Consider the following 72,089-nt stretch of genomic DNA (forward strand, 5'->3'; position numbering starts at 1 on the left):
GAACCACAGTGTTGTATACATGAAACAAATATAATATTGTATATCAACTGTATTTTAATTAAAAAACAAAAACAAAACCAAGAACAAAAGGGCAAAAAATTCTATTTCCTGGTCTTGATAGGTTTAACCCCTTTTTCCACTAAGAGATGGCTTATGATAGTCTATTACCTTTTTTGTGATTTCACTTATATTATCTAATTTTAATAAAGCTAAAATCTAATAATTATTTACAACTATAGTTAGTTTGAATGTTACCATTCTATAAGCAATTTAAAAATTTTAGTTTTATTAAAAGTAAGAACTTCTCTTAATGTGAACTAATGTGAATGGCGAATGTCCCACATTATTATAGATAGTGACTGAAAGAAAGGTCACAATATATCAGGAACAGGTACACTGAAAATGTGAGCCACTTGCTCATGAAATTACTTCTGACCTTAGGATAGGCATCACACATTCAACTTTTATTTAATGACAGATATTTCTCTGTAATGCAATGGATTAGATATCACTCTTCAGGATATTACAGTCACTTGATTTCCATAATACAGAATATTGTTTTTATAGCAGCTATTTCTCAAAAGTTCTCAGAAGAACTTGCCTAAAACTTGCTGCTCTCCAAATCTTTAAAAGCTAGCACTGTAATTTTTCCAATAAGGGTTTGCCAGAGTTTCCACAGAATATCTGATGTTCCACAACGTCATTGGATATTTTTGTTCTAAGTTCCAAGTAACAATGCTGTTTTTTCTGAAGACTAAACCAACTGAAGAACAGTGGCATGTTATGGACCTAGACAAAGCTGGGGGTGTCTTGTTTTCATGAACACTGAGAATCACTGTATGGTGCCTCCCAAATTCAAAATAGTGTTTAACAGTTCATAGTAAGGTTATAAATAGCACAGCAATGATTTTTTCACTTTGAAAGGAATAAATCAACATGCCTAGGTCAGTGGATCGAGCAAACTTCCCAGAGCTGGCATGTTCCTGAATTTTCATGTATTTCCCATCCTCTGTCACTTGACAGAGTTCCCAAGGAATATACAGCACTAACTATAGTATAACGAAGAAAAATTATAGCCAATATGAGTCATTAATATAGATATATAAATTCTAACAAAATATTAGCAAAAAACAGTAATGTATAAAAAATACTAAATTGCAGTTATCACAGGTATGCAAAAAATATTCTAGTAGTAGAATATTAGTAAATGTCATCATTACATTAAGAGATTAAAGAAGAAAAACATAATGTTCTCAATAAGCAAGGAAAAGCATTTGATAAAATTCAACATTCATTTATGATAATTAAAAAGCCTTAATAAAAGAAAAAGGAACCATTGAAAGCCTTTTATTTAAAACTAGGAATACAAGTATATCCACTACCAATTACACATCTTCATTTTGCCAAAGGATTATAGCTAATGAAATAAAAAATAAATAAAAAAGTAAAGAGATAAAAATGTAAGGGAAGAAATAACACTCATTATTTTAAGATATAACTCTTTTCTCTATAGTAAATCTACATACAAATTATCAGGTTAGAATCTTCTTAAATTTACTATTAGTATTTGAAATAGATATTGAACCTGGGCTTAGAGCTTTTAGTTTTCATGTGGTGAGTATTATCACTGTGAGTTAACACCTCCAACATCAAAGAATGTTATTGTGCTATGCATTCATGATTTGTATACCTTTATATAGGTAACAATTTGATAAAAATTAAAAAAAACTGTGCCAAATTTTCATGATCAAGAGTATTATATATACAATGAAAAGTATTACTAACATTTTACCTCAATATAATTGTTCTAGGAAGATTGAGCTTTTCTTTTTGATATGATAATTAACCATATTGTGTACTTGCAAAACAGGGCTCCTCAAACTACTGTGTTAAGCTAATTAAACAGAGGGAGCACAGCAATTATAACCAGTTATTTACATCACACTTCTCACTCATTACTGCCATGTCATGTGGATTAGGATGGGAAGGCAAGGAAACAACCATCTTAAAAACTCAATAAATATTTGGAGTATATAACACCACTTTAAAGTTTATTTTTCTTCTGAATTTGGGATCTTAATTTGGGGAAAGCAATATCAAAAATATTATCAAAGGTGCTTAATCATTACATGAACATTTAAGCACAGGTCATACATGTTTTGAAACAAGATTGCCTTGTTAGCATCTATAGCTCCTGTAAAGAAAACTGAGACAGGTTTATAGATGGTGTTGCATGGACTACGAGCACCAGTTAGAAATGAACTATTGTAGCATTTTAGTCCAGCTCAAGGTTATTAAAGGAAACAGTTAAGGAAAATATTCTTAATGGATGTAATTTCAAGTTGTATACCTTGTTGTTCTGTTGCCTGAAATATGGGCCAAAATGCCAATCTACACTGGTTTAGGGGCAGTAGGCTAATGGTTTAGCTGGATAACAAAGAACCTGGAAGCAAAAACAATGAAAGATTATTGACAAGGTGGTCTCTTGATAGATGGACCCCCCTGAATGGGAAAATCAGTCAAAATATTAATTCACCACATTATTTACCTTGAGGGTAAAATAAGTCAAACTGTTAATTCCTCATGGCAATTTACATCAGATGTGGTAGGTTCTCAGTTATCCAGTGAAGACAATGATCGATGATCTTCCAGAATTTTTTCCATCCACTCACTACTCACTCAATGGGTCCTCATCAATAATATAGCTATGCTGGAGGAGAGAGAACTCAAAAACATGGATGGCTCAACATAGGCTGACCTGGAAACTTCCAATACTAAGTGCCCAATTTTCTGATGATAGTCATCAAAAGATGTGGAAGTAGTCTGAATGTCCATTTACTGATAAATGGATAAAGAAAATGTGTGTGTGTATATTTATGTCTATATTATATATAATGGAATATTGTTTAGCCTTAAAAATTAAATCTTGCAATAAACGTGATAACATGGATGAACCTGGAGAATATTATGCTAAGTGAAAAATGCCAATCGCAGAAGGACATATACTGTGTGATTCCACTTACATAACATATCTAAAATAGACAAGGTTATAAAAGCAGAAAGTAAAATGGTGGTTTCCAGGTGATAGGGGAAGAAGGAAATGGGGAGTTGCTATTCAGTGTTTTCAACTTACTTAAGTTATGCAAGATGAATAAGTTCTAGAGTTGTGTTGCATAAAATTGTGCCTAAAGCAAACAATACTGTATTGCATGTTAAACATTTTGTTGAAAGTGTAGATTTCATTCTAAATGTCTTTACTACAATTAAAAAAATGTTCCTTATAAGTGTTATAACCTGGGTCTACCAGCCAGTCATCATGTTTCAGGCTGACTGGATTGGTTTTTCCATTATGGAGAAGTAGCTAGCCATTTGCCCAGGCATTGCTCTTGGTATCATTTTGCTCTTCCTGCTCAAACTGCTTCTGTTAATACCACCCTATGAGGACTCAACAGTGCCTTATTCACAATTAAGCCATATTGCACAGTGTTTTGGTGCAAGGCAGTCACTTTACAAGAACTGAAGGAAGTCAGTACACTCATACCCATCAGAGTCAACAGAATTATCTATCATGTGCCTCATCAAACAGGATCAGATGAATTTATGGACTGGTGAGACCACTTATTGAAGACTCAGTTGTTGGACCAACTGGCTGTCAGCAGTTATACAACTGGGTTATTGTCATCCATGATATGGTCTAGGCGATGCATGAGCAATGAATACATGAGGTTGTTTCTTTCATAATCAGACTATTTATCCAAGTACAATAGGTCAAAGTGGGAATGTCTACCACCACTGTAAAATCTACTAACCTATTCTCAACTATTTTTTCCTTGCTGTCCCTATGACATTGGATTTTGCTGAATTAGGATACTTACCACCTAACAGAGGAATAATTTTACCAGGGACATGATTGTTCCTGTCCCCTGGGCATTCATTTCATTGAACCAAAAGGTAAACAAAATGTTTTGTATTCTTGTGGGTAATAAGACTGATCAGGAAAAGATGTTAATAGAAAGGAGACAAGGAGGAGTATAGGAGAAACTCATGGAATTTTCCATGATGCCTCCTAATACCGCATGTCAGATGGTAAATATTAATGAACAACCATAGCAATTCAACACAGAAAGATCACAGTGGCTCAGATCCTTCTTCATCAATGAAGGTTTGCATCACCTACCAGGTAAACAATTTCTAGATACTGAGGTTATTGTTGAGACTAAGGGGAATTCGGAAAGAAAAATATCAACTATTGCCTTTGACCAGTTGCGTTTGTGATGCCTTTATGAGCCATCATTATTTTCTTCCTTTTTACCCATTCTCCTTCCCTTATTATATTACATAAGGTGTATTTATGGCAGTTAGCTTAGTGATTTAATTTTTATTATATACGAATTGTGATATTTTTGACTGATACAGAACAGTTCTAAAAATCATTTTGAAGTGCAGGTAGCAGAGTGGTGTAGCAGAAGCATGCTGGGCCCATAAAAATATTTTGAAATGTATACAAGAGACTGTTGAAAAATCATGAACTCAATACATGACACCTGAATAAACAACTTTCAAGCAATTTGAATTACAGAGAACCTAACTTCAGATCCAGTCAATCATTATTTGTTACTTGAAGCACCATTTATCAATTGAGGGCCTTTATAGGGCTTTGCTTCACATGATTGTAATGCCATTATGCTTCTTAGTATCAATTATTCTTGATAAAATATAGCTAGAGAACAAATATGGGTTGTTTTGGTGGAAATTAAATGAACTTTATGACTAGGGGCAAAAATTTCCCTATAAAATATATTTCATAATACATTTCTCCTTCATATCTATTGCTTTTTGCCCACCAAAAACTTAGCTGTAATGATAAATTGAAATGCTTCTTTTTCAGTGAAGAAATGGATTGCAAGGTCCTTTTGATCACTACCAGAGATTCACACAACAAGAAAGGATAGAAAAACTCCTGTAGGTATTTTGACTCTTACTAGGCTTAGGCTCTGCTTTTTCCTTTCCGTTTCTTTCTTCCTTTCTTTTCTTCTTCTTTTTTAAAATCTAGGGCCTCTGTGATCCTCATGAATCTTGGCTCTGGAACCGAGACATCTTAGTAGCTCTGCTCCCCTCTCTCCCATGAGGATTATTTCCCAGAAGGTGAGGGAAACCTCAATGCTGCAATTTGAAAAAATTAAATTGTTTTGCCCAAACCAGAGCCATTATGAATAACTACTGCTATTTTGGCAGACTATCAGGGATTCCAGATGGCTCAGGGCCTCTACTTAAATATCCAAGACAATCTACTTTCCTTTTTTAAAAGTATTCAAGCACGCAGAGATGCAGGAGAGAGAATATCTTGCAGATTGATTCCTCAGGTTTACACCGTGTAATTATAGAACATAATTCCTGGAATTATTTCACCATTGGCAAGCATCACTTGGGAAATTCACTTCGACTCTCTTCTACAAAAGCCTGTGGCATTTTCCAAGAAATGAACTATAAAGCTATAAAGGAAAGGGAAGTTGTTTAAATAGAGCATTAAAGAAAATAAGTTAAATTTCTCTATGGGAAAAATCTCTGGGATAATAAATGTGCATTTGGAAATGTTTTGGGGGGTTCATTTTATCTTGACATAATGATTTTTCAGTACTTGTAGCATGGTTATTAATAAACATTATGCTTACCCTTTCCAGAATTAAATAACAAGAGGAACACATTAGAATTCTGTTGTTTCATCTTCCAGAATTTGACAAAATTACAAAATAGAAGGTACGAATAATTTTAAAATGTGAGTTTTTGGCAATAAATCACAATGATGACTTGTTTATTGGCTTCTTTGAGTAAAACTCTCCCTTTTCCAGGTATAGATGTCTTCAGTTGTAGACTTATTAACATTAGAATGAGATTGATAAGAATACATCTTAAAGATTAAAATGATCTGCATCTTTGCCCTTAGGCAGCAGTAAAGAAATAGAAATAAATTTTGTTTTGACAAAATATTCCATGACTACTTCAGTCTCTTTTTTTCATGCTGAAATGTATTATACCTCCTCAAACCCAAAATATGATCTATTTAAAATCTGATCCTTTATAATTGTTTATATATTTAATTTTTGATGGAGCTGGTGAATACAAAAATATAACAATAAGATACCATGCCATTTTCCTGTTAGTCATCTTTTTCTCAGGCAAAATATTATATTTTTCTCCATACAAAATATTATACTGTTTAATTTTTTCCAGGCCTTAACAGTTTCTCTTATTCCTTCCTCCAACTTAGGATGGTTTATCCAAAAAGTCCATATATACATTATTCTTTTTCAACCAAATTATTACTGATAATTTTGGTGTGCATAGTGGACTTAAGCACAGAGAGATATAATAAAGGCTATTATTTATCAATTACTTATTCTAACATAAATGATGCTAAGTGGTTTATGTGCATTATCTCATTACACACTCCCAAGGAAACTTGGGAGTTACATTATTTTTGTCTCTCCTTATATATGAGGGTAGAGTGATATAGAAATGATGAAAGCTACATCAGTAAGTTATATGAATGACATAAACAAATTACATAAGTAATTGTCCAAGGTCCCAGTCAGAAAATGTGAGAAACAGCACTGGAGCTTACTTCTGTTTAAATCTAAACCCATATGAACCACTGCAGTATTAAAGAGTCTTCCAGTTGTTCTGATTGTGCATGCTCAATTGTCATTCAACTTGTATCTATATAATAAATATGTATTGGTTAATTGCCATTCGCCAGGCTCTGAATGTTATGCTGTCAGTATTTTTATGCTGACAGTGTATGAAGAACAAGTTGAAATTTTGATCTTAAGGAAATTATTGTCAAGTGAGGAGTTATTAATATTATGTGAATATTAAAATGTGATAATAGCTACTATCCTTGGGAACATGAAGTATGTAGTAATGTTTTAACACAGGTTGAAGAATTGGGGAATTTATTTTGATGATAAGAGATGTTAACTGAACTCTGAAGAACAAATAGAAGTAAATCAGATAAAGGAACAGGAAAGCTTGTTATCAACAGAGACATATGGCAGTGATAAAGAGCATAGATGTTTGGAGCCAGGTTTCTTGGCTTTACATTCTGATTCTGCACCTAATAGATGGCTTTCAACAGACTTCATTTCTCTATGCTTCAGTTTCCTCATCTGTGATGTGGGAAATGTGATAGTACCTCATATTATTGTATCGATTAAATGAGCTACTATGAAAACTTTTAGAAAAGTATCTGTCATATAAAAAGAGTCTCATAAATGTTTGCTATTATTACTGTCTAGACAGAATTGTGATTACAAGCCATGAGGAGAAAGAGTAGAATACACCATTATTACAACTAATTCAAAAATCTTAGTTGGGCTGTCTTGTAAATGAATTGATGATGGCTATGAAAATTATATCCAGGGTAAATAAGAATGCAATCAGTAATTCCTTCATATGTATCTTTTGTTCAGTATCCATTTTTAAAGTAACTCCTCTATCTAGACTACCTGTAAGCTTCTTGTTAAATAACTATGTGCTGTAGGCTGAGGAAATGCAGAGGAATTGTCTTTATGAAAGGGCTTTGGAAGCCCATTGGGTGAGAAATCCTAGCATATGAAGGCTGATAATTTTTGTGTTTGGTTGTATACTTTAATCTTAATGAGTATATAACTTACAACATAATCCAAATTTTCCATTACTCACAAAAAGAGATTGCACCTCTTAAGTAGTTTTAAAATTCAGTCACTATATCTACTAATAATCTAAATTAAGCTCTCAAAGATAAGTTTACCTTAAGTAGGCTGCTGAATCTTCTAGCATCATCAAACTCCAAAATTGCTTCCCACATGTCATATATTAAATTATTTGTGCTCCTACCCAATCATTGCTTCATGACATTGAATATATTGCATAAATCATGAGTGGGAAATGTATATACAGAAGTAGTACCTTGCGAATGTGAAAACTTTTGATTCATCATTAGTTGGGATTGGCTTAAATTTAAGCCAGTCATTTCACAAGGTTAAAATGAATAATGACTATAGAATAGTTTTGTATATCCTAATACTTAAGAGATTATTTGTAGCTCGGTTCAAAGCCAGAAGTTCATTAGTTCTGCCTTGTGTCTCTCAGCAGGTTTCTGCCATGGGAGACAGGGGAACGAGCAATCACTCAGAAGTGACTGACTTCATTCTTGTAGGCTTCAGGGTCTGCCCAGAGCTCCGCATTCTCCTCTTCCTGTTATTTCTGCTTGTGTATGCCATGGTCCTTCTAGGGAATGTTGGGATGATGGCCATTATTTTGATTGATCCCCGGCTGAACACACCAATGTATTTCTTCCTAGGCAACCTCTCCTTTATTGATCTCTTCTATTCATCTGTTATTGCACCCAAAGCTATGACCAACTTCTGGTCTGAGAGCAAGTCCATCTCCTTTGGAGGCTGTGTCACCCAGCTCTTTCTCTTTGCTCTCTTCATTGTGACTGAGGGATTTCTCCTGGCCGTCATGGCTTATGACCGCTTCATTGCCATCTGCAACCCACTCCTCTACTCTGTCCAGATGTCAGCACGTCTCTGCACCCAGTTGGTGGCTGGTTCCTATTTCTGTGGCTGCATCAGCTCAGTTCTTCAGACCAGCATTACTTTTACTTTATCCTTCTGTGCTTCTCAGACCATTGACCACTTCTACTGTGATACTCGCCCACTTCAGAGGATATCTTGTTCTGATCTCTTCATCAATAGAATTATTTCTTTTTCCTTATCCTGCATCATTATCCTGCCAACCATCGTAGTTATTATTGTTTCTTATGTATATATTGTGTCCACAGTTCTGAAGATACGCTCCATTGAGGGGCGGAAGAAAGCTTTCTCCACGTGCAGCTCTCACCTAGGAGTCGTGAGTGTGCTGTACGGTGCCGTCTTCTTCATGTATCTCACTCCTGACAGATTTCCTGAGCTGAGTAAAGTGGCCTCCCTATGTTACACCCTAGTCACTCCCATGTTGAATCCTTTGATTTACTCTCTCAGAAACAGAGATGTCAAAGAGGCTCTAAAAAAACTTCAAGAAAAAAAAAATACTATTTTTTGATTATTGTTTTTCTTCTACCAAGGGTGGTGTGGCTATTTATTTCACACCTCTTGTGTCCTTAATGAAAGTTATTCTACTGAACATCATAAATATATTATCAGAAGCTTTTCAAGGTGACAGACTCTTCCCGTATATTACTCTCTTTCCTCTGAGACATTGCTAATCCTGAACATCCTGGATATTTGAGATATCCTGGACATTAGAGAAATGTTTTTCAAGATGAACCATGCTCCTGATTTCAAGCAGCATTTTATTTCACAGAATTGATTTTTATTTATTTTATAACATGCTACTGGATACTTTTTATATTTTATTATAGTTTTTAAACTGTATTTTGTCTGGTATTTGTCTTTGGAGTTCCTCCTTCCCTTACACAGACTCACTGACAATTGAGAATAATTCTGATCTTACTTTTTAAAATAAAATATTTCCTAATTTTATGGTTAGTTACTTTAGTGTGTTAACTGGTAATTGAATTTCCACTTTGAGTCCAGGATTTTATATGTGTTATATTCAAAGGAAGTCGTAACTAGAAACAAGCAAAAGGTAATCTTCACTGTATACATTGACTTGGGAAATTGTAGATTCAGTGTGTCAGGTGTTGTGGAGTACTCTGAGGCACTGGGTAGTTGCTGGATTCTCACATAAAGATGCACTGGGGGGTAGTGACAGGCAAACAGTTTGGAGCAATTATTCCTTAATTTGGATCTCCATAATTGTTTTCTTGTGTTAATTAATGTCAGGGACATTTAATAAAGGTATAGAAGCAAGGTTGTTGTCAAAATAAGAGTGTGGTCCAAAATTTACTCATTTATGCCTCTGTATGTTTATGTATTTGCTTAATTACCTGTGTAATTAATTGCCTGTGTAATGTGTTCTGGTCTTGTGGTAGGCTAAGGTTAAATAACCTCATTATTAAGTGGGCTTACAATTTAGTGTGAGAATCACATCCTCAGAAATACAATTAAAGTTCAGAGACGTGTATGCCAAAGATAAACATAGGGATTGAAAAGTGGGTTCTTAAAGGTAGTTGGTCATCCAGGCAAGTCTTCAGGGCTACATGGAAGATATATTTAAGGAGATAAGATTGGAATCAGGTAAACTGCTGTATCAGTTCATGTTATTGATGTGGTGTTGAAATTCTCTAATGTAAATGAAAACGGCTAATTTGAGAAAATCCAGGTAAAATATACAGAATATATTAATTGATTAGTATGAGGAGGAATGTCTCACTATTTTTAAACTTGAATAATGTATGTGTTGATTATCCAGATTAAAAGTAAAGGAGCTTTCAGCAAAGTAACAGTAGAGGGAAGTTCCTTGTGTGAAGAGGACAGCTACAAAAACCTACAGATAACATCACATTTAATGGTGAGAAACTAACTTTCCCCCAAGATCACAAACAAGGTAAGGATGTCTTCCTTGACCATACCTTGGCAACGTTCCATTGAAGTCAGCTGTTGCAGTAGACAAAAAAGGAAATAAAAGTGTATGGGCTGAATTATGTCTTCCAAAACTTGTATGTAGAAGCCCTAACCTCCATTACCATAATATGTGATTATATTTGGAGATAGGGCATTTAAAGATGTAATTAAAATAAGGCTGTTACAGTGTGTTTTAGTACAATCTGACTGATGTTTTATAAGAAGAGTGGGACACACAGAGGGGCACTGAAGGGTGCATGTACACTGTGGGGTGACGTTGTGTAAAGGGAGGATTAACATTTACAAGCCAGGCAGAGAGGCTTCAGAGGAAATAAATCTGCTGGCACTTTGGTCTTGGACTTCCAGGCTCCCTAACTGTGAGAAAATAAATTTGTTACTTAAGTCACCGAGTTTGTGGTATTTTATTATGGAAGCCCTAGCACAGCAATACAAAAAGGTATACAGAATGGAAAGGAAGAAATAAATCTCCCTTTATTCACAGATGATGTGATTCTGTAGAATATCTGAAAGAATTGACATATAAATAAAATAAACTAATAGGAAGGTTGTAGGATACATAGTTAATGTTACAAAAGTTAATTGCATTTCATACACATTCAATGAGCAACTGGAATTTAAAATGAAAAAGAATGCCATTTACACTGGCACTTTCTCCGAAATGAAATATTTGGTTATAAATCTCACAAAATTTATATCAGATCTATTGGAGGATAACTATAAAACTCTGACTGAAGAAGTCAGAGGAGACTTAAATAATTGGAGAAAGTGTAAATGCATGTTACGAGGTGAAGGAAGCCGATCTGCAAAGGCTACCTACTGTCTGATCCCAACTATGTAACGTCCTTTCAGTTATTGCACTTCTAAAATCCAGAATAACTTTTGAATATAATTTCTGTGTTTTTGTTGTTGCCTGCTCATTTGTTTTGAGTGACTTTGCTGTGCTGTTTTACTGAAATTGGTTTGCTCTGAAAGCCTCTGGTGTCCCTTCTCAGAGGCACAACCTTAGGTTCGTGCGGTTCCTCCTGGCTACAGGTTTCCCCAGGGCTGCCTTTGGCTTTTGTTCCCCTGGTCATTGTGTTGAATGTTGTGCCTCTGTAGGTTTCCTACCTGGCTGATGGCCTCCACTAATTCTTCTTCTTCTATTGTTTTAAAAAACCATGTTGGGACATAGATGCTCCATAGTCTGATCCAGTTAAATCTGGTCCCTTTGGCAAGGAGAGTCCTTGCGGCCAGTCTTTGAGGTTTGTTCCAACCCCAGGGGAGCCCTTCTTAGCCGTCTCCTTCCCTGGATCTCTCTGGCAAACTCTAGTCTGTCTGTAGTGAGAGTTTTGCTTTCCTGGAGCTACCAGCCTCCTTTTAATTGCTTATCAGCAAATATAATGTTTGAGAGTTCACTTATGCTTGAGCATTCCTACACTTTGTTCCAAATGAAGTCAGTTCACTTGAGGAGAGCTTTGGAGCCTGCTGTTATTAAGGCCTGCCTTTTGCGCTAGCTCAGACCTGCGTTCAGCCATTCTGGAACTGGAGCAGGATAGTGGCCTAATTCTTTCGAGGGACACCGCTGCTTTATGAACAGGTTTCTGGGTGAGGTAGGTAACCTAAGGATAATCAAAGCTTGTCTCTTTTGGCATAGAACTTCTGTCATTTGAGAGAATGGGGCAACTGAAATTGGCACATGATTATTCCTGCCTGGGTCAGAGCTTACCCTTTGAGTGGGGCCTGGGTAAACAACTAGATTTCCAGACTTTGTAGCCACTATTACCTTGAATACTTTCTGCAGCACGGAGCTACAGAATAAATGTTTGCAGCCTGCTACTCTCCAAGTTATATGGTAGCCTTTGCCTGGGTTCTAGGTAAAGGAGAATCCCTATGTTCTTGTCTTCACTTGCCTGAGTGGACTTTCTATCATGCAGGGTTGAGGGAAGAGAGGCTGTGGACTCCTGCTCAAACCTATATGTTTGAATGTTTATGTTGGCTTTTTCACAATATGTAAAAACTGAAAAAACTCAATTGCCCATCATTGTAAGAGGGCATAAACAAACTTTGGTACTGTGTACATTGGAAAAAGGAATACTACTCAGCAATAAAGGGAATGAATTATTTATATGAATGACAAAATGAGTTTCTCAGAATTATTTTACTCAGTAAAATAAGCCTGAGCAAAAAGCACACATACTGTGTGTATATATATATATATACACACATATATATAAAGTTACATATATAATTATATATTATTGCACAAGTATATATGTATTTGCAGAAAAATGAGATCACTGGTTACCTGGGAATGTACTTGATAGGAGGCATGGTCTCAAAAGGACATGATAAATACAGACATGATAAAATGTTCTATATCTTGATGTGGTGATGGTTTCATTAATGTGTAAAATTGTCAAAAGTCACAGAATTGTGCATTCTGAATGAATACAGTTTATTTCACAGTAATTGTTCCTCAGTAAAGTGCTTGAGAAGAAATAATGAGCACAGCTGCTTTTATAGATCCACAGACTTGTATTTCTGAGCAACAACTCAAATATCTTTTTTGGATTAAGGATTTAATGTTGGCCTAAAAAATTAGGAAACTACTGCAGGCAATAAGAGATATTTATTATTTAAAAATCTCAATGTTAAAAGTATGCTAAAACCTTTATTATTATTAATGTAAATGTAGCAGCAGTTGAGTGAGGATTCACTGCCACACACTATCATTTAAATTAAGAAAATCTTTATTAGGCATGGACACTACAGTTAGTTAAAAATTTAAATTTAGTGGAAATTCACTAGATGAGCTGAAGAAGTTTTTTATGTGTATAGTGTTTTTCATAAGGGTGTTTTTACTTGCTAACAATGATGTATAAAACAATTCCCAAATAAAATAATTAGCTAGATATTATTAAAATGATTTTGCATATAACTTGTACTACGATTTGATTATTTTATTAGTTTTACAGTGCATATACCATATTTAGAAAAAATATATGAATATGTATATATGCATTTATGTAAATATTTTTTTTAAAATTAAAATTAAATTAATGCTAGTTATTATTCTTTTAAATCTCATCCCCACATTCAGAGTTCACCCTGTAGAGTTCATCTATCCTCCCCTGAATGAAAAGTAAAATGAGAACACTAAGTTCCAAACACGAGTGAGAACAGGATATACTTGGATGTAATTCCTGTTGCAATGACAGCAATTAATTGACATCAGGAAAGGAAGGGAAAATGTCAGCACTGAAAAATTGAAAAATGTCCTCTTATGATGAGGTCCATTAGCCTCTACTGTAGCTTGAAGATTCTTTGCTAAGTCAGCTGGATGACATTAAACATTGCTCTAGGAGGTGATACAATCAGTGACCAACCTTGGTGTGTGTGTGTGTGTGTGTGTGTGTGTGTGTGTGTGTGTGTGTGTGTGTGTGATAGAGAGAGAGACAGAGTGCATGAGGGAGAGAGAAAGAGACCATTCTTATGTTTGTACTTATGTGTGTGTGTATGTGGTCTGATGTTGGTTGAGGGGTTGGGGTGCAGTACATAGTTATTTTGTAAGCAGACTTACAATGCATGTATTGTATTTACTTTTATTTCATAGATATACAATCTTATGATGGTTTTAATGATGCAACATAGTGGTTCAACATTCACCCATATTATCAAGCCTTCACCCCCTCTGTGAGGTCACTGTCCATCAATGTAGTAAGATGTTACAGAATCATTAATTGTATTTTACATGCTGTACTACCATCCCCATGACCAACCTATATCATGATTGTGAATTATGGCGCCCCTTAATTCTCTTCTCCCTCCTCCCAACAATCCTCCCCTTTGGTAGCCACTAGTCCCTTCTCAGTGTCTGTGAGTCAACTGCTTTTTTGTTCCTTCTGTTTTGCTTTGTTTTTATACTCCACAAATAAGTGAAATTCTGTATTTATCTTTCTCTGCCTGGCTTATTTCACTGAGCAAAATACCCTCTAGGTCCATCCATTTTGTTGCAAATGGCAGGACTTCTTTTCTTTTTATGGCTGAATAATATTCCATTGTGTATATGTACCACATCTTCTTTATCCATTCATCTACTGGTGGACACTTAGGTTGCTTCCAAAGCTTGGCTACTGTAAATAGTGCTGCAGTAAACATAGGTGTGCATATGTCTTTTTGAATCAGGGATCTTGTTTTCGTTGGCTAGACTCTTAGGAGTGGAATTACTGGGTCAAATGGTATTTCTACTTTTTAGTTTTTTGAGGAACCTCCATTGCGAATATTGTATTTAGATAATTATACTACGTATATCTCTATGGAGCTGTAGCTCATAGATGTTCTTCTCCCTTAACTGTCAATTCTGTTTTATGGTTTTTTTTTCTCAGTTTAATATAAGGCTACTTATATGCAGCGGACAAAGACTCTGTGCCTGTGACATAGGTGATCTGAAATTACAAAGAATTAGGAGCCTCTTCCATTGAACGTTTGTTCCATTATAGAACTGCCTGAAGGCATTGCCTGAAGGATTCTGCATTTTACTCCCAGAGGAGGGTTAATAAAATATGCTTCATACTGCCTAAACTTCTGTTTCAAATCAGGAGAGAAACAAGATACTACCTTAGCACAGTGACCATTTACCTGAAAATCGTCACAAAGATTTTCTGTTTAGTGAGTCTCCTATTTCCTCAGTTATTTGGATTTAAGAAATTTTGGCAAAAGAGAGGACATTTGTTAAGTGTAAGTGAGAACAAAGAAAGACAGGGGTGCAGAGATAGTAGGTATAGTATTTGATGAAAACATTATTTTGCATGTAACTGGGGGCTCTGTTCCTTTTTTAGTTATTGTTCAATCTTTATTCTTAGTTCTCAGTAGAAAGAGAGGTAAGGACTGAAATAACAAAATAAAGAGTGTCTCAATATCTGTGTATGGAAATGAAAACAGGTAAACTGGGATAGTTGAGGATATTCCATGGTAGACAGTCAAGGGAAAGGGGCAGAGAAAATGACTGTCTCACACTCTCAGACGTAACATGATGTAATGTCGAGGGTATGAGAAAAGCAAACCTGACAGCTGATTAATCTATAGCTTTAACAAATTTATGTAACTTAATCCTTATATTAACTGAGATGTATATACTATTATGCACCCAACTTCAGGTGAGGAAATTAAAATGCAGAGATAGTATGTAACCTGTCCAAGGCTACATAGGCAAAAACAGAATTTGAAAGTTCAGTCTGACTCCTGAACTTATTTTCTTAATTTTAATAATGAACTATTATTATTAATATATTCTTCCTTGTTTACATGAGGTATTATAATGAGGTATCATTTCCCCAGTCAGAGATGTTTAAACATTGGAAGTCATTATTTGCTTCTACCTCATTCTCATTTATCAATTATCAGTCAAAATTCACCTTACTTTATCTGCCTTTAAAAAAATAATTCCTGTCTTCTTCACTATCTCTACTCATATTGTCTTCATTAAAGCCACCTTAACCTCTTTCTCGGATGAACACATACTTTCTGTGACTACCATCTTCTTCCTATAGGTATTTTCCCACAAAGTAACCAATGTAATTTTTGTAAAATGCTAAGTTGCACACAATACTATCTTTCTTAAAAATCCCCAATGCTTATCCCCTTTCTACAGAATAAAGGTCATCTTCTTTGGCTAGTCATTAGATCTTAATGATTTCCATGAATTTCCTTCTGAGTCTTATCTCTCACTTCCTGTCTTGTTCATTAAAATTCTGTTATTAAATTTCATGCAGTTCATTTTAGTTATTTATTTCCCATTGCACAGAAACCTGTCATTTTCATCCTGCACTTCTATCTGTTTTTAAAGGTGTGCTTAGGGAAGTGTTACCTGTTGGGACCACTCATCTTTAGAGGCTTCACTGCCTTTGTGTTTTCTGTATGTGTCTTTTTCACTGTGGCATTTTAGTTCTGTTCAGCTATTTCCCCACCATTTGCTTGTGAGCTCAAGTAGAGAAATTATTCATACGTAGGGATTTCCATAGGGCAAAGAGTTCATCAAAATTCAGTAAGTATGAATTTGATGAATGAGTTCTCACAGACACTATATAACAAAACATGAATAATCTTAACTTTTGGCTCATTTAAACTAGTTTTCTTGTGAAATAGGAGAATTTCCAAGAAGAGTTTATCAGTTTAGTAGATATATAGATGGGGGGCAGTTCAAACTTGAGAAACCTAATAAGTGCATCACTCATTCAGCATCTGGACAATTAAGAGTAACTTACATGCCACCCTTAGGACACTGTGTACTTCAGAGTATCAGGTTCTCTCATTAAGCATTCAAAAAGATTTCATAAGTAAATCTGATGTTTTGTTCTGCTCAGTTGTTACATCAGATTTTGTTACCTCTGTCAATTACATATATATTGCATTACATATGTTATTGACTCACAGTAAACAATCCATACCAAACAATATCCTCAAAGAGAAGGCAACAAACTTGGAATACATTTTCCCTAAAAACAAATTGCACAACAATCATCTTTACCCAAAATGAAGATGAAGTACTGAGAAAGCCCTTCTACTCCATAATCAAGCCAGGAAAAATACAGTCCAACAGTATTCTTCAGCTGAAAATACATGCAATTCAATAAACAAACTCTCTAAAATGAAATATTTCCAAGACCAGTGGGTACATTCTTTGAGTAAATGCTTCCCTAAATTGTCATAATGTCCAGGCCTTTTAGTTATATCCCTGTTAAAATAGAATTCAATAAAAATATTTTTTCCCCTAGGTTCTTTTTCACAGCCTCTTTGACATCTTTGTTTCTTAGAGAGTAAATCAAAGGATTCAACATGGGAGTGACTAGGGTGTAACATAGGGAGGCCACTTTACTCAGCTCAGGAAATCTGTCAGGAATGAAGTACATAAAAATGACAGCACCATACAGCACACTCACGACTCCTAGGTGAGAGCTGCAAGTAGAAAAAGCTTTTTTACGTCCCTCAGTTGAGTGTATCTTAAGAACTGTGGACACAATATACATGTAGGAAACAATAATAACAATTACAGTAGGTAAAATAGTAATGGTACATAAGAAAAAAGAAACCATCTTATGAATGTAAAGATCAGAACAAGAAATCCTCTGAAGTGGACGGTCATCACAGTAAAAGTGGTCAATGGCCCGAGAAGCACAGAAGGATAAAGTAAAAGTCATGCTGGTCTGAAGAACTGAGCTGATGCAGCCACAGAAATAGGAACCAGCCACCAACTGGGTGCAGAGACGTGCTGACATCTGGACAGAGTAGAGGAGTGGGTTGCAGATGGCAATGAAGCGGTCATAAGCCATGACGGCCAGGAGAAATCCCTCAGTCACAATGAAGAGAGCAAAGAGAAAGAGCTGGGTGACACAGCCTCCAAAGGAGATGGACTTGCTCTCAGACCAGAAGTTGGTCATAGCTTTGGGTGCAATAACAGATGAATAGAAGAGATCAATAAAGGAGAGGTTGCCTAGGAAGAAATACATTGGTGTGTTCAGCCGGGGATCAATCAAAATAATGGCTATCATCCCAACATTCCCTAGAAGGACCATGGCATACACAAGCAGAAATAACAGGAAGAGGAGAATGCGGAGCTCTGGGCAGACCCTGAAGCCTACAAGAATGAAGTCAGTCACTTCTGAGTGATTGCTCGTTCCCCTGTCTCCCATGGCAGAAACCTGCTGAGAGGCACAAGACAGAACTAGTGAACTCTTGGCTTTGACAGTTGCATAAATGTTGTCTTAAAGGTAGAAATACATGATTTACAGCTGAATTACAGGTCGTAAATAAAAGTTCTAATGTCATGAAGAAGCAAGAATTTGGATTAGGTAACACTAGTTCTGAAACTCTTATCCTATTAGGATAGAGAAAGAAGTTATTTTGTTAATGTATTAAAATCCTACTTTTGCAGTGAGTTTAAAAAATAGCAAGTTTAATGTCATATTTTACTCACACTTTGCATTTCTATTATTATTATTCTAATATAGTTACAGAATTGTCTTTGTCTAAAATAGTATTACATAAAACCTAAACTAGGAGTATTATATACAGTCTCTATGGTAGTGTTTATAGCTATTGTGATAGAGTCAAGTCAGTGTTTGAATCATTAAATTGCAGTAATCACTATATTTCAAAATATTTTTACCTTATTTTAATGCAGTATATTTAGTTTCCACTATTATTGTATTATATTTGAAAATATAATAAAAATAGATAAGTATTGGCATGTTAAAATTAATCACATCAACAAATCACTGAGCCCAGATAGAATAAAATCTCTAGTCTTTTCCAAAAATACGTTCAATTTCTCATATCAAGGACATTCTTCATATAAATGCATTGTTTTACCTCATTATAAATACTTCTTTTCCCTCAGTAGTTGTTTAATTTAAAAATGTCATAGTCAGCCCTTTTTTGGAGGCAGAGAGAGAAGCCAGTAAACATTCTCCTCCTCACACAATGAATGACTTTGTACCAAAGCTGTATTAGTTCAAGTGATCTAACTTCTTAAGGCAAGTAAACTCAAGGACTATACATAAAGGAAAGTTCATTTCTGAATTCTGGTATGCTTCACATGTCTTAAAATAAGGATAATTGGATAGCCATGGCTATTCAAGGACATTAACAACCTTGTGCCTTCCAGAGTCCATGACCATCTGCTACAGTCTCAAGAGTGGTGATTTATGATGGTCTTATTATTTTTACTGCTGTGAAACCTTTTTCAGGATACTTAAGCACTGAGGTTTTGTTCATTGTCTGTGATGGACTCCACTGGGAGGTGGATAATTATCAAGTCGATTATGAAGACCTAAGTGCAGGCTCTGGAGCTGTTGTCCATGAAGACTGCAGTAACCCGACTTACAAACTAATAGGCTATTAAAGTCCATATACAGTGAACTTTTCTTTCTCTGGTTTGTATCCTTTGGGAAGCTCTCTGGACTTTATTTTCCCCACTGACAAGAAAAAAATTTCTGATAATAATCAGAGACATCTTGATAGTCATAGTGAAATAGATTTAAAACTTTATATTAGCTGAGAAAAGTTTTAGGTAAATGAATATTTTAAATTATGGAATTTGCATTTGCTAGTGTTTATTGCTTATTGAAATTAAAATTGCATTTACTATGGTTTTAAAAAGATAAAAATTCACTACAAATTGTGATTTACCTGTATTTTTGAGGTGGACATGTTTTATGATATGACAAATGCCTTCTAAGTCACAAAAATTCAGATAACATTTTGCAATTCTATGTTTCCCTATATTTATGTACTAAAATATAATGAAAATATTTATTAGGAAATACAATGTAGCATTATTGAGTTAGAAAACATAATGAAAGAAATGATAGCATTCAATAAAATTATTTAAAAAATCCCTAGTAAAAATAAGTTATAAGGACCTATATTCAAAAATTATTTAATAATCATCTGACAAAAAGACTATGTTAAAACTGGAGACATAATACTACATATTAAATAAACTTGATATTACAAGGATGCCATTTTAGAAAAATCCCTTTTTTATTTGAAATAAATATTTGGAATTTATCAGTAATTTATCAGTGTATACACAGCAAAATGATATGGGGCCAGAGTGTCTTCTTAATATAATACAGTATTAGTAAAGTTTAGTCAATTTAGTGTAGAAGGATAGTGCAGTTTATTTTAAACAGGATCATATTAATCAAAGTGAATTGAGGTCTATCAAATTTGGAAAGGCTGGAAGAACTTTTGGCTCACCCTCTTCTATTAATCCTTAAAGTAATATAGGATTGATTCATAAAGAGAGACTACTATTGGGGGTACAGTTTAGAAACATAGCACCTTAACTCTGATCCAAGGATCAGATACATAGAAGCTGAATCATTTTACTACTTCCTCATCCATCAAAATGAACTTCTATAGGAAGCTGGGAACTCAATAATGCTGAAGAAAATAGTTCATGTATTTCCACAACCTTCATAACGTGTAGAAAAAGTCAAAATGGAATGCAAAGTTTATCCCCTAACTGACTGTGCCCTTCCAAATTCTGAGTTTGTATGGATCTAATTGATAGAACAAAATCTGTGTCAAGAACCTTGTAGGAGGAGACATTGTAATATTCCAACCATTTCCAACTACAAAACACATGGGGTATAGCTTGAATATTTGATCTACAAAATGTACCAGAATCCAATACACTTTTTTTTCAATCCCTAACTTTTCAAAATAGCATTAATAATAATAAGCTACTACTTATAATTACATAAGAAATACTGCATTCCCAATAGATGAAACTTAAAGAAACTCAACAAATTCAGTGACTCAAGTAATTCAGTGTGTGTACTTTGATCATGATCAACTTAATATAGGGATCAAAAACAATTACATAAGTAGAAAAGTCTATGGGTGTGGACACACACTATGGATGAAAAATTTTGATTTAGTTTGAACTAAATTGTAATAAATCATAACATAGCTCACCTTCTGGGATGCAGAAAAAGAAGTACTTAGAAGAATATACAAAGCCTTATGCATAAATTTTATAAAGCAGAAAGGGAGGAAAATCTAGATTAATCTCCTATTTCAACAATATGAAATAGAAAATAGCAATTCAAAACAAAAAATAAAATAAAGTAAATAACATAGATAAAATCAGTTAATTAGAGAAATGTGGATAATATAGGGCATTCTTTTGGCTTAATATTGATTCTTTGAAAGATTAGCAACATGTATAGAACCCTAGTTAATTAAACAAAGGAAAAAACAGTAACAGTAAATCATAAGTATCAGGAATGGAAAAGGCATATCACTATAGCTATTTCTGATTTAAAAAAGAATAGTAAACAGACATGGGGTGGCATAATGGATAAAGAAACAAGACCCACCTATATGCTGCCTACAAGAGACTCCTTTCAGACCTAAAGACATGCACAGACTGAAAGTGAAGGGATGGAAAAGAATACAAGCAGGAGTAGCAGTACTTATATTGGACAAAATAGACTTCAAAACAAAGAAAGTAACAAGAGGCAAAGAAGGACATTACATATTGATTAAGGGATCTGTCCAATAAGAGGATATAAGAATTATAAATATCTAAGCACCAAATAGGAACACCTAAATTTATAAAATAAATAAATACTAACAGACCTAAAGGTAGAAACAGATTGCAACTTAATTATACTAGGAGAGTTTCACCCCCCACTTACATCAATGGACAGATCAATGAGAGACAGCAAACAAGGAAAAAGAGGCATTGAATGGATTAGATCAGATGGACTTAATAGATACAGACAGAGTGTTTCACCCAAAAGCACCAAGATAACACATTTTTCTCATGTGCATGTGGAATATTTTCCAAAATAGATCACATATTAGGACACAAAAAGAGCCTCAGTAATTTCAAAAAGATTGAAATTGTATCTAACATTATTTCAGATCACAATGGTATGTAATTACAAATCAATTACATGAAGAAAAAAAAACAACCACTCCCCACCCCAAACACATGAAGGCTTAGCAACTTGTTTTAAACAATGAATGGATCAATGAACAAATCCAAGGAAAAAGTGATAAATGGAAAAAAATGAAAACAAAAATACATTTCAAAATATGTGGGATGCCACAAAAGCAGTTCTAAGTAAGAAAGTACAGAACAATACAGGCCTACTTCAAGAAACAAGAATCCCAAATAAACAGTCTAAACTCACAACGAAAGAAACTAGATATAGAAGAACAAATTAAACCCAAAGTTAGTAGAAGGAGGGACATAATACTTCAGAGCAGAAATAGATAAAATAGAGAATAAAAAAATAATAGAAAAAAATCAGTGAAACCAAGAGCTGGTTCTTTGAGAAGATAAACAAAAGAAATAAAACCTTAACCAGATTTATCAATAAAAATAGGGAAGGACACAAATAAACAAAATTAGAAACAAGAAAGGAGAAGTTAAAACTGACACCACAGATATACAAAGAGTTGTTAGAGAATTTTGTGATAAATTATATGCCATTAAGTTGAACAAGCTAGAAGAAATGGATAAATTCCTAGAACAGTACACCCTTCCAAGACTGACCCTGGAAGAAACAAAATCTGAACAGATCAGTCACCAGTAATGAAACTGAATTTATGATTGAAAAACTCCCAATAAACCAAATCTAAGAACCAGAGGGCTTCACAGATGAATTCTACCAAACATTCAAAGAAGAACTAGTACCTGTCCTTCTTAAAGTATTCCAAACTGTAGAAAAGGAGGGAACACTTCCAAACTCATTCTATGAAGCCAGCATCAATCTAACACCAAAATCAGACTAAAACAATACAAAAAAAGAAAATTCTAGACCAATATCCCTGATGACCATAGATGCAGAAATCCTCAACAAAATATTAGCAAACTGAATTAAAGGATCACCTATTATGATCAAGTAGAATTTATTCCAGGGATATTCATAAATAATTAATGTAATGCACCACATCAACAAAAGGAAGGATAAAAATAATATGATCATCTCAATAGATGCTGAGAAAGCATGTGACAAAATTTAACATCCATTCATGATAAAAGCTCTCAACAAATGGGTATAGAGGGAACTTATCTCAACATAATAAAGGCCATATATGACAAACCCACAGCTAACATCATATACAATGGCAAAAAGCTGATAGTTTTTCTTCTAAGATCAGGAAGAAGACAAGGATGTCCACTCTCATCATTATTATTCAACATAGTTTTAGAAGTCCTAGTCATGACAATCAGACATAACAAAGAGGTAAAAGGCATCCACATTGGAAAGGAAGAAGTAAAACTGTCACTGTTTGCGGATGACATGATGCTATATATAGAAAACCCTAAAGACTCCACCAAAAGCTATTAGAACTAATAATTGTATTCAGCAAAGTTGCAGGATACAAAATCTATACACAGAAATCTGTTGCATTCCTATATGCTAAGATAAACTAGCACAAAGAGAAATCAGAAAACAATTTCATTTATAATTGTATCAAAGAATAAAATAGCTAGGAATAAACCTAACCAAGGAGGTGAAAACATGTACTTTGAAAACTATGAGACACTGGATGAGAGAAGTTAAAGAAGACAAAAATAAATTGAAATCTATCCTATGGTCATGGATAGGAAGAATTAATATTGTCAAAATGGCCATCCTGCCCAAAATAGTTTACAGATTCAGTGCAATCCCTATCAAAACACCAATGGCATTTTTCAATGAACTAGAGCAAATAATCCCATAATTCATATGGAGCCACAAAAAACCCTGCATAGTCAAAGCAATCTTGAGAGAGAATAAAGCTTGGGTTACTACATGCCCTGACTTCACACTATACTACAAAGCTTCAGCATGATCCTGGCACAAGAACAGACCCATAGATCAATGGAACAGAATAGAGATTTCAGGATTAAACCCACACATGTATGGTCAATTAATATGATAAAGGAGCCATGAATATAAAATGGGGAAAAGAGAATATTCAATAACTGGTGTTGGGAAAACTGGACAGCTACAAGCAAGAGAATGAAACTAGATTATGGCTTAACTCCATGCAGAAAAGTAAATTTGACATGGATTAAAGACCTAAAAAGAAGACATGAAATCCTAAACTCTTAGAAAAAAACATAGGCAAAAATCTTCTGAGCATAAGTGTGAGGGAGTTTTTTCTGGACACATCTTCCCAGGCAAGGGAAGGAAAAGCAAAAATGAACAGAAAAAGCTTTTGTACAGCAAAGGGAACCATCAACAAAACAAGAAGGCAACCCACCATATGGGAGAATATATTTGTAAATGATTTATCTGATAAGTGGTTAACATCCAAAATATATAAAGAACTCATACATTGCAATACCAACAAACCAAATAACCCAACTGAAAAATGGTCAGAGGACTGGAATACATATTTTTCCAGAGAAGAAATACAGATTGTCAACAAGGACATGAAAAGATGCTCCGCATTGCTAATTACCAGGGAAATGCAAATCAAAACTACGATGAGCTACCACCTCATACCAGTCAGAATGGCCACTATCCAAAAGATAAGAAATATTAAGTGTTGGTGAGGATGTGGAGAATAGGGATTCCCCTCCTACACTCTTGGTGGGAATGTAAATTGGTGCAGCCACTGTGGAAAGCAGTATGGAGGTTCCTCAAAAACTAAAAATAGAATACCATGTGACCAAATAACCTTACTTGTAGGAATTTACCTGAAGAAAGTAAAATCTCTGAATCTAAAAGATATATGCACCCCTAGGTTTATCACTGCATTATTTACAATAGTCAAGATATGGAAGCAACCTAAGTGTTTATCAATAGATGATTGGATAAAGAAGAGGTGGTACATATACACAATAGAATTATTATTCAGCTGTAGAAAAGAAGGAAATTCTGCCATTTGCTACAACATGAATAGACCTAGAGGTTAAGCTATGTGAAATAAACCAGGGAGAGAAAGATAAACAGCGTATGATTTCGCTTGCATGTGGAATCTAAAAAACAAAACAAAATGAACAAAATAGCAGTAGACTCATGGATGCTGAGAAGTGACTGAGGTTACTATTGGGGAGGGTCTGGGGTTGATAGGTGGTGTGGGTGAGGGAGATAAAGGGGTACAAAAATTTCAATCATAATATTAGTTGGTCACGGGGATGGTAGTACAATATTGAAAATATAGTCAATGGCTGTGCAACATCTTTCTATGCTGACAGTAACTGCTCTAGTTGGGATGAGGACTTATAATGTATGTAACTGTTCACTCACTGTGTTGTGTACTTGAAACCAATAAATATTGTATATCAATTATACATCAATAAAAAAATAGAATAAAATCAGCCAGTCAACATTTCTGTTAAACTTTATTTTTTCAAGAAATTAAATATTATAACTAGACCAAATTGATTCTAATATATATCCATACTCCCAACCTGTCCTTAAAGAATGTCAAATTAGTGAAACTATGCCAATAACAGAAACAAAAATATGGGAGATATTATGAGGTATTTTATAGTTTATGCCATATGTATTTTAATTATTTATAACTATAAAATTTGCAAATGTATTTGTATATATACATAATTAAAAATTTTATAACTATAACATTATAAGATATTTCCATAGTATGTGAATTTTTAAATTTCTCATTTGTCAGTTTTACATTTATGATAGACTATTGAATAGGAAACCACTATGATACTCAATCTCTTGACTCCAAATAACCCTCTAAAATCTGTTTTGTTTCAATTTCCCATAATAAAATTTGAATAAGAATAACTTTTTTCTCTACCTTTCTAATGTATTTTACTTAAGGATATTTTAGTTATAACAGCATAAGCTTAAGTAAATGCAAAGCAAACTTGTTTAAATACATATTTGTTTCTTTTCAAAATTAATATATGTTTAAGTTGTGTGACTCTTATTTTTCATATGCAGAGATCTTTGTATTCCTAATTAGATTTGCCTGTTTCTGAAAAGAGAGGAAGATTTCTGCCAAAGATCTTAGAATTCTCCATTTGCTTTCTGATTTGCAAAATCCAAAAGGGACCAAAGAGGGAAAGAAGAAAGGACGGAAAGTCAAATTTCACTGTGTTTAGGAAATAAAAGCAAGAATCACTTCTATTTTTAGCAGATGAACTGTGCCACTAAGCATATACGTCACCATATGGGCAAAAAACAACAGAAGAAATAAGAATATGATGTTAATGTGTAAAAGGATGATATTTTTGTCAGAATCTGAAATCTTTCTATTAATATAAGGAAGACAGATACAATGTTTGCATATTATTTCTCTGTGGTAGATAAACTAAAATATCATTGAAAATATAAAATGAGAACATCAATGGAAAGACTTTTACTCCAAAAAAAATGAAGTCTGTGATTATAATATTTGTGAGAAAGATCTTACACTAAAGGGGACAACTTTCAATGGTGGTAAATGATAATAAATCAAGTAAAAAAATCCAACCCCACCTCTTCTTTACAGACATTATCTTAGAATCTCCATTTCCTCAAAGCTCACTTAGAGGGGAAAACTGCACTGTTTACAAACAAGCATTTCTAAAAAGGCTAACAGATCAGCTTGAACTCTTCACTAGGAAGACATTTTAAAATAGTAATCTGTTTTTCTGTTCAGTGGTGTTTTGTAAAATACTGGGAACAATATGATGAAATGAAAATTGTATCCATGCTGGTTCCTAGTTATTTTTCATTAAAACAAGTATTGTGATCACCCGTTTCTTTCATTTTATCATTTCTCCAGTCCCGCCTATATGTCAGCTGTGAAGAGTGAACTTAATAGAAATTACTCAGAGGTGACTGAGTTTATGCTGTTGGGGCTCAGAACCCCTCCAAAGCTGCAGATCCTCAGTCCCAATGTCCTTGCTGATCTACACTGTCACTGTGGGGGGACATAGCAGCATAACTGTCATGAAGATGGTCTCCAGACTTCATATGCTGGTCAGGAAAACTTGACATGACTGGAATATTTTAAAATAGAGCTGGAGCGGCCACTGCAGAGAAACTGCCTCACCATCTTTGTTTGAAATGGGCAAAATGTCAAATGTTTAAAGCCACTGCTGAGAAGTCAGCAGAGAACCAACATCCTGATCACAAGGCTGATGGCTATGGCATTTAAGCAGGTAGAATCAATTGGCAATTAATGTATAACCCAGAGTAGCTTAACTTGTTAACATCCATAGAAAGCTTTCCCCCCGTTTCTCTTCACTCATAATTGCCCCCCTTCCTCATAAAACCCCTTAGTTCCACCCTATAACAGGACACTTTGGGTTTCTACCTTAATCTGTGCTTCCCACATTGCAGTTCTTTGATGCCAAATAAACATTTCATGGTTTCTGGCAGTGGCTTTAACACTATGTACTTTTTCCTTTACAACTTGTCCTGTTAAGATTTCTCAGGCTACACCACAGTCAATGCTCCTAAAACTTTATCCTGTCTAATGAAAAGAAAATTTCTTACAATGGCTATGCAGCTCAGTTTTTCTTCTTTGTGCTGTTTTTCACAGCTGAAGGCTTTCTTCTGGCTGTCATGGCATTCAATCAATTTTCAGCCATTTGCTCCCCTCTCCTTTACCCTGTGCACATGTCCCAGACAGTCTGTGTTTGATTGGTAACTGGATCCTAAATCTGTGGATGTAGCGACTCCATAGTCCAATCAGGTTTCAACTCCAGTTTGTATTTCTGTGGAGAAAACAGAATGGACTTCTTTTTCTGTGGTGTCCCAGCCTTTATCCAGATCTCAGGTGTTGACACCTTTGTGAATGAGATTGTATGATTTACCCTCTCTGCTCTCATGATCATCACCACCACAACTGTTATTCTGGTTTCCTGTGCTTCCACTGTCCTGAAGATCCCCTTGACCCATAGCAGCAGTGAGACCTTCTCCACCTGTGGGTCCCCCATAGTGATGGTGAGTTATTCTACGGGACTGTGGCCTTCATGTGTGCCCAACCTGGGGCCATCTTCTCACCAGAGCCAAACAAGACCGTGGCTGTGCTCCACACACTTATAACACCAATGCTGAACCTTGTAATATATAGAGATGTGAAAGATGCTGTGAAAAGAATATTACATAGGAAACAGTTCTCTCACCGACATTTGTAAAACCATGATAGTGGACAATTTTGTTTTCTAAGGGCCCTAGTTATCCTTGTTCTTTGAATATTATTATGTCAAAGATATTTGCATATATATGGCAGCATACATTTTTCTAAGTTTTACAAAGTGATTTTTCTAATAATATACATCATTTTATATTTGTTTAGAATACATGAAAGCATATATGGCTTATGTAATAATATTTCAATTTTAATTTTATTTTGAGAAGTGAATACATGATTAAGAAGTAAATAATATTAATCTGTGTGAACTTTTCTTTGAATTTTTTATTTTGCAAAGTAAGTAAAATGATATTATCTTGGAAAACATAACACAGTGTGTACTTGGCAAACAGAATAGAAGTGGTGACATAGATCACTTTTGAGTAAAGGCCCTATTCTTTCCCAAAGATCCAGGCATGTATTCTGAGGAGTATCATCCTTAGAGTTATTAGTCATATAAAAGGGAAGTCCACACAATATCCACCATATGATAGAAAAGTTTTCACAAATGCCTAAGGTGCCTAACTGGTTTTCTTGGTTTCACTGGAGATGGCTGGTAATTACAGGTATGCTTTGGTTATGTAACTATACTCCTATTATGTTAATGTGTGTGCGCAATTTAAGTAGTAGTTTAAAACCTATACATGCTGAAGTTACTCTACAAGAAGATATGCCAAAGAAATAATCAATCTTCCCATGTTTTCTTCCGCCTGCTACTTCTATAGCTTTTCTTCTTCCTTCCTAATTACAACCCCTAAATAGAATTCGTGCCTCATATCGAATTTACCGAGTATCATAATTCTTCCAAGTGGTAAAGATACCTCAAGACAAATGCTGGGCATAGATGCCACAGGGCATAAATATGCAAAGAAGTAAAAAGCTAACCTTTTCAAACAATAAGGCTTCTCTCTCACTTACCAACTTTACATTTCCCTGTATGGCCCCGGAAGACGACTGGTTAGCCAGAGACGGGTAAGATTCGTCAAGGGAGGAACAACCTAAGACAGGCACAATCGCAGGGGAGCCATCAGGTGAGAAAATGGGGATCAGCAGAGGTGAGGCTTAGAACCTCACCCCCCCTGTTCTGAGAGAAATCTTCTGCATACGTGGATGTTTTATTGCCCTTGTCTAGCTTTGATTAACACATAGTCTACAGGCACACACCTGATCATCTACATTTGCTCTCTTACAACACTAAACTATGTTTTCTACCTTTATCTTGTATCTACCTACCACTTCAGCATTTTATTAAAAATAATAATAATAAAGAGAGAAATGTGGCATCCCCATATAAACCAAGTATAAAAATCAAATGAGTATTCATATTTGAACTGAGTGTTTATAGTTCATAATGCATGAGCAAAACCGAAAGTTTCTGTGATGACTGCCCTTGTACTGTTCACCATGTAACTTATTCACTATGTAAGAACTTGTTCATTATGCTTCAGAAGATTGGAGACTGACGAAAATTAGGCTTGGGGTGGATTAATGATTGTGCATTGAACATTGAATCCCCTATACAGAATTTTAGTGTTGTTAACAATCATTTGATCAATAAATATGAGAGATGCCCTCACAAAAAAAAAAAAAAAAAAGTACACGCTTCCAATTGTAAAATAAATAAGTAACCGGGATGTAATGTATAGCATAAGGAATATAGTCAAAATATTGTAACAACTTGGTATGGTGATAGCTGGTACCTAGAATTATCATGTATATAAATGTTGAATCACTGTGTTGTACACCTGAAACTAATGTAATACTGTGTGTCAACTACCCTTCAATAAAAAATAATTATCTAAAAAAAAAAAAAAAAGGGAAGTCCACAAAATTTTAACTGAGAAGTGAGCATTTATTCACATGGAACATAAAGGGCAATAACATTCTCCTAACTTTTGTTTCCCCATTTTCTTCTTAAATGAGATGATACATTTCATAGTAATAAAAATTGATCCATAAAGAACATTTTTATCACCCTTTTCAAATGATGAAATTGAAGTATAAGACTAAGTAACTTGGTATAGATGAAAGTCAACACCAGTATGGCTCCAGCAGTTTTATTATTTAAATATGTATTCCAAAGCATGTGAAATATTTTAAAAATGTAATCTCACAATCTAGAAACAACCATTTCTGAAGGGAGGTCTAGGTATGGAGCTAGTGCTGGAACTACAGCAAATTTGACCATTTTCCTATCATTTGTGCCAATGTTATTCTGTGTTTCTATTTTCTTTTAACATTTTAATCAATATTTGATGCAGAGCAGAGTAACATTTGTATGTAAGTTTATATATTTGTGTTTGTTCTTTTAATTTATTACATATACTTACCAACCAAAAAATCAGTTAAATATTTTTAAATATTAATGTTTTTAAAACTCCATATGGTGTGGTCTCAAGTTTTCTCTCTCAATCAGGAATTTTCCTAACATTAAAAAAAAATAAAAGAATGAGTTTGCTATACTTTGTCTGCTTTTCTTTTGTGTCTTTAAAGACATGTAAGCATTGAATAAGAATCAAGGAGCCAATTGAGAAAAAAGTTAGTGGGAGTGAATAACTTGTTTTGGGAAAGTATACATTCAGTTTGTCACTGATCTGACACTTACCTACATTGGGTTAGATGGGAAAGTTCTTTCATTTCTCTTCCTCTAACATGTGGGTTGTATATAACCTCATTCTGTCATAATTGAATTTAGGCAGAAGGGGATGTACTTTTAAGACTTCATTGCTTCCCCAAATGCTCTAGTTCAAATTGACACCTGGCTGATTCCAGCTACTTAAAATAAAGCAATACCATACCTTGTTTTCATTCACTACTGTTGCTTCAGGCAAGTAGTCCTACAGATAATTCATGATAGTATGCACAGCTGGCTATTTCAGAGTCAAGAAATTAGTGGTCTTCTGTTAAAATATTACTTAAAAGGATCCAAATTTATCCACATTTCTAAGAAATAATAATTTCTTTTGGTTTATGAAGTTTTGGTTAATGTATTTTACAGGTATAGTAATTGTATCTTAGAATAATTATTTTACCATTAAAAATATAATTATACTGCTGCTTTCATCTTTGAGAAATTGAAGCCTAAATTACATTTATCACTTGTGTTTAAACATACCCTCTCTTCAAGACTGTTTACCCCCCCCATTTATAATATAATTTTCTTAAATATTTAATCTACAGATTAAAAATTTTTCCCCTGAAAAATGGTTTTAATTCATGGAAGAAAAACTTAAAAAAAAATCTAGTTACATTTTATTTTTATTTATTTATTTAATATAGAAGTACATAAAATATACAAGTCTTAGGGGAGAGATTCAAGATGACGGCATGAGAGGTGAGACAGAGAACTCCTCTCAAAACCACATATAACATGAAAATATAGTTTATACAACTAATCTTAAAAGAGCAACAGGAAAGAAGGCTGCGCCAGACTGCATATACTTGGAGAACAGAGCAGACCTCATGAGACAGGAGTGTATATCAATGATACCTTAAGACAAAAAAAAAAATACAAGTCTTAGTGTACAGCTTGATGAATTTTGACATGTGTACCACTCATGTAACCATCATCCAGATAAAGATGCCAAATATAATCACTATTTACCCCTTCCCCCACATATTTTACTCATTTCCCTACTCTTTCTTGCCCATGGCAACTACTGATCTGTTCTCTTTGTTTATGAATCTATTTTAGTTTTATTTTTCCACTCATTTGTATTGTTTTTTAGAATCCACATATAAGTGAAATCATATGGTATTTGTCTTTCTCTGACTTATTTCACTAGCATAATATCCTCTAGGTTCATCTATGCTGTCACAAATAGCCAGGTCTTTTTCTTTTATATGGCTGAGTAATATTCTATTGTACAAGTGTACCACATCTTCTTTATCCATTCATCTATCAATGGACATTTGGGTTGTTTCCATATTTCAGCTATCGTAAATAATGGTATAATAAACATAGGAATGCATATATCTTTTTGGATTAGTGATTTTGTTTTCTTTGGGTAAATTCCCAGAAGTTGATTTGCTGGGTTATATGGTATTTCCATTTTTAGGTCTATGTTCTAGCTCAATGCTTTTCATAATAGCTGCACCAATTTGTAATCCTACCCACAGAGTACTTATTGCCTCATTCTTTCCAACACTTGTTATTTCTTGTCTTGTTGATATTAGCCATTCTTACTGATGGGAAGCTACATCTCACTGTGGTTTTGATTTGCATGTTCCTGATGATTAGTGATGTTGAGCATCTTTTCATGTGTCAAAAGGCCATTTGTATGTCTTCTTTGGAAAAATGTCCATTCATATCCTCTGCCCATTTTTTAATTGGGTTATTTGTTTTCCTGGTGTTGATTTGTATGAATTCTTTATATATTTTGGATATTAGTCCCTTATCATGTATATTATTTGGAAATATGTTCTCCCATATAGAAGTCTGCCTTTGCATTTCGTGATGGTTTCCTTTGGTGTGCAGAAGATTTTTAGTGTGATGTAGTCCATTTTGTGTATTTTTGTTTTTGTTTCCCTTGTCTGGGGAGATATATCCAGAAAGAAATTACTAATGCTAGTGTTCAGAAGTTACTGCCTATGTTTTCTTCCAGGAGTTTTGTGGCTTCATGTCACATATTTAGGTTTTTAATCTACTTAGTGTTTATTTTTTATGTGGTGCTATACACTGATCCAGCATCATTCTTTTGAATGAAGCTTTGTAGTTTTCCCAGCACCACTTATCTGTTTTTCCCCATTGTACATTCTTGCCTCCTTTGTCATATTTTAACTGACCATATATGCATGCTTTTTTTCTGGGCTCTCTGTTCTGTTACACTGGTCTATGTTCTTAGGCCAGTACCATAATGTTTTAATTATGGTAGCTTTATAACATAGTTGGAAGCCAGGGAGCACAATACCCCCAGGTTTGTTCTTTCTAAAGATTTCTTGGGCTTTTTGAGTTATTTTTATGGTTCCATACAAATTTTAAGATAATTTATTCTAGTTCAGTGAAAAATCCATTAGTGTTTTGATGGGGGTTGCACTGAATCTGTAGATTGCTCTGGGCTGTATGGCTATTTTGAAAATATTAATTCTTCCTATCCATGAGCATGGAATAGCTTTCCATTTATATGTTATCTTAAATTTCTTCACCACTGTCTTATAGTTTTAAGAGTATAGGTCTTTTATCTCCTTGGTAAATTTCTTCTTAGGCATTTTATTCTTTCCGATGCAATTGTAAATGGGATTGACTTCTTAATTTCTCCTTCTTTTGAGTTCATTATTTGTATATAGAAGCACAACAGATTTCTGTATGTTGATTTTGTATCCTAAGAATCTATTGAGTTCATTTATTAATTCTACTATTTTTTTGGTGGAGTCCTTAAGGCTTTCTATATAAAGTATCATGGCATCTCTAAATAGTGATAATTTTATTTCTTCCATAACAATTCAGGTGCTTCTTATTTCTTTTTATTGCCTGAATGCTATGGCTAGAACTTCCAGTACTATGTTTAATAAAAGTTTTGAGAGTGCGTACCCTTGTCATGTTCCTGATCTTAGAGGTAAAGCTTTCAGCTTCTCACCATTTAGTAGGATGTTAGCTGTGGTTTGTCATATATACTCTTTATTATATTGAGGTACATTCCCTCTATACCCATTTAATTGAGAGTTTTTAGCATGAATGGATGTTGAATTTTGTCAAAAGCTTTTTCAGTATCTATGGAGATGATCATATAGGTTTGATCCTTCCTTTTGTTATTGTGGTGTGTCACATTGATTGTGCTAATATTTTGTTGAGAATTTTTACATCTATGCTCATTAGGGATATAGTCTATGATTTTCATTTTTTGTAGTGTCTCTGTCTGGCTGTTTTGGTATCAAGGTGACGCTAGCCTCATAGAATGATTTGGAAGTTTTCCGTTCTCTTCAATTTTTTGGAATAGTTTGAGAGGATAGGTATTAACTCTTCTTTAAATGTTTGGTAGAATTCTCCTGTGAAGCCACCTGCTACTGAAATTTTGTTTGTTGGGAGTTTTAAAAAAAAATTATTACTGCTTCAGTTTTGTTACTAGTAATTGGTCTGTTCAGATTTTCTAGTTTTTCCTAGTTCAGTCTTGGGAGATTGCATGTTTCTAGGAATTTACCCATTTCTTCTAGGTTGTTCCATTTGTTGGCATATAATTTTTCATAGTAATCTTTTATAATTGTTTGTGTTATTGTGATGTCAGTTATAACTTCTCCTCTTTCATTTCTTATTTTGAGTCCTCTCTTTTTTCCTTGATTAGTTGAGCTAACAGTTTATCAATTTTGCTTACCTTTTCAAAGAACCAGCTCTGTTTCATTGCTCTTTTGCAATATTTTGTAGTCTCTTATTTATTTCTGCTCTGATTTTTGTTATTTTCTTCCATCTATTGCTTTTGGGCTTTGTTCTAGTTACTTTAGGTGCAGAGTTAGATTGTTTATTAGAGATTTTTCTTGTTTCTTTAGGTAAGCTCATACCTACAAGCTTCCCTCTTGAAACCACTTTTGCTATATCCCAAGGATTTTGCTCCTTATGTTTCTCTTTTCGTTATTCTCCAAGCATTTTTTTATTTCCTTTCTAATTTCTTCATTGACCCATTGCTTGTTTAGTAGCATGCTGTTTAACCTCCTTGTGTTTGTGTTTTTTCCAGTTTTTTCCCTGTAATTGATTTCTATTTCATTTGTTGTAGTTAGAAAAAAAATTGTTATGATTTTAATTTTCCTAAATTTATTGACTTGTTTGTTGGCCTAACATGTGATCTATACTGAAGAATGTCCCTTATGCACTTGAAAAGAATTAGTATCCTGCTGTTTTTGTATGTAATGTTCTGTGTAGATCTATTGGGTCCATTGGTCAATGTGTCATTCAGAGCCACTGTTTATTGATTTTCTGTCTGGATGATCTATACATATTGATGTTAAGGGGGGTGTTAAAGTCTTCTACTATCATTGTATTACTGTCAGTTTCTCCCTTCATATCTGTTAATATTTACTCTGTGCATTTAGGTCCTCTGTTGGGTGTGCAGGTTTTACAAGTGTAGTAACTACTTTCTGGATTGAGCTCTTATCATTATATAATGTATTCTTTGTCTCTTTTTACATTCTGTTTTAAAGTCTTTTTTGTCTGATGTAAGTACTGTTACTCGGTTTTTTTTTTCATTTCAATTTGTATGGATTATCTTTATCTATCCCTTCAGTTCAGTGTGAGTGTCTTTAGATCTGAAGTGAGTCTTTTGTAGCCAGCATGCATATATGGTTCTTGCTTTTCTATCCATTCAGTTACACTATGTCTTTTAATTTGAGCCTTTAGTGCATTTACATTTAAGGTAATTATTGATGTGTATGTACTTATTGCCATTAAGGTTTTCTGGTTGTTTTTTCATTTTTCTTTGGTTCTTCTTCTCTTGCTCTCTTCCCTTATGTGTGATGACGTTCTTCAGTGCTCTGGTTGGATTCTTTTCTCTTTATTTTTTGTGTGTCTATTATAAGTTTTTGGCTTGTGGTTAACATGTGTTTTATCTATGCATTACATATATAGTAGTCTATGTTAAGTTGATGGCCACTTAAGTTCAAATGCATCCCAACAGTACTATATTTTTAACTCTCCCTTCTCTACATTTTATGTATATACTGCCTTCTTTAACACCTTTTATTTAGTGGTTCCCTTAAATAATCTATAAAGTAGTTGATTTTACTACTTTTGCCTTTTACCTTCATACTTGTTTTTAGGTTACTAGTCTCCTATCTTTGCTATCTGTTTGCTTTTACCATTGAAATTTTCCCTTTATAATTTTCTTGCTTTTAGTTATGACCTTTCTCTTTTAAAGAAGTCCCTTTAACATTTCTTCTTTAGTATTAGTGAACTTTTTGACCTGTGTTAATCTGAGAAGCTCTTTATCTCTCCTTCAATTCTGAATGGCAACCTTGCTGGTAGAATGTTTATAGTTGTAGGTCTTTCTCTTTCAGCACTTTGAATATATCTTGATACCCCTTCTGGCTTGTAGAGTTTCTGCTGAAAAATCAGCTGATAGCCTTATGGGATTTCCCTTGTAGGTAATTCAATGCTTTCTTCTCAGCACTTTTAAGATTCTCTCTTTGCTTTGATCTTTGACATTTTAATTATTATGTGTCTTGCTGAGGACCTCTTCATCTTGTTTGGGGCTATCTATGTTTCCTGGACCTGGGAGACTGTTTTCTTTCCCAGGTTAGGGGATTTTTCAGCTATTATTTCTTCAAGTAAGTTTTCCATCCCTTTCTCTGCCTCTTCCTCTGGGACTCTATGATGTGAATGTTAGGATGTTTGATGTTGTCCTAGAGCTTTCCTATTTAGATTAATTCCATTTAGATTAATGAGGATTTCTTTTAATTCTTCTTTCTTTCTGCTGTTCAGCTTGAGTGTTTTCCATTACTTTTTATTCCAAATTACTGAACTGTACTTCTGCATCCTATGATCTGCTATTGATTCCCTTTAGCGTATTTTTCATTGTATTTCTTGCATTCTCCATCTCTAATTGGTTCTTTTTTTTATATTTTCTATCTCTTTGTAGTGATTCTCACTGAGTTCATCCACTCTTCTCTCAAGTCTGGTGAGTATCTTTATAACTACTACTTTAAACTCTTTGTCATGTAGCTTGCTTAACTCTGTCTCATTTAGTTCTTTTTCTGAAGTTTTGTCATTTTTTTGTTTGTTTCAAGCACATTCCTCTGTTTTTCCAATATATTTGATTTTTTCTGTGTTTCTATAGGTTAGACAAGAATTACCTCTGCTCTCTTGAAAGTATTGCCTTATGTAGGAATGTCCCTTTGGTAGACTGTGTGTGCCGGGCAGTTTTGGCTGGTTGGCTGGAGGTCAGGTGGGTATTGGCCAGGGTGTTTGGTGCTGGAGCTCCCAGAGCATGGGATGGGGGTCTCCTATGTACTTGCCAGCTGGGGCCATGCTGGCAGGGTGGCCAGTGTAAAAGGGGAACAGCTCAGAGTGCTTCCATGTGGCCAATGGGCTGGGGTCTCTCTGGCAGTGTGACTGGGAGCAGATGGGCATAATCTGGGCATCTCCCAGGCAGACACTAGCCAGGATCACACTAATAGGGCAGTGGGGGGTGGATGGGTAAAGTCCAGGGGTCTCCCTGTCACTAGGCTGGGTTCATGCAAACAGGACAGCCAAGAATGGCTGGGCAGAGGCAGAGTGAATTCACATGACTGCTGTATGAGGACCAACTTGGTGAGACTGTTGGATCCTTGAGAAGTGTGTGTTGGTGTGGGTAGGGGCTGGGAGGCCACCTCCATCACTTCTGGGACTGGTGTGTTTACCCTGACTCTTCTTCTGTCCACACTAACAGTGTGTGGTGGGAACATAAACAATGTAACTCACCCTGTTCCTGTTCCCACTGCCAGTGTTTGGGGGGAATGTAAACAATGTTGCTTACCTTGCTCTGCTTATCCTAGCTGTGTCTTTGGGGGACATAAATAATGGCACTTACTGTGATTCTATCTGTGCCAGCAGTGTCTGGGGAGCACAAACAATGGTACTCACTAACACCTCTGGGCTTGCAGAATTCCAGCCACTTCCCTTCCATTTGGTGAGTGCTTGAGTTCTGAAAATCAGCCTCCATGACCCTCTAGCTCATGGCTTTTTTTATGTGCCCCAGGGCAGGCATGTCTCCTCTCAGGTAGCTCAGTGATGTCCCTCTCTATTGCAGGCCCATGATGCAGGTGGGGCTCCCTCTGTTACTGTGTCCCTGTCTGTCCTGGTGTTTTCTCATGTGTTTTTTTTTTATACCCTGTTGTGCACAAGGTGCTCACTCAAGCCTCAGTTTTTCCTCAGAATTAATTGCTGTGTATGTAGGTATAGATTCAGTGTGAACCGAGGAGGAGGCAGGTTCAGGCTCTTTCTGTGTGGTCATTGTAGATCTGTCCCTAATCTACAGACTTTTAGAACCACAGAGAACAGTATTGTAATTTTTTGCTTCAACTATCACACATATTTAGAAAATTCGAGAGAAAGTCTAGTATTTTCCTCATAATGTGGTCTATCACCCATAATATATTTTATATGCTTTGATTTTCAACTTATCTATGTAAACTCTTACAGTTGTGACTTTTTATAAGTGATGTTTCCCCTCCCCTAACAAAAATGGGGGTAGTATATTTCATTTACATTCATTGTTATGATGTGGTATTTTTCTCCACTTTTGTAATTTTTAATATTTTCTTGATTCTATGTAAATTTTTCTTTTGCATGTTGTTTTTAAGAAAATAATATTTCTATTTTTATCTTTGAGTCTTACATCACTTTAAGTCTATGTCACATCACTTTTGCCTACATTTAGCAAATAAGTGTCATATTTTTACCTTTCAAATTTTAAGATTTGGCAGATTTCTTTAACGATTTTTTCTGAATAGTAGGTTTTTTTGCCTTATAAAATTATATATGCCTTTCAGTTGTTTTTTTATGATATAAAAATGATTTGGAATGCAATAGTTTTTTCCCCCAGAAGATTATACCATTTAACAGATGAGAATTATGAGGTCACTATAATTTTATTGATATTTAAAAATATATATGCTATATACCCATATGCAGAAAAATAGTTTATTATTTTAATTTGTAAAAGTCAAGTCACACTTATGGGAATCATGTATTTCTCTATATTCTCATTTTTCTATTGTTCTTTATAATGTATCATATTTATTTTTGTTTCCAGCAATATTGTCAATGTCTCCTTAGCTAAGACTATATCTTATTCTTAGTGAGTCTTGCCAAGGGCTTAGAGTCTTTTTTTTGACTCATTAAAAAAATTTCCTTTCTTTTAAACAAAAAGAATTCATAAAATATAAGCAAAGAGATAAAAAATAAGCAGAATTGTAGGATGCAGGCAAAGATGTGCAGAACGGCTCAAGATTACTGGAGGGTTCTGGCTCTGGAAGCAAACCCTGGATGAAGCTGCAGTTTGCTGCCATCTGGTGGGTGTCTGTCCATTCTAAATGTAAAGTGCATATTCTGGGTACTCTGGTAGAATGGAACTTTCAGAACAATGGCTAAGAATTCAAAGTATTTTCTGGTTGCAGGTTCTCCCACTATCTGAAAATAGAGCATTCTTGTGAAAACTTTTCTAGGCCAAAATGGCATAAAATGAAGAAGTAATTGCCATTAATATGGAAAATTATTTTAGCATTTCCAGACCCAAAAAACCTTAGGCTTTTCTGATAACTTAGGACACATCTTGCTAATGGATGCACAAAATAAATTGAAATAAAGCAGATACTTATAGGCACAATTCAGTGCTCTTGTGGCTTGATTCTGAGATGCTGAGTATAGTTCCTAGGAAAGGAGCATGCATGCTACCTCTATAAAGGCTCACTGCAAAACAAACACTGAACACTAGTTTTGCTTTTTTGCCTTTTTTTTCGTAAAAGCTGAAATCCTTTTCAGATTTACTTTAGTTAGTGAAGAAGAAACAGGTGTTAATGTAGGTCTTTCATGAAATGGCATAATGTGAACTTTCTAAAAGGGGTAATAACTAAAAATGTGCAATGCCACCCTATATCTCCATGTTTCCTGAGATAAAATCTCTGTCACTGTCAGTCTTGTTTTCCCTTCCCTCCTCTTGTTTTCTTCCCTGCCCCCCAAAAGGTCACTTAATATCTCATTCTTTTATTTCAGAAAACTGATGTGCAGAAAATGGAAAACATCTGTCAATTATTATATCTGAATTTGTCTTATGTAACTGAGTTCTAACTTCCCTAGAAGTGTTTAACCAGGTACAGCTTGTGGTGTTGGCCACAGCTTAGAGGCCTCTTTGCTGAGCTAAAAGATAATCCGAGCTGTTTTATTATCAAGAACAACTTTGGCCAGAGAGTCTAAGGATTACATTTGGGAAACTATTGCTTTAGCAGTGGATTCTGCAATACTTTCATGAGTAAAGGAGAAGTTCCCCATCATAGACTTGCCAAGGGAGCAGTGATCTACCAAAGAAAGCTAATTTTGAATCATGAAGGATGCCAAAGGAAAAGAAAATTATAAGCCAATATCACTGAAAGACATAGGTGCAAAAATCCACAAAAAAATATTAGCAATGGAAATTCAACAATACATTTGAAGGATCATACACTATCAAGTGGGATTTATTCCAGGGATGCAAAGATGGTGCAACATCTGCAAGCCATTCAATTTGAAACACTAAATTAACAAAATGGAGGATTAAAAATCATATGATCATCTCAATAGAGGCAGAAAAAGCATTTGACAAAATTCATAAAATATTTGGATAAAATTCCATTTATGATAAAAAAACTCTCAACAAAATAGGTTTGGAAGAACATACTCAAAATAATAAAGGCTATCTATAACAAGCTCACAGCTAATGTTATACTCAATGGTATAAAGCTGATGACATTTCTTCCAAGATCTGGAACAAGAGAAGAAGCCCATTCTCACTACATTTATTGAACATAGTTTTGGAAGTCCTAGCAAGAAAGATTAGACAAGAAAAAGAAATAAAAGTCTTGCAAATCAGAAAGGAAGAAGTAAACTTCAATATTTGCAACTGTAAAGACCCTGCCAAAAAATCTGTTAGAACTAATAAACTAAAGTTGCAGGAAACAAAATCAATATACAAATATCAGCTTCATATGTATACATCAATAATGAACTATCAGAGAAAGAAATAATGAAAACAATCCCATTTACAATTGCATCAAAAAGAATAAAATACCTAGGAAGAAATTTAACCAGGAGGGGAAAGACCTACTCTGAAAACTGTAAGACATTGATGAAAGAAATTAAAAATGGAAAGCTACTATGTGCTAGTGGACTGGAAGAATTAATGTTACATTGTCCATACAATGTCAGTTGATCTACAGATTGAATGCAATCCCTATCAAAATTACAATGGCATTTTTTACATGAAATAAACAAAGCTGGAAGCATCATGGCCCTTGATTTCAAAGTATATTACAAAATGAAAGAAATCCAAACAGTATGACATTGGCATTAAAAACAGACACAAAGGAACAGAATAGAGAGCCCAGACATAAACTCAATTAATTTATAATAAAGTAACCAAAAATATACAATATGAAAGGCCAATTTCTTCAATAAATAGTGTTGGGAAAACTGGACAGCCACATGCAAAAGTCTGAAACTGTACCACTATCTTACATCATACACAAAAATTAACTCAATGTGGATTAAAGACTTGAACATAAGACCTGAAATCATAAAACTCCTAGAAGAAAACATAAACAGTAAACAGCTTGATATAGGTCCTAGTGATGATTTTTTTGTATTTGATACCAAAAACAAAGGCATTAGAAGTAAAAATAAGTAGGACTACATGAAACTGAAAAGCTTCTGCATATCAAGGAAACTATCAGTAAATTGAAAAGTCAGCCTATTGAGTGGGAGAAAATATTTGCAAATGCTATGTCCAGTAAAAGGCTAATCTTCAAAATACATAAAGAATTAGAAATTGGGCACAGGCTCTAAATAGGCATTTTCCAAAAAAGATACACAGATGGCCAACAGGTGTATGAAAAGGTACTCAACATCATTAATCATCAGGGAATGCAAATCAAAACCACAATCAAATATTACCTCATGGCTATTATCAAAAAGACAAGAAATAAGTGTTGGTAAGGATGTGGAGAAAATGGAACCTTTGTACACTGCTGGTGTATGCAAATTGGTGCAGCCATGATGGAAAGCAGTATGGAGTTTTCTCAAAAAACTGAAAACAGAAATACCATGACCCAGCAATTCCACTTCTGCGAATTTACCTAAGGAAGACAACACCACTAATCCAAGAAGATATATGCACCCTTCCATGTTCACTATAGTGTCATTTAGAACAGTCAAGATATGGAAACAACCTAATTGTCCATCAACAGATGAGTGGGGAAAGAAATATGACATATATGTGTGTATGTACACACACACACACACACACATATGTATATATACTCACACACAATAGAATATTATTCATTCATTGAAAAAATGAAATCTTCTCATTTGTGACAGTATGGAGGACTTTGAGGGTATTATGCTAAGTGACATAAGTCAGATAAAGACAAGTCCTGTACAATATCACTTATATATGGAATCTTAAAACAATAACAATGAAAACCAACCAAAAAAACAAAAAACCAAGCTTAAAGATTCAGATAATAGATCGGTGGTTGCCAGAAGCAAGGTGTTGGTGGTGGGTGAAATGGATGAAGGTGGTCAAAAGTTACAAACTTCCAGTTATAAAATAAGTAAGTCTTGGGGATGTAATGTACAGCATGGTGACAATAGTTTGTGCATAGTATAGTGACTATATTGTATATAGTATATTATATTATAGTGACTATAGTTAGTGTATGGTATAGTGGCTACATCATATTTTATATTTGTGAGTTACTAAGAGAGAAGATGCTAAAATTTCACATCTTAAGAAAAAAATTGTTACTATGTATGGTGATGGATGTTAACTAGATTTATTGTGGTGATCATTATGCAATATATACAAATATTGAATCATTATGTTGCACACCTAAAATGAATATAATGTTATATGTGAATTAGACCTCATTAAAAAAAAGCTGGTTATAAGAAATGAAAAAAATAAAAGTCTGATCAAAAGCACTATAATTATAATCCTGTGATTGGACTGATTGGACTGAAAATGATTTATGCTGGATGCTTCCAAGGCGGAAAAGACTTGTGCAATGTCAGTAAAGTAAGATCCCATGTTAGCTGTTGGATTAATTCTTGCAGATATGGGAAATACAATGTCATGTTTTCTCTTGTCAAGGCGTTGGCTTCTACAGGGTCCTAGAGCTTTTTAAAGAACTTTGATAAATTCCCAGTTAAATAAATTGATGTTTAGAGCTAAAAGAAAAGGTTTACCCAATTCTTCATTGCCCTTTAATAAAATCATAAGTACATACCTCTGCCATGCCTGATAGTGGGCTGAGTGTACAGTCCTCCTTGATTCTGGGCTTGGCCATGTAACTTGTTTTGAACACAATAAGATGAGAAGCAGACATGACATGAATTTGAATGTTGAGTTGGTTTTCTTGGCAATTGTGATCCTCCAAGAAAACATGTCCCGAGCAACTGCTGCTCTTTCTTAAGACTTTGCTCCAGAATGAAATGTGGACTTGACTTGAACCCACTCCCAGGCAGGAGCTTCCCTCTTAGAACATGGAGCCTGAAGTAAAGCTGCCCAACTGCACTCCTTCTAGATGAGACAGTAGCAGTCAACCTGAGAACTCAAACATGAGGACAAATGCTTACTATTGTAAAGTACTGAATTTTGGGGTAAATTTGTTATATAGCATTATTGTGGTAATAGCTGACTAATATAAGTGGGAAGTAATTTTTATTTTCTTTCCTGTAGTTGAAGTGATAATTTTGATAGGAAGGAATAAACACTCTTTTGCCAAGACCGAGAGTTCACTGAGGAAAATAAGAAACATGGAGTGACTAGGAAAGAGCCAACCAGAGGGTTCCTTAGAGAAAACCAGAAGAGAATTCGGGGTCCAGTGGTCGCCTCTCCAGAGATGAAAAGGTCTGCCTATTTCTCCAGTGAATGTGGATGATGCCCGTGGATCATGACAATGAAATTCTCCAAAATAGTGTTCATCTTTTATTCATTATCTTTTGTTTTTGATAATTACAAATTACTATATAGAATGCTTGCAAATAGGTGACACTAAGGTTTTCAATAGGTAGAGCTTTCTTGGATATATGGAAGAGAGTCCTCCCAGTTAAATATTTTAACACCCCCTAAAGAAATCAAGTCTGATTTTATCTGATGCATTTCTGAAGAAAAGCTTATTCCAATACAATTGTGCTATGGAGATGATGTGTACATAATTTGGTACTGACCTTTTGGAGGGGGATGGATGTACCTTTAAATCTTGCAAATGAAATAGGAAAATATAAAAGTAAAGGTTTCAGAAAGTAAAGAAAAAAATATCAGCTAATTAACAGTCTTAATTAAATATACAAATTCCCTTTTGCTATGCCACATAATATAACTATAGACATGGCAGCAGAGAGTGCAGGTTGTCAGGGCTAAAATACTTACCACAGCCAGGTTCTAATATGAGAGAAGATGTGCATGTTTACAAGGTTTCCACTCTGGGAAGATGATGGTGGCAGTTACGGAGTCTTTCCAAGTATCCACATGAAAACAGACAGAACATCTAGAGAGCAAAACCAAATCTCATGGACAATATTACAACAAATTTGGATGACAAAGTATGACTATGAGTCTCCAGGTGCAAGCAGATGAGAAAAAACCACCAACTGCCTCAATACCTTAAATATTATTTGACTCTGTGTGGGAAAAAGCATATGAAGAAATGGGATTTCTAATAGGTATGAAAAAGGAAAAACTCAAAATAGTCAATAGATATTCACTGGGAAGTGTGGCAGACCACTCGGAGAACAGTAGCTGAAACTGGGAGAAGTTTTCCCCAATCTAACAGGGTGTGTACGCCAGGGAACCATGGAAGGCCCACAAGGGTGGTGGCAGTCTGACCAATATCTGCTTTTAAAAGTGTCCGCCTGGGCTCCATTTCAGGACATGGCCCAACACTGAGAGGAAACGAGCCCGGCCATAGCACTCGCTTTGGTCAATGGGATACTAGCTCGAGAAGTGCTGGTACATTTCTGCTTTTACTTTTCCCTATCACTGTAGGTACACGTCCGGGTTGCCTGCTGGAAGAGAGGACACAGGCAGAGACAAGCTGTCTGACGTCCCAGAGAGGCCATCCTCCACCAGCCAACAATCAAGACTATAGAGTCAAGAGCAGCAGAATTGCCTAGTTGACGACCCCAGGCACCTGAGGTTATATGACACTAGGTTTTGTGGTAGCTCTCTATACTTCTGCAATAGCTAGCCTGTAAGTATGCTACAGAAAATTTTATTTAAACATTTCATCTTATGTATTATATTCGGTCTTTGTTAACTGAAATCCAGTGTATGGTATACATATGAAGAATGGCTACAGTTCTACATGTTTATTTCCTTCAAGCCCATTACTTTTTCATTGCTTCTTGCATCTCAGTGAAATAAGCACTTTCTGATACCTGGACTTTCAAACTTATGCTTTAGCTAGAACCACAGTTTCCAGTTCACCAGAGATGACAAGGCCTGAGAATAACAATTGTCATGGATTCAAACAGACTTACTTATAAGTAGACATGCTTACAAATTTTAACTGTCAATACACTGGTAACATGGTCTGTAATATATTCTATGGTATAATACACAAAATAAAAATCATCCAGCAGAGGGTAAGATCCAGTCAGAATATAGGGACAGTCAACCAACAGAACTTGACTATGGCTGTCATGTAAAGGCATCAATAGATAACATTCAGTGTGACTGTTGAAGGCAGAAATTCAACAGGGGAAATTATGCAAAATGTATTATCTTAACTTTAAAATAAATTTTTCTAACAAGAAGTCACATCCAAAGAGACCCAGAGACAGTTCAAGTTGAATAATTAGAATATATATAATCTTTTCCTTTTGTTTCTCCCTATGTGGCCCTCATGGGATAGACCTGGAGCCTGCCATTGTTATCATCCCATAATTGACTTATGTCTTACCTCTCTCAAAGGGGACCTTTTCCATCCAATCCATCCTGTAATTACCTGAAATGGTTGCAGGAGAGCTAACTAAGGGCACCAGGATTCCCCCAGTCATCAGGGAGTACTACTATTCTCTGCTGATTTTATCTTTGCCCTACTTAAGTTTCCGTTTTGCTTCTTCTTGCTTATTGGAAGGCCTGTAAGAGACGCCCGAGGGCAGGAGAGGCGCACTCCGCAGTGCACCCTGCAGGTTCCGGGCACTTCCTTTTCGGTTTCTGTAAAGAAATGTTCATAGGGTTGGGAGAAGCCTCACTAGGTCATCTCTTTCATCCTCTTTTCTCTAGAAAAGGAAAAATTGCTGGGAATTTTCAGGCAAAAATACTACTTAGGAAATGAAAAGGACACTCTTAATTGAAGAATAGGATATTACTACTAATCAGTGAGCAGAACCTGAAACTGAGAATACAACTATGTATTCCAAAACTAGATTTTTATATCTTGTGCAGTATTTTAAGTTTTAAAATATGCTTTATTTTGACATTGTCTTTAATTTTCTTTTCCTTCATACAGTTTTACAAACTTCTTTGCATTTCTAGAATTAAACCCCACAACTTTTGAACCCTTGCATCTACCATTAGAAAATTGCTCACAAGAAGTAAAGAAAGAGATATCCAGGTAAGAGATAAGGTAAATTATGTGTTTATCAGTCAAATAATTAGTCTTCCACGAGTATTTCTGTGTGCCATAATGGATCATTCTGGTTGGCTTACAGTACAGTAAGTGCCCATAGAATTCAGTGACTTAATGAATGATTGGATGAATATACATTATTCTTCAAAAAAATGAACATTTCCTGGTTACTGCATACTGATTGGTATGCAGTAACCAGGAAATGTTCGTTTTCAGACAGTATAATGTAATTTGGTTAATAACATTGGTAACTATATGTAAAACAAAGTTTTCTGCTAAAATACTGCCAGATATCCAGTTGTACAATGTGAATTTGGTAGTTTTGCCAAGCCTTCTTACTTTCTCTAAAAATCTCTAACCTCTTTCCTGTTTCATTATTCACTTACATCTGATACCTGAAATTCCACTGTTAAATCTTCATTCTTTTAGCCATAGTTTTACAACAATATTTAAGTGCAAATATCTTATGGAAATCAACATAGGCAGCTAGTGCTTCTCTCAAAGATAAATTTATTTAAGATATTTCAGCGGATATCTATTTGTAATGGGAGTGGTGGGGTAAAGAAGAGGTCTAAGAGTCATATTACTGAATTCCTATGAGATTTTCCCTCAGAACTAAATTGCTGGATTTTCTAGAGAAGTTAGTATTGGGTGGAGAGGAGAAGGATCAGCTGATGAAGATGAGGAGAGCATTAGGAGCTGGGGGTTTGGATGGAGGGGTGGTCACCTGCATGAGCAGAACATGGTGACTGCCATACATGTCACGTCAACAACCAATTCTTTTTAGATCATTTGCTGCTTTTGATAGCCACCCAATTTCTCCCCTTTTTGGGTGATTTAAACAACAATTGATTGTAAGTCAGAACAAAAGAAAGAAATGGCTATGCCACTTCACTGGAGAGAACAGAAGGTTCCCAAAGTTACAGGACAAACAAATTAGAATACTTAGCTGTGTCACTGATTCAAAGTTATCATTTTAAATATTTTAGTATATTTATAGATATTTCTGTACATGTAGACACATTAAAATTAGTATTTAAAATGGATATTTTTCTCTCTTATTGCAAAATTTTAGTCAAACATTGTTTTGAAGTTTCCTCTTTTTTTCACTTGCTGTATCAAGTGAAATATCAAATTGGCTTCTTAAAAGATTTGTGCAGAGATTGGTTTGCTCCATGTGTTTCTCCTTCTAGCATGCCTGAGCTTTGTCCACTTTAAGAAACTGAAGATACATTCATTAATTTTCAAGGTTTTAAATTTGGATAGCCAACTAAATTTCTTGCTAACCTATTTCAAACTCTCACAAGCTATTTAGTTCTTGACCCGTATTAACACTGAATGTCTATTCACGAAGTTTTAAATTGTTGTAATATGATCCCTCCATTGTAAAATAGAAGCATTTTTAAGAATAAATCTGAAAATGCAAATTAAAGATGAGAAGAAATGCTTATACAGATCTCTAAACCTTCAGATATATTAAACTTACCATGTAAATAGAGTGAGAAGCTAAACAGCCATAAAGATGTAATGCTTTATGCATGTAAGTCACTTATGTTATAGCAGAAGGGGCGCTTACTTGGAGGGTCACATTAGACAACTGAGTTAGGTGACATGTGTTGTGTGCTGATGGGCAATTACAATGTATCTCAGATTCAGTTCCTATAAAGGGCTGCAGCAACTCATACCTAACACAATTGGATGGCAAAAAGGAGATGATAGCATAAATGTCAATATTTTCTACAAGAGAGAAAGGATCTTTTATATCAGGAAATAGACATAAAATTCCATTTTTAACCTTGTCTTGTACCTCTTAGCAGGTCCTTGCCATGGGTGACAAGGGAGCAGGCAACCACTCAGATGTAACTGACTTCATTCTTGTAGGCTTCAGGGTCCGTCCAGAACTTCACATTCTTCTCTTCGTCCTATTCCTACTGGTCTATGGCATGGTCCTTTTGGGGAACATTAGTATGATGGCAATCATTGTGACTGACTCCCAGCTGAGCACACCAATGTATTTCTTTCTAGGCAATCTCTCCTTCATTGACCTCTGTTATGCCACTGTTATTGCACCTGCAGCCATGGTCAACTTCCTTTCTGAGAGAAAGACTGTCTCCTTTGCAAGGTGTGCTGTCCAGCTCTTTCTTTCTGCGCTTTTCATTGTAACAGAGGGGTTTGTCCTGGCAGCCATGGCCTATGACCGATTCATTGCCATCTGCAATCCTCTTCTTTACAGTGTCCACATGTCAAGATGCCTTTGCACTCAGCTGGTTGCTGGTTCCTATCTCTTTGGCTGGGTCAGTTCCACCCTCCAAGTCACTGTAACATTCTCAGTGTCTTTCTGTGCCTCCCGAGTCATTGATCACTTCTACTGTGACTCTTACCAAATTGAGAAGATTTCCTGTTCTAATCTCTCTGTCAACAAGATGGTTTCTCTTAGTTTGGCTGTCCTCATTATTTTGCCCACAATAGTTGTTATTGTAGTGTCTTACATGTATATTGTGACTACAGTCTTGAAGATTCCCTCCAGTGAGGGGAGGAAGAAAGCCTTCTCCACTTGCAGCTCCCACCTGGGGGTTGTAAGTTTGCTCTATGGGACTGTCTCCTTTGTCTATCTCACGCCTCCAAGCAACCCTGAACTTCGTAAAGTGGCTTCAGTATTTTATGTATTGGTCACACCCATGTTAAACCCTCTGATCTACTCTTTAAGAAACAAGGAGGTCAAACAAGCTTTGGGAAAAATTCTACAGAATAAAAAAGCTTTACTCTAATTTTACTTTCTTGTGATTTCCTCATTAATGGGCTGAATCACTGTTTCGTCCTGATTTCCTTTCAATATGGGTCAGTCTTGAGTCATTTAAGATCCTTTAAGTTGGCCTTCCCTCCAATGAATTATTTTCATTGAAGGAGTTCTACCAACCCATCCTTCAGTCTTCCCTAAGAGCAGTGTTTTATCTTCAGCATAAATAAAATTTGCAGCCATTCTTAAGAATTCTTATATACTTAAGTATATAAGTAGAAATATACTCTCACTCTTTCTAGGTGTAAGTTTATGATAGGGAGGGAAAGAAGAATTCAATTTTAATTTTTTTCCTCTAGGCCTATTGAGATGGTGGGCAGAAAAATTACTTTGGTAAGATGTTAACCTCAGAATGGGTGACTTCTTTTAATTAGAGGAAGTGCTAACCCATGGGAGGATAATTTCTGGGTTTTAATATTTAATTCTTTTATAACATTTATTTAGAATGACTTGATTCTGGACCCATCATTCCTGATAAATATCATGGTATAAGATTTTTTTGTGTTTGTTTGTGCCATGGTGAGTTTATCAGGGCAATTCAAAACATCATTGGTGTTTAATTGTATCTTATTGTCATTCATTTATATTGATTGTTATTGATTTATCATTATATCAAAGATAAGGAGAAAGGTATTCTGTATTCAATGTTCTAAAAACTTGGGTACCCAAATCCACAAAGGGAAAGCCTTTAGTACTGATGTCCTACCTTGAGGGGACAAAAATTGCATTAGATGTTCAAATTACTTTCATTGGTTTGTACTGGGTTATTTAATTTTCTTTGATAATTGTTATTTATATGTACATAATTTTTATTTGCTTTGTATTTGGTATTTTAATTATATATTATCTTTTTGTTTTCCTGCTATTTCTAATGTTGGTGGTGTACTTTCATGAGCTATCATTTTTAAAGTAATATCTTTATTGTCATGTTATAATTTTCCCAATTAGGTTGTGCTTTCAAATGCCAATTTTAGGTAATTCAAATCTCCAAATATGAAAAAAATAAATGGAAAAGATTGCTGAAAAGATAAAGTTTTGCTCATATTGTATGTCCTTTATTTGTAAATTATGGGATATAATTGTAATATTGTTGGGAAGATGCAGAAGTGAGCAGATGTGGTAAAAGATGTTGTACTGTTTAATGTGTGTTTTCCTACTTACATAATGTCAGAATATATCAATATAGCCAATGGATTTTGAAAAATCCCAGTGATCATAGAAATCACACAACTCCTTGCAGAGGTTAGAAAAGGAGGGGTATAATAGTAAATGGTGGAGCATAGTACTGTGGTATATCATATAGTATTAAAAAAATAGACTTCTTTTATTATTCTTACGGTAACTCTGGGGAGAATATGAAAGGGCAAGCTCCCAGATTCTATTTTAGCCAATTGAGACCCAGATCCTACCTCAGCCAATTGGGACCCGGATCCTGTTTCACCCAATCGGAGCTTGGTCTCTCTCCCCTCCAGTCAGCAAGAAGTACACCCACCACCCCTAGACCCTGCCAATTGACCAAAGCCACAACTCCTCACCCCCCAACTACCCTCAGGCCCAGCCAATCAGGCAGGGCCATGGCCATCACCCCCCCAAACTGTCCTGGAAACCCATAAAACCTTTGTTCTGGGGAAAACGCGCTCTCTTTCTCTGGCATCTTGCCACTGCATTGGTGTAGATGAGAGATTGAGCTCTAGCTAGCTCGAATAAAGGCTCTTTGCTTTTGCATCAGTGTTGGCTCCTTGGTGGTCTTCTGGGATTTGCGACTTTGGGCACAACAAATATATTTTCCCAGCCTTGGGCAAAATACTGTTGAAACTGAAATCAGTCAAAGGGAGAAATAAAGTGGGAGAAACGCATTTATTGCCTACAAGCAGTTGTCCACTTCTGCTTGCCCATGTTTCTCAAGACCCGGTTGCAGAAAAATGGACCCACCCAACCTCTCTGGTCCAGATATACCCTTGCTCTCCTTAGTAATTACCTATTGATATGGAGATGGACTACTTCTCTCCATCCCTTGAAAACACCTATTGATATGGAGATGCACTAAGGCCAGGCAAGAGATTCTGGAAATACTGCAATTATATGACAGCCCACTCTTCCAGAAATCTTGACTCACAGTCTACTTGCCCCCCATCTTCCAAAGTGGCCCCTGTATGAGGAGATTGTAGCAGTGCAACCAGACTAATAACGTACAATAAAAACAGCAATAAAATCATGATATTCCTAAAGCTGAAGGGTACAGCTGAGTTCAAAGTCCTATAAAGATTTAGTCCATAGCTTGCCCATTCTAGAGCCTGTCAGTAGTTGAATGGGTAGGGAGTTCAGATTAATCATGCAGCAGCTGCAGCCAGCAGCACGTTCAGGCCACAGGGACTATAGAAGAAAATAACCTTAAGGGCGATAAGATACAAGTTTCAATGACATCAGCATAGGCAAATCTTATCCATCAGGTAGGATGCATGCAAGAGAGTGGTCCTGTAATAGGACAGTGGCAGGAATGGGATCTTGTCCTGGTCTAGTACACCAGACCTGCACCTCCCTCCCTGTGGGAGGTACAGATGGGTCAATATATAGGCCTATGGGAGGTATATTATGCACTGGCCATAAAGATAAAACAAAACTTTCCCATAAGATGCTCTTACCTCTCTGGACGTTTGAAGTACACTACTATGATCTTTGGGGATCATTCCATTGTTACCCAAGGAATACACAGGAGGCCTGCTTCCAGGCCATTTACTCAAGGTACCAGAAGGGCCAGACATTGCTGGTCCATGTGTTGAAATGTCCAGGGCTATGTGCACTCAACAGAGTCTCCAAGGTTTAACGTAGCTGGGACTGGCAGCAGGATGTTGCTCTGCTGGCCATATCCTGGCGTCAATAACTCCTCTTTGGTTTGCACATATAGTTGTATAGGAGAGACAGCAATGTGTGTTAGCATATCCACAGGGCTCAAGGCTCCTTTTGGGGGCTTCTCATTCAAATGTCATAGCAATGTCCATAAACGAACTGACTAGCGCCTTAGACTATTGATGTCCTACCAGATAGTACTGGTGTCAAGCCAAATTTCAACAAACCATTGTACCTCTCTATCATGCCTGCCCTGGTAGGATTATATGGTATATGAGACTTCCACTTTATTACTAATTGCTGCACCCATTCTTGTAATGCATGTCCAGCAAAGTGGGTGCCTTGATCACTCTCAATCACCTGTGGCTGGCCATAGGCTGCCAAGAGATGCTCTGGGCCCCTTTTGGTGGTTTGTTGAACTGTATGACATGCAGGAAAAGCAACCAACAGTCCAGTAGCTGTGTCCACATAAGTCATGGCATACCGATATCCTTCTGATACGAGCAGAGGCCCAATATAGTCTTATCTGCCACCTGACAAGGGACATTGACCCACTTACTATTGTCCCATGTTGCTATGGGCTCGGTGTAAGTCCTTCTTAGAGCACACAGTGCACTCCTTCTTGGCTCTGCTAGTTCATCAAAGGTCAACAGCAAGCCCCACCAAGGGGCTGCAGCCCACATTGTCTTTTGCCCCCATGCAATAAACGCTTATGTAACCATTGAGCTATGTCAGATGCAGGCTTTCCTTCTAGCCAACACACCTGGGCCAATGTGTCTGCTTCATCATTCCTTGGGGATGCCAAAGGCAAATGGCCAGTCACATGCTATACAGTAACTGTCTTAGTCTGACCACAGGCCCATAGGTCTTGCCACAACTCCTGCCCACAAAGGGGCTGATGGCCAACCATCCAGTTGGCATGGTACCATGTTGGTTGTCACAGGGTCAAGCCCCGATAGATGACCTAGTTGTTAGTGCAGACAACTAGTGGGGAGGGCTCCTGGTGGTCATAAGCCATACAACTGAGTACAGTGGCTGTTCTTCCTCTTTCCATCCCCATCCATATTGTCTCAGTCTTAGGATGGAAAAACACAGTCCTCCACTTCAGGGGCCGCCCATGACTGGAGCTGCCTGTATACCAAGCATCTTCAGGTATAGGGAATTTTCCCTTGTGATAAGGAATCTTGGCTACCAATGGCTCAAATGCAAGTTCTTCCTGCTTTCCATTGGTATAGGTCACTGGTCCCAATAAGCATTGGAGTTCTCCACTTAAGGCACAAATAGAGTGCTATGCTGCTGTAAATATGCACCACATTTGGTTAGTGTAGGCATCTCTGCCATGCGACTTCATGGTCTTTGGGTCCAGTCTCACACCCACCTCGTGATGGGATGAGTGGTTATTACTTTGGTCAGAGCTCTTCTGGTGATGATCTCCATAGCCAGCAAGGTATGATACATAGCCGCCAGTTGCATCTCTATCATGGTGTACTGGACCTCTGCTCCTTTCCATAATTATGATGAGAATCCAATAGGTTGGTGTGTCCGTTCAAGCTGCTGTCAAGGGTCCCATCCAAAACCATCTTTGGTTACATGAACATCTAGCTCACAGGGCCTTGATGAGTCCATTACACTCAAGTGCTGCATGGCTTTGACTGCTTGTTAGCAGCAGTAAAAGCAGCTGTACATGTTTCATTGTAGTTCCACCTGATTCCATTTCCAACCTGATGCCCACCAACCAGCAAAAGGGCTTCATAATTTCTGCCAAGTACAGGATATACACTCTCCAGTAGCCCAAAATACCCAAAAACTCTTGTAATACTGCCACAGTGGTAAGGGTGGGGAAAGCCTGGACCTTGTCTATCATTGCTTCTGGGATAATTTAAGTTTTACTTGAGCAGACAACCCCCAAGAACTTTACTGACAAACCAGGTCCCTGAACCTTGATGCTGTTCACAGCCCATCCTTTCTCCTGCAGATGTTGCAGCAGTCTAGGAACTGCCCCTTCTAAATCTGCAGGAGAATCAGACGTGAACATGATATCATTAATGTAGTGATACAGCCGCACCATTTGCAGTTTCTTCTATGTGACCAAGTCCTGGGCTACAGATCTGTGATGAATGGTGGGACTGTGGAGGTATCCCTGTGGAAGGACAGTGAATGTCCGCTGCTGGCCTTCCACGTGAAGGCAAACTGCTCCTGACTTTTCTGTGCTATGTCAATAGAGAAGAAAACATTAGTAAGGTCCACAACATGATATATCCCAAGTTCATGACTGAGGGTGTCCATAAGGGCTGCTATAGAGGGGACAGCAGCATGCAAAGGGGATGTGACTTTGTTCAATTCCCTGTAATCCATGGTCATACGCCAGCAGCCATCTGGCTCTTTCACTGGCCGTACTGGGGAATTAAAAGGACTATGAGTGGGCTTTATGGTGCCCACCCTCTCCAACTCCTGTAGAGTTTCTCCAATTTCCTTGTGTCGCCCACACATTTTATACTGCTTAGTATTTGTCACCCACCGAGGTACAGTCAGAGCTACAGGCGGGTGCTTAGCATGTCCCCTCAGAACTGCCTTTACCATACGTACCCTCAGTCTGAACTCACCTGCAGTGGTCTGTAACCACAGGTCCTGCAGGAAACCTACCCCCATTTCAGGGATGGGAGAAATGTACACAGTATACTCCTTTAGGGGTAAATGTCCTGTCTCCAGTGGGATTTGGGCTTTCTTCACTCTATTGCCTTACCACCATAGCCATCTATGACAACAGGGGTCCCAGAAAAATGTGTAGGTTTCCCATAAGTCAGAGAGCATTCAGCTCCTGTTTCCACCAGTGGCAGGACATGTTGTACATTACAGGGGGCCAATGAATTGCTAATTCCTCATGTGGCCTCTGGTCCCCACCATAACCCCAAGGTGGGGACCTTAACCCCAGCTCCGTCGAACTGCGACACCCAGTCATCATCCTGCTGGGGTGGGCGCACAGGCAGAGACTGAGTACTGTTCCCAGTAAGTCTTGCAGGGACACAGGCCAGACATGGGGCTTTTGCCTCTGGAACTCAGCAGCTAGAACTACTTCTCTGACTCTAGGTGGTGCCACAGTTCTAACAAGATCCTATTGGGTTGCCCATCATGTTTTTCTTTCACTACCCCCACCTTTACCAAATCAACACACATCTGGGTCCTTGAGACCTTCATGGGGTCCTTTGCATCTCTCCTTTCATCTGCAGCCTGTACTTCTGTGTTCTTATTGTTTCAACCTCCCCCAGATCTGCTTAAGTATGAGTAGCCTAACTTATGGTTGCCTTATGTGGGGGCAAGAATAGGGCAAGAATAGTCACTAGCAACTCAGAGAGAGTTGGGGGAGTTGTATGGAGCCCCAGATTTCTCATTCCTGTGGTGAACAACTCCTCATGTGGGCCCTAGGTGTCCATATTATAGATGGTATTTTTCATGCCCAGCTCCCGTAACACCTGCTGGAATACTGCATACATTTTCCATTTAGTGGGTAAGTACAGTAAATCACCCTGATTAGGCCAAATTGCCATGATGGCTGCTGTCAACCAATTCAGAAGCGTCTGATTCCCTGAGGTGTGATGCACACTTTGTAACTGCTACCAGAGGGAAGTGTGAGTCAACAGTGAGGCCAGTCTACCCTTTTCAGAACCCGACATAACAAGATTTTCCTCCCTTACATCCCAGAGATGCAAAAGCCATGTAGGCAGAGATTCCGATGGCTTCTGCTGAAACTTGACGCTCACGTCCACTAGCTGATGCTGGGTACAGTGGTGTAGGACAGAGTGCTCCACAACCTGGGGTGGGGACACCTCCTTCCCCTGAGAAACCTATGGTTGTTGTGTTTTTATTTTCTTCATTACAACCAGGTGGTCCTTTAATATGGGAAAGGCTGGTGCCTTGAGTAGTGGCCTTGGCAACAGATCAGACCTCCGGCCCACCCCCTCATCCTCTCCCAACATCTCCTCTACCATCTCCGGGGCTGAAGGCACTGCTTTTTCCTTCCCTTCCCCTACGGCCTCATGCAAAGCAGATTCTCTTGATGCCTCCTCCCTTGCTGCCACTAACGTATCTTCCAGGAGTATGACCTGTGTTCTCAATAACTGTGTGTCTTTCTTAGGGTATCCCATAGGCCATTGCCAGCTCCTCTGAGTGATGGTGAAGTGTGTCCCTCTCCTGCTGAAGTCTCTCTCTCTCCTTGATAACCCTCTCTCTCTCATCAATAACCCTTTCCACTATCTCTAGAAAAAGACATCCCACAATCCCAGCTGCTACACGGCCACTCAGGGCCTCTAAGCAGTCTTCTATCTCACAGAGGGATAGTTCTGCAGCTTCCAGTGTCTCCAACCTTCCCCAATTCTGGGAAAGGCCCCACCCCTCTAGGAGGTGCACCCATGTAGACAGATTTCAGGTTAGTGGTCCTGCCGACTACTGGCAGATGTAACTCTGCAGGGGAGAATCCCTGGGAAAACACCTTTGAAACTGAAATCAGTCAAAGGGAGAAATAAAGTAGGAGAAATCTGTTTATTTCTTACAAGCAGTTGTCCACTTTTGCTCTCCCATGTCTCTGGTGACCTGGCTGAAGAAGAAGGGACCCCCACCCAACCTCTCCAGTCCAGCTATGCCTTTGCTCTCCCTTGTAATTACCTATTGATATGGAGATGGAATACTGCTCTCCACCCTTTGGAACCACCTATTGATATGGTGAGAGATAAGGCTAGGTGAGAGATTCTTGAAATATTGCAGTTATATCCAGAGGCTCCCAGAACTTGTTTAAAACTGGAAGTTTTTACCTTTGACCACCATCAACAATTTTCCCCACCTCTCATCCCTTAGCAACCATTATTCTACTCTGTTTCTGTGAGCTTGTTCTTTAGATTCCATATATAAGTGAGAGCACACAGTACTTGTCTTTAGGTGACTTCTTTCACTGAGCATAATGCCCTCAAGTCTGTCCATTGTTATCACAAATGGCAGGGTTTCCTTCTTTTTAGTGACTGACAATATAATAGTAATATTATAATAATAGATTAATGTATAACAAACAAACAAACAAATAAATAAATGTATATATCTCACATTTCCTTATTTTTTCATCTGGAGATGCATGCATTCATTGCATCCATGTCTTGACTATTGTAAATAATGCTGCAGTAAGCATGAAAGTTCAAATACCTTTTTGAGACCTGGATCTTATTTCCTGCATATGTATATATAGAAGTGGGAATGCTGGATCATATGGTAGTTTTATTTTTAACTTTTTGAGGAACCTCCTCACTGTTTTCCATAGTGGCTATACCAATTTATATTCCCACCAACAAAGCAAAGGAATTTCCTTTTCTCCACATTCTCACATCCAGTACTGATTATCTCTTGTCTTTTTAGATAATGAAAATTCTAACAGGTGTGAGGTAATATCTCACTGTGGTTTTGATTTGTATTTCCCCAATTAGTGATGTGGAGCATCGTTTTATGCACCTGTGACCTTTTGCACATCTTCTTTGGAAAGATGTGTATTCAGATCCTCTGCCCATTTAAAAAGAATATCATCTTTTGCTACTAAGGTGTATGAGTTTGTTATGTATTTTGGATATTAACCCGCTTTCAAATATACTGTCTGTAAATATTTTCTCACATTCTGTAGGTTGCCTTTTTGTTGACTTGCAGTACAGAAGCTTTTTAGTTTGATCTAGTTCCTATTGTCTGTTTTTGTTTTTGTTGTTTGTGCTTTTGCTGTCCTATCCAAAAGAATCATTACAAGACCAATACCAAGGCACTTTTTCTTTATATGTTTTTCTAGGAGCTTTGCAGTTTCAGGTCTTACATTTAAATCTTTAGTCCATTTTGAGTTAACTTTTGTGAGTGGTATAACAGAGGATTCCAGTTTCCTTCTTTTGCATATGAATGTCCAGTTTTCTCAAAATCATTTATTGAAAAGACTCTTGGCTCTCTTATCAGATATTTGTTGACTGTATCTGCATGGGTGTATTTCTGGGCTTTGATTCTTTTCCATGATCTTTGTGTCCATTTTTATACTGAAACCATACTGTCTTGAATATCATAGTTTTATAACATAGTTTAAACTCAGGAAGTGTGATAGTTCCATCTTTACTTCTTTCTCAAGACTGCTTTGGCTATTCAGGATATTTTGTGGTTCCATACAGTTTTTAGAATTTTTTTCTATTATGTGAAAAAAGGCTTTGGAATTTGATAGGGATTGCATTGAAACTACAGATGGCTTTAGGTAGTATGATATTTTTACAATATTTTTTTTTAGATCCATAAACAGGGGTATCTTTCCATCTATTTTGTCTTCTACAATTTCTTTAATCAGTGTCTCACAGTTTTCAGTGTACAGATATTTTACCTACTTGGTTAAATTTATTCCTAAGTATTTTATTCTTTCTTTTTAGGTAGCTTTTTTCTTATAGTTTCTCTTTTCAGATAGTATAGGATTGCAACTGATTTTTGTATGTTTTTTGTATCCTGCAACTCCATTGAACTATTAATTTAACAGTTATTAATTTAACAGTTTTTTGGTGGAGTCTTTAAGGTTTAAAGACTTAAGTTCATGTCATCTGCATGTTAAAAACTAAAGTTTAGGTCATCTGCAAAGAAAGACAGTTTTACTTCTTTCCAATTTGGTTGCCTTTTATTTCTTTTTATTGCCTAATTGTTTGGGCTAAGACTTCCAATACTACTTTGAGTAGGATTGGGCACCCTTGTCTTATTTCTGATCTTAGAGGAAAAGCTTTCAACCTCTCACCATTGAATATGACATTAGCTGTGGGTTTTCATATAGGGATTTTATCATGTTGAAGTGTATATATATATATACATATATATCTATATATACACACACACATATATACATATGTGTATATATGTATAGATATGAATTAACATGACATAAATGTGTTAATTTGACATCATAGTATATAAGTCATAGGATATCAAGGAGCAGAGTAAATATCATTCAAAGACTTTACCTTCTCTTCTAGGGTATGGGCTAGTGTAGTTTTGGTTGTGTGCAGGATAATTGTACCATGTTAGTTAGAATTATGACCTTCTAATATGTATTTGGAGATTAAGTTTAATTTACAGAGATGCATATGGGTCCCATTTGACAGGAATCCATGTCTAGCCTGAGGATAAGAAATAATAAGATAGTGTGGTGCTAAGTTCAAAAGATATATCTGTTTACTTAAAGATAGTGTGACTCCTTTTTTCCCCCAATTACATTATAGGAAAGAAAACAACATGAAAAAGTTATTTGTAGACTTAATAAGGGTCTTTGACTCTTTGTTCCTTCTTTTATAATGACAATTACAAAATAAAAATTTTAAAAACAAAAATCACCAAAACTTGACTAGGACTTCAAGTACAATGCCAAATGGTGCAGAAAAAGTTACTCAAAATTCATTAAATTTTAATCTTCCTGCAAGCAGTTCTCTACCTGAAAACAACATGAGTACAATAAATCCCACTAGGGAGATTCTGGGCTTGTTTGATAGGACTGATAATGAAAGAAGTTTTTGTGGTGTAGTTATAAATTTTAAAACTTCAAGAAGTTGTAAAAGTATTGGTGACTGGGTGGCATGCTGCCTCTGTATGTATAATTCTAACTCAAATGTCATAAATGATTTATAGATTATGATGTTACATCGAGTGACTTTTTCTGTAATAACTCATCTCTAATTTCTGAAACTGAAAAAGCTCCTGGACAATCTCTATAGAGATTAATAAATATGTTACAAAATTGTTTCTTTTAGCCACCCCTTCTGATATTACTTCTAAAGGATTTATTCAATGTGGACAGTAGTCACTAGACTCAAAGAGTAAAATGATCTCCTCTTCATAATCAGAAATATAAAAAAGATTCATTAGTTTCTAAGAGTCTATGAAGTTTTCTTTCTTTTAAAATGTGGATTAAATTAAGACTCTTAATTTCATGTATTATACAAGGAACATACATGTAACTAAATATAACTAGTGTCATAGGTTGTAGAAATTGACTTTCAGGTGAAATACCGTTAGAATATCATATTCCAAAGACATTTCTAGCACATGCTACTAACTTCAAAAAGGAGGTGGCTATAACTTAATGACAAAAATTTTAACTCTCATTTATGCTGAAGGTATAAAAGAGTTAACAGATGAAAAGTTTAGAAGTAATTGGGAGGAAAACTGTTGTGTATTGCATCTCACTCTTAGTCCACAAAGATTTGAGATGTGATATGTTTCCATGTAGACAATTGAAATCAAGGTTGAAGTTTGGTCCCCCTCACTTGAAGAGTACAATATGTGTCTCCTAATGTGTGTGTATGTCTAAGTGTTGCATGATAGGGAGGCAGATGTGTTCGATAGGAGAGTAAGCACATGAAAATGTATTTTCATCTTTTCTGAAAGTTTTATTTGTCTCATCACTGGTATTTCAATCAAGATGATTTCTTGGTTTACTCTGCATAATCTACACTTAAAAAATAAAGATTTTTTCCAACAATCATCATGTTAATACAATGTCTTAGTTTTTTGAAACTTACATACTATTACATAACATTATTGTTCATTTAAACTTATTAACATAACTATCATTCTTCTGCCCTTATGTATGCTTTTTGGGATTACATTCCTTCTGCTACAATGCACCTTTAAAATTTAAGATACACTTTTAAAATTTCTGCCACAAAAAATTGAAATTTTTTACATGTTCATGAAATTTAAATTTAAACATCAAAACCTAAACCTCTTCTAAAATTGTTATGCTATGTTGGTTTAGAGGAGGAATGAGATAAGTAAAGGGATGGAAAATGATATTTCATGCAAATAATAGGGAGAAAAAAGCAGGAGTAGCATTACTTATATCAGACAAAAGTGGAATTCAAAACAAAGAAATCAACACAAAGGTCATTACATAATGATAAAGGGATCTTTCCAAAAAGAGAATATAACAATTTTAAGTATCTATGCACCCAACATAGGAGCACCCAAATATGTAAAACAAATGCTAAGAGAACTCAAGGGAGATATAGACTGCAATTCAATCATATTAGGGGACCTTAACACACCACTTACATCAATGGACAGATCATCCAGATAGAAAATAAATAAGAAAATAGAGGCACTGAACAACACATTAGATTAGATGGACTTAACAGATATCTCCAGAACATTCCACCCAAAAGCAGCAGGATACACATTTTTCACAAGTGCACATGGAAATTTCTCCACAATACATCACAGACTAGGCCACAAAAAATAGCCTCAGTAAACCCCCCAAAACTGAAATTGTATCAAACAACTTCTCAGACCACAATGCTATGAAACTAGCTAGAAACAAATTACAAGAAGAAAACAAAAAAACCACCAATACATGAAGGCTAAATAATATGCTTCTAAATAATTAATGGATCAATGCACAAATCAAAGTAGAAATCAAGCATACATGGAGACAAATGAAAACAAAAAATTCAGCAGTTCAAAATTTGTGGGATGTTACAAAAGTGGTTCTAAGAGGGAAATACATAGCAATACAGACCTACCTCAAGAAGCAAGAACAATCTGAAATCAACAGTCTGAACTCACAAATAGAGAAACCAGAAGAAAAGGAATAAATAAAGCCCAAAGTTAGTAGAAGGAGGGACATAATAAACACCAGAAAAGAAATAAATAAAATAGAGAAGAATAAAACAATAGAAAAAAATCAGTGAAACCAAGATCTGGTCTTTGAGAAGATAAACAAAATAGACAAACACCTAGCCAGACTTATCAAGAAAAAATGAGATAATACACAAATAAACAAAATCAGAAACAAGAAAGGAGAAATTACAACTGACACCACAGAGATACAAAGAATTATTGGAGAATTGGATAAAAAATTATATGCCAACATATTGACAACATAGAAGAAATGGACAAATTCCTAGAAAAGTACAGCCTTTCAAGGCAGACCAAGAAGAAGCAGAAAATCTGAACAGACCAATTACTAGTAATGAAATTGAATTGGTAATAAAAAAATCTCCCAACAAACAAAAGCACTGAACCAAATGGCTTCACAGCTGAATTCTACCAATCATTTAAAGAAGAGCTAATACCCATCCTTTTTAAAGTATTCCAAAAAGTAGAAAAGGAGGGAATACTTCTAAACTCATTCTATGAGGCCAGAATCACCTTGATACCAAAACAGCTGAAGACACTGCAGAACACAAAAATCATAGACCAATATCGCTGATGAACATAGATGCAAAAATCCTCAACAAAATATTAGCAAACTGAATTAAAAAATACATAAAAAATACAATACAAAAGGATCATCCATCACAACCAAGTGAGATTTATCACATGCATATAAGGATGGTACAGTATTTGTAAGTCAATCAATGTGATATACCACATCAACAAAAGGAAGGATAAAAACCATATGATCAACTCAATAGATGCTGAAAAAGCATTTGACAAAATTCAACATCCATTCATGATAAAAACTCTTAATAAAATCGGCATAGATGGAACGTAACTCATATAATGAAGGTCATATATGACAAATCGACAGCTAGCATCCTATTAAATGGTGAATAACAGAAAGCTTTTCTCTAAGATCAGGAACAAGGCAAGGATGTCCACTTTCATCATTTTTATTTAATACAGTACTCAAAGTCCTAGCCATCATGATTAAACAAGATAAAGAGATAAAAGGCATCCACATTGTTAATGAAGAAGTGAAACTGTCACTATTTGCATGACATAATATTACATATAGAAAATCCTAAAGACTTCACCAAAAACCTATTAAAACTAATAACTGGACACAGCAAGTTTGCAGGATACAATATTAATACAGATAAATCTGTTGCATTCCTGTATACTAACAATAAAGTAGCAGAAAGAGAAATCAGGTAAACAATTCCATTTACAATTGCATCAAAAAAACAAAAATACCCAGGAATAAACCTAACCAAGGAGGTGACAGACCTGTACCTGAAAACCATAAGACTCTGATGAGAGAAATTAAAGAAGACACAAATAAATGGAAATCTATCCTATCCTCATGGATAGGAAGAAATAATATTGTCAAATTGGGCATCCTGCCCAAAACAATTTACAGATTCAATGCAAACCCCATCAAAGTACCAATGGCATTTTTCAATGAACTAGTGCAAATAATCCTACAATTCATATGGAACCACAAAAGTCCCTGAATAGCCAAAGAAATCCTGACAAAGAGGAACAAAGTTGGGGTTATTATGCTCCATGACTTCTAGCTATACTACAAAGTTACAGTAATAAAAAAAATAGTGGTACTGGCACAAGAACAGACCCCTAGGTTAATGGAACAGAGTAGAGAGTGCAGAAATAAACAGAGGCATATGTGGTCAATTAATAAATGATAAAGGAGTCATGTATATACAAAGGGAAAAGACAGTCTCTTCAATAACTGGTGTTGGGACAGCTATATGCAAGAGAATGAAACTGGATTACTGTCTAACGTCATACACAAAATTAAACTCGAAATGGATTAAAGACCTAAATGTAAGACATGAAACCATAAAACTCTTAAATGAAAATGTAGGCAAAAATCTCTTGAATATAAGCATTAGCAATTTCTTTCTGGATACATCTTGGGCAAGGGAAACAAAATAAAAAATGAACAAGTGGGGCTCCATTAAACTAATAAGCATCTGTACAGCAAAGGGCACCATCAGCAGAACAGAAAGGCAATGTATAGAATGGGAGAATATATTAGTAAACTATTTATCTGATAAAGGATTAGCATCCAAAATATATAAAGAATTCATATGACTCAACATCAAAACAACAAATAACTTGATTAATAAATGGCATTTATCAATAAAAATGAACAGGCATTTTTCCAAAGAAATACAGTTGGCCAAAGGCATATGAAAAGATGCTCCAACATCGCTGATCACCAGGGAAATGCAAATCAAAACCACAAAGAGATATCACCTCATACCAGTCAGAATGGCCACTATCCAAAGGACAAGAAATAACAAGTGTTGGTGAGAATGTGGAGAAAAGGGAACCCTCCTACACTGTTGGTGGGAATGTAAATTGAAACAGTCATTGTGGAAAGTAAGTTCTTTAAAAAATGAAAAATAGAAATATGTGACCCAGTAATTCTACTTCTAGGAATGTACCTGAAGAAAACAAAATCACCGATTTGAAAAGATACATGCACGTCTATGTTTATCACTGTATTATTTACAATAGCCAACATATGGGAGCAACCAAAGTGTCCATCAGTAGACGAATGGATAAAGAAGTGGTGCATATACACAATGGAATATTATTCAGTCATAGAAAATAAAGAAATCATGCTTTTTGCAACAACATGGATGAACCTATAGGGTATTACTGTAAGTGAAATAAATCAGATGGAGAAAGACAAATACCATATTATTTTACTTATTTGTGGAATCTAAAAACAAAACACAGTGAACAAAATAGATTCATAGAGACTGAGCAGTAACTGGTAGCTATCAGGGAGGAGGGGCTTGAGAGGGTGGATGGGAAGGGTGATGAGATAAAGGGGCACAAAAAATTCTCAATCATAGTATAATTTGGTCATGGGGATGGTAATATAGCATGGAGAATATAGCCAATGATTCTATAACATCTTCCTATGTTGACAGTAACTGCACTAGTCGGAGTGAGGATTTAATAAGGTGTGTTAACTGTTGTATACTTAAAACCAATGTAAGATTGTGTATCAACTATATATCAATTAAAAAATAACAATGTGATACTCCTATGCACTTATCAGAATGGCCAAAATCCAAAACATGGTAACGTCCTGTGGCAAAAATGTGGAGCTACAGTCACTCCTGTACATCGCTGGTAGAAATGCAAAGGAGTATAGACACTTTGCAAGATAGTTTGGTAGTTTCTTATAAAACTAAGCATTCTATGGTCTACATCCAGCGATTCTGTTGCTTGGTATTTATCCAAGATGTTGAAAAGTTACATCAACACAAAAACCTACACACAGTTGTTTATAACAGCTTTATTCATCATCGCAAAAGTGGAAGCATCCAAGATTTCCTTCAGTAAATAAATGTATAAATAAACAATAATATACCCAGAAAATGACATATTATTCATCACTAGAAAGAAATGAGCTATCAAGCTGTGAAAAAATAAGGAAGAAACTTAATTACATATTACTAAATTAAATAAGGCAGTCTGAAAAAGGCTACTTATTGAAGGACTTCAACTATGTGACATTCTGGAAATGACAAATTATGGAAATAGGACAAAGTCTGGCCATTGCCAGGGGTTGTGGGGTGAAGGAAGAGATAACTAGGTAGAGCACGCAAGATTTTCAAGGTAGTGAAAACAGTCCATATGATACCATAATAATTGGTTACATGTCATGGTCTATTTGTGCAAACCCATAGAATATACAATACCAAGAGTAAATCTTAAACTACATATTTTGTATAATAAACTGTGTCAACATAGGTTCTTCATGTAATAGATATACTAATCTAGTGGTGGATGTTGTGTGTGTGTACAGGCAGAGGGTATATGGGAAACATCTGTTCCTTCCTGTCAAGTTTGCTCTGAACCTTAAATTTGTCTAAAAATTTAAAGGTGTTAAAAATACGAGATACTGTTGCAGAAACCTAGTCAGAATGGTGTTTTAAGCAGAGGGCGTATACTTTCTCTGGAGACTAAGTGCCAAGGCAGCGCTCCCCTGTGCTTTTATTAGGTTACAGCAAGCAAAAAGACAGGCATCAATTAATGATACGTTTTTTCATCAAGTTGAACAACTGCAAGCTAATTATTTCTTAAAGTTCCTCTTATGTCTCTTCAAGTCATCTGTTCACGTGAGTCTCACGGTGTATTCCTTATCTGGGTGTGCCTCAGAAGGATCACGAGAACTGTTTGCAGTCCTTGACACACTGTTCATGACTCACATCAGATTCCAAGACGCAACACATATTGTTCTTTTCTCTTCGATTAGTTTCCGCCACAAATCATATTGTTCTTTCTCTTAGACTAGTTTTGGCTATAGATTAAGCTTAAGCAGGAACTAAATTACAGCAAGGTAAATTGCTGGAGTATCTACAAGACACTACTATACACTGATTGGAATGGCAAATACCTAAAACACTGACTGCACCAAATACTTATGAGGATGTGGTGGAACAGGAATCCTCACTCATTGCTAGTGTGAATGCAAAATGGTACAGCCACTTTGAAAGGAGTTTTGGTGGTTTCCTACAAAACTAAAGGTACTCTTACTGTATGATTGAACAATTGTGCTTCTTGGTGTTTACCCAAAGGAGATGAAAACTTATGTTCACATAAAAACCTGTACATGGATGTTATATCAGCTTTAATCATAATTACCAAGACATGGAAATAACCATGATATTCTTCATCAGATGAATGGCCAAATACACTGTGGTAAACCCAAACAGTAGAATAGTATTGAGTATTAAAGACAAATGATTTAAGAAACTAGGAACAGACCTGGAGGAACTGTAAATGCATGTTATGAGGTGAAGGAAGCCGATCTGCAAAGGCAACCTACTGTCTGATCCCAACTATATAATGTCCTTTCAGTTATTGCACTTATAAACTCCAGAATAATTTTTGAATATAATTTCTGTGTTTTTGTTGTTGCCTGCTCATTTGTCTTGAGTGACTTTGCTGTACTGTTTTACTGAAATCGGTTTGCTCTGAAAGCCTCTGGTGTCCCTTCTCAGAGGCACAACCTTAGGCTCATGTGGTTCCTCCTGGCTACAAGTTTCCCCAGGGCTGCCTTTGGCTTTGATGCCCTGGTCATTGTGTTGAATGTTGTGCCTCTGTAGGTTTCCTACCTGGCTGATGGCCTCCACTAATTCTTCTTGTTCTATTGTTTTAAAACCATGTTGGGACGTATATGCTCTGTAGTCTGATCTAGTTAAATCTGGTCCCTTTGTTTTGCCTCATTTGATTGTTCATACCAAGGAAATTTCCTAGAGCAAAGACTGTATCAAAATTCAAGTACGAATATGATGAATGAATTCTCACAAAACAATATATAACAAAAAATGAACTATGTTTATTTTTGGTTTATTTTGATTACAGTTTTCTGTGAAAAGAGAGAATTTTAAAGAATAATTTATCCAATCCAGAGAAACCATGAAATAATTGTGTCACTCATCCACCCAATGGACAATTATGAATGACTTACCTGTCACCCTTAGGATACTGTGCACTGTAGAGTATCTGATCCTTTATTAATCACTCAAAAATATTTCTTCAGTAAATCTGATGTTTTGTTCTCTTTGCTCGTTTATATCAGATTTTGGTACCTCTACAAATAACATACATATAACAACTCATCCCTTACTGAAGATAAACAATCCATCCCAAACAACATTCTCAGATAGCCAGCAGCAAACTTTGAATGCATTTTCCCTAAAATCCAACTACATGGCAATCATTTTCTTTACCCAAAATGAAGATGAAGTACAGAGAAAGCCCTTCCACTCCAACATCAAGCCAGGCAAAATGCAGTCCAAACGTATTCTTCAGCTGTAAGTACATGCATTGCAAATAAATAAACTTTCTAAGATTATTCCTAAGATAAAAAATTGGTAGTATATCCTTTAAGTCAATACTTCCTAAAATGGTCATAGTAGCTAGGCCTTTCAGTTATACTCATTTTAAAATAGAATTAAAGAAAATTTGTTTTTCCCCAGGATCCTTCTCAAAGCTTCTTTGACATCTTTGTTTCTCAGAGAGTAAATCAAAGGATTCAACATGGGAGTGACTAGGGTGTAACATAGGGAGGCCACTTTACTCAGCTCAGGAAATCTGTCAGGGATGACATACATAAAAATGATGGCACCATACAGCACACTCACGACTCCTAGGTGAGAGCTGCAAGTAAAGAAGGCTTTTTTACGTCCTTCAATGGAGCGTATCTTTAGCACTGTGGATGCAATATACATGTAGGATACGATAATGACAATTATGGTAGGCAAAATTATAATGCCGCATAAGAAAAAAGAAACCATTTTATGAATGTACAGATCAGAACAAGAAATCCTCTGAAGTGGACGGTCATCACAGTAAAAGTGGTCAATGGCCCGAGAAGCACAGAAGGATAAAATAAATGTCATGCTGGTCTGAAGAACTGAGCTGATGCAGCCACAAAAATAGGAACCAGCCACCAACTGGGTGCAGAGACGTGTTGACATCTGGACAGAGTAGAGGAGTGGGTTGCAGATGGCAATGAAGCGGTCATAAGCCATGACGGCCAGGAGAAATCCCTCAGTCACAATGAAGAGGACAAAGAGAAAGAGCTGGGTGACACAGCCTCCAAAGGAGATGGACTTGCTCTCAGACCAGAAGTTGGTCATAGCTTTGGGTGCAATAACAGATGAATAGAAGAGATCAACAAAAGAGAGGTTGCCTAGGAAGAAATACATTGGTGTGTTCAGCCGGGGATCAATCAAAATAATGGCTATCATCCCAACATTCCCTAGAAGGACCATGGCATACACAAGCAGAAATAACAGGAAGAGGAGAATGCGGAGCTCTGGGCAGACCCTGAAGCCTACAAGAATGAAGTCAGTCACTTCTGAGTGATTGCTCGTTCCCCTGTCTCCCATGGCAGAAACCTGCTGAGAGGCACAAGACAGAACTAGTGAACTCTTGGCTTTGATCCTAGTAGTATACTGGCTTAATTGTAGAAGTAAATTATTTACAGCTTAACTAACTATCACATATAAAAGTTTTAATATTATGAAGAATCAAGAATTTGGATTTGATAACTATGCTGCTGAGACTGTTTCTGTATTAAGCAGTGACTGAAATTACTGTATTTAAATCATACTTTTGCAGTGACTTCAGCAAGAAAGCAGCATATCTCAGCTAATTTTACTAACATTCTGAATTTTTATTCTTAATGCATTATCTTTAAAGTAGAAATATTACCTATAATCTCTATTATAGTATTTGTAGCCATTATGATATCCAAGTCAGTATTTGAATCATTACATGGCAGTATAAATATATTTTAAAATGTTTTTACCTATTTTACCTCAATTTGTTTAGTTTCCACTATTGTAGCCCTCTTTGAAAAGAGTAGAACTGTATAAATTATTGGTATGTAAAGTGAATAACATCAAAAAATTATTTAGTCTAGTTAAAATAAAATTCTTTAAAGCTCTTTCCAAATATATGTTCATAGTCTCAGGTCAAGGTCATTTTTCCCAAATAAACTCTTTTTTTATTGCCTCATTATATGTATTTCATTCCCATTAGAAGTTGTTTACTTAATAATGCAGTATTCATTTAGCTCTATTTTTGAGGCAGCGTTTGAAGCTGGTGGATATTCCAGTTTTATACTGCAATGAATGACTTTCTACTCAAGCTGTGTTTATTCTAGGTATCTCACTCTTTAGTCAGGAGAGGCAAACTGAAGAGTACTTTACTGAATTCTAGTATACCTTACACATCTTAAAATAAGGATAATGGGATGACCATGGTTATTTAAGGACCTTAGCAATGTTGTGTTGTCCAGTTCCTTGACCATCTGCTAGAGTATCAACAGTGGTTGTTTATGATGGTCTTAGTTATTTTTGTTCCTCTGAAACCTCTCTTCAGGATGTTTCATCACTGAGGTTTTGCTAGTGCTCTGATAGATTCTGCTAGGAGGGGAATAATTATAAAGTCAATTATGGAAACCTAAGTGCAGGCTTTAGGGCTGTCGTCCAATCAGTAACCTGATTTACGAACTAATAGCCTAATAATAGTCCAAATACAAGGTACTTTTCTTTCTCTGGTTGTGGGTATACTTGGGGAGTTTCTATGGAGTTCATTTTCTTCATTGACAAAAACTTGCTGGTAATTATCCCAGCAGACATATGATTAGGCATAGAAAAACATTAAAATTTTGTACTATATGAGAAAATTTTTGGATAAATGAATATTTTAAACTATGTAATATTTTACATTTACTATGGTTTAAGAAAGACAAAAATTCACTCTAAATTATGGATATCTATATTTCATGGAAGATGTATTTCCTGCTATAATAAGTGACTTCTAAATCACAAATTCAAATTAAGATGTTTTGCTAATTTTATGCTTTTCCTTATTTAAATACTAAACATTTAAAAAATATAATAGACAAAATGACAGCATTCAATAGAAATATTATGAAAATTCTTAGTCAAAATATTTATAAACAATCAGGACCTATATTTAAAAATTCTTTAATAATTTCTGAAAAATTAGATGACAGCTGGAGATACAACACCATTTAATGAGCCCAATACAATCAGGATGTCATTTTTCTCTATTTCCTTAAATTAACTATAATCTTATTTTTTGAAAATATCTTTTTAAATTAAAAAATATGTCTAGAATTTATCTGGATTTTTTTGCTATATGTAGATAGTAAAATGATATTAGGCCAGAGCTTCTCATTATTATTATATTATAATATGGTCAGTGTTGGAAGAAAAGACAGTTTAGGCATTTTAAACATGATAATAATAACTAAGGTGAAATGAGGCCTATCAAATTAGGAAAGGCTGGAGGAACTTCTGACTGACCCTGTTGCAATTATCAACAAACAAAAGGATTTATTTACAAAGAGAGGCCACCATTGGATGTATGACTTAGAAACACAGCACCATAACTCTGATGCAAGAATAAAATACATACAGGCAAAAATGTGTCTCTCCTTCATCCATCAAAATAGCTTCTCTAGGAAGCTGAGGACAAAACAATGCTGCAGAAAATAATATACATGTTTCTACAAAGTTTGTAACTGATAGAAAGTGCAAATGAACAGAAAGTTGACCCACAATTAACTATGCCCTTCTAATTTCTGAGTCTGTATGGATCTAACTGATAGAACAAAATGTGTGTCAAGAACCCAAGTAGCATTTTAATTTTCCAATGTCTCCAACTTTGTCATAGGGCAAAGCGTGCATATCTAATCTATAAAATGTAGCAGAATCCAATATACTTTTTCTCATCCCCAAACTTCCCACAAAACATCAGCAATAACAGCATGCTACTGTTTATAATTACATAAGAAACACTTAACTGTCATTCCCAGTAGATGGAACATAAACAAACTATAAACAAATTCAATGACTGAAATCATTCAGTGTGCACTCTTTGATCAGATCAACTTAATATAGAAACCAGTAACAGATAACTTGAAAACCATGAACATGGACATTAAAGATAAAGACTTCCTAGTTATCCATGGGTAAGAAAGAAATCAAACTACATTTAACTTAGTTTGTATTAAATTATAAATTATGATATCTCTAAACTTCCAGGATGCAGAAAAGAAGTACTTAGAGGAATACACAAAGACTTACAGGTAAATATAATAAAGGAGAAAGGAATATTCAGATTAATCTTCCATCTTAATAATATAAAATAGAAAAGAGGAAGTCAAAGTGAAAAAATAAAAGGTAATAAATTATATATAATAAAAATGACGTAGAAAAATATGGATAACTTGGGATATTCACATGGCTAACATTGATTCATGGAAGTTTAGTGTAATATGTAAAGAACCCTGGCCAATTTAACAAAGGAAAACAACGTTAAATCACAAGTTCGGGAATGAAAAAGGGTATCACTATACATCTACCTGATATTAAAAAATGAATATAGTAAGTAATTTTAACAAATACTGATTATTTTAAATGAAAATATTTTAAATAGAACAAAATGATGTATACATGAGAAATATGAACTTTAGAATATCTATTAAAGTAATTAACTTTTTATGATAATTTTCCCATGAAGAACGGTTCTTGCCTAAATGACTTTACCAGTATTTACTTCCAAACATTTAAGAGAGAGCATTCTTATATAAACTCTATTAGGAATAGTCATTAAGGAAACACTTCCAAACTATGTATTTGATTCTGTCATAAGTCTCAAATAGACTTTAAAATTAAAAAAATATAGATAAATCTCTTTCATAAGTTAAAAAGTTCTAAACAGAATACTAACAAATAAAATAC

General features: G+C 35.7%; 4 protein-coding genes and 1 pseudogene across 4 annotated transcripts; 3 read left to right on the forward strand and 2 right to left on the reverse strand.

The window, feature by feature from the left end:
• The first annotated feature begins 8,142 nt into the window (after positions 1-8,142).
• On the forward strand, positions 8,143-9,084 carry LOC118927176 (olfactory receptor 9K2). Its single transcript, XM_036915062.2, has one exon. The coding sequence runs from the start codon at positions 8,143-8,145 to the stop codon at positions 9,082-9,084; it is 942 nt and encodes a 313-aa protein (XP_036770957.2).
• Positions 9,085-17,233: 8,149 nt separating this feature from the next.
• Positions 17,234-18,220, reverse strand: LOC118927177 (olfactory receptor 9K2-like). Its single transcript, XM_036915063.2, has one exon. The coding sequence runs from the start codon at positions 18,194-18,196 to the stop codon at positions 17,234-17,236; it is 963 nt and encodes a 320-aa protein (XP_036770958.2). The 5' UTR covers positions 18,197-18,220.
• Positions 18,221-26,778: 8,558 nt separating this feature from the next.
• On the forward strand, positions 26,779-28,128 carry LOC130679262 (olfactory receptor 12-like; annotated as a pseudogene).
• Positions 28,129-48,241: 20,113 nt separating this feature from the next.
• LOC118927178 (olfactory receptor 9K2-like) lies at positions 48,242-49,183 on the forward strand. Its single transcript, XM_036915064.2, has one exon. It carries the CDS (start codon positions 48,242-48,244, stop codon positions 49,181-49,183), a length of 942 nt encoding a protein of 313 aa, XP_036770959.1.
• An 18,565-nt stretch (positions 49,184-67,748) lies between these two features.
• LOC118927191 (olfactory receptor 9K2-like) lies at positions 67,749-68,699 on the reverse strand. Its single transcript, XM_036915071.2, has one exon. The coding sequence runs from the start codon at positions 68,697-68,699 to the stop codon at positions 67,749-67,751; it is 951 nt and encodes a 316-aa protein (XP_036770966.2).
• Between the last annotated feature and the right edge of the window lie 3,390 nt (positions 68,700-72,089).

This window comes from Manis pentadactyla, chromosome 10 (assembly GCF_030020395.1).
Source record: "Manis pentadactyla isolate mManPen7 chromosome 10, mManPen7.hap1, whole genome shotgun sequence".
NCBI lineage: Eukaryota > Metazoa > Chordata > Mammalia > Pholidota > Manidae > Manis > Manis pentadactyla.

Coding starts and splice junctions, on each gene's coding strand:
- LOC118927176 (XM_036915062.2), top strand. CDS start 8,143: ATGGGAGACAGGGGAACGAGCAATCACTCAGAAGTGACTGACTTCATT.
- LOC118927177 (XM_036915063.2), bottom strand. CDS start 18,196: ATGGGAGACAGGGGAACGAGCAATCACTCAGAAGTGACTGACTTCATT.
- LOC118927178 (XM_036915064.2), top strand. CDS start 48,242: ATGGGTGACAAGGGAGCAGGCAACCACTCAGATGTAACTGACTTCATT.
- LOC118927191 (XM_036915071.2), bottom strand. CDS start 68,699: ATGGGAGACAGGGGAACGAGCAATCACTCAGAAGTGACTGACTTCATT.